At 39.2% G+C, this 72,089-nt stretch overlaps 3 protein-coding genes across 4 annotated transcripts; 1 reads left to right on the plus strand and 2 right to left on the minus strand.

The window, feature by feature from the left end:
- Positions 1 to 13,374: 13,374 nt before the first annotated feature.
- On the minus strand, positions 13,375 to 14,247 carry LOC126752893 (uncharacterized). The gene is made up of 4 exons (XM_050463918.1): positions 14,154 to 14,247; positions 13,927 to 14,091; positions 13,693 to 13,860; positions 13,375 to 13,622 (listed from the first exon to the last, which is right to left on the minus strand). Exons 1-4 carry the CDS (start codon positions 14,196 to 14,198, stop codon positions 13,467 to 13,469), a joined length of 534 nt encoding a protein of 177 aa, XP_050319875.1. The 5' UTR covers positions 14,199 to 14,247; the 3' UTR covers positions 13,375 to 13,466.
- A 5,361-nt stretch (positions 14,248 to 19,608) lies between these two features.
- On the plus strand, positions 19,609 to 20,333 carry LOC126752810 (uncharacterized). The gene is made up of 4 exons (XM_050463798.1): positions 19,609 to 19,659; positions 19,726 to 19,890; positions 19,950 to 20,117; positions 20,181 to 20,333. The coding sequence occupies exons 1-4, from the start codon at positions 19,609 to 19,611 to the stop codon at positions 20,331 to 20,333; spliced, it is 537 nt and encodes a 178-aa protein (XP_050319755.1).
- Positions 20,334 to 21,759: 1,426 nt separating this feature from the next.
- Positions 21,760 to 41,141, minus strand: LOC126752823 (T-box protein H15-like). 2 transcript variants are annotated; one of them, XM_050463813.1, is made up of 6 exons: positions 39,244 to 41,141; positions 32,911 to 33,245; positions 32,701 to 32,831; positions 24,471 to 24,756; positions 24,069 to 24,313; positions 21,760 to 22,703 (listed from the first exon to the last, which is right to left on the minus strand). In XM_050463813.1, the coding sequence occupies exons 1-6, from the start codon at positions 39,725 to 39,727 to the stop codon at positions 22,151 to 22,153; spliced, it is 2,034 nt and encodes a 677-aa protein (XP_050319770.1). In that variant the 5' UTR covers positions 39,728 to 41,141; the 3' UTR covers positions 21,760 to 22,150. The 2 variants fall into 2 exon arrangements, with proteins under 2 accessions (XP_050319770.1, XP_050319769.1); XM_050463812.1 differs by having other exon boundaries at positions 32,899 to 33,245.
- Positions 41,142 to 72,089: the final 30,948 nt, after the last annotated feature.

The following is a 72,089-nucleotide window of genomic DNA, read 5'->3' on the forward strand; positions in this document are numbered from 1 at the left end:
ACATTTCTTAACTGGAGTAAACTCATTTATAAAAATGTTGCCTAAGTACGCGTTAAACCAATCATGTCCTGTTATTTGAAACGAGACGCGAAGTGAGCAAAAACACGTGTTTCCGCGCGGCAACCACGAGCTTCCTGCTACCTAATCTGATTGGTGCGCCTAGCGCCGTCCAACCGTCTACAGTCCGGGAGCGCCAGGTAATGCGGCCACTTGTGAGCCCGCTCGTGGTGTAGCGATGCTATCGTTAGCGAATTACAAGTCATTTGAAAACCGCAAGTAATTATAAATAAATTAAGCAAACAATGAAATGCTGTCAAAATTTGGGCGCCTCTAAATATGTACTTATAGTCACACACACACACACGCACGCACATGAAAATGTGGCAAGCGCACCGTTAGCAATTCGTTTTCATTTCGGTGTTTTTGGACAGAAGGTCCGTTGCTTAGATGAAAATCTCCCCCAATAAATGATGGATTACATGACTTGATGTGGGCACTGCCACGCCGCAGCGGTCACTTCGCCCGTGCGCTCAGCGGGTAAGGGTGCGCTTATGGAGGCGTGCGAGCAGTGGCCATCGCTGATGTTAGTTTTGAGTTACGTTTTGCGTTTGGCTATCGTGATATAATCAGGATATCAGAGCGTAGAGTGCCGTCGTCCATCAGGTGAACAACAAGCAGCCCAGTTTAGATGAGCCATAAAAGTCGAAAAGTCACTGCGAGCCGGGAGCCCTTATTAAGTTGTAACTGCTTAGTTGCCAACACTCAAATTATATTGTTTACTTCGAGATGCCTTATCATGCTGGCACTCTGCGGTTTGGCGGCATTCATTACTGTGTTTACGACTTTTTAGCTAATTGAAAAACAATAGAGAGGCAACAACAACTGGTGGCTCGTTAGTGAAATGCATATGTTGACCGCTCTCGTGACCTTTTATATAATATTCTTGCGCAAAATAAAAGACGTTATTGAAACAAGTGAAACTCCGCATATTATACTTATACTCAATTGGAGCTGGTTATTGATGAGCCGAGAATTTTATTATTTCCGAGAATATAATAAACACAAAAACTGTTAACTGTAACCATGAGTATGAAATTTGGCTGAAAATCATTGGTTTAACACCAGTTGTGAGCATACCTATTAAAATCGTTGACCCTCAATGCGACTGCCATTACGTAACAATCTACGAAATACACTAAAATGGTCAAAAGAGTCGCTGAAAACTATCACACGGCGTCCACAATCAGCCTGACCAATCCTCTAAAGGAGTTAATGGTACTCGTAAGGTGTTCCATTAATTCTTTGTGTTACTGTATTTTAATTTAATTAATTGCAGAATAAAGTAATTTCACTAATTTACTGTTATAATCCACCACCAACCCCGTCAACTTCATTCGCTCCTTAAGCTCACACTTGCAGCATTTGCTTCAAATTGACACACACACACATATGACATATGTGTGTATGGGTCTGTCTGTGTTTGTAAGCATCTCCACCGCCCGAGTGGTGGCATTAGCAGCTTCGCTTTTCAATTAGACGAACCCGCGTGTGTCAGGCGTTCGGCGTTCAAATCCTCTGCCCACGTCTCCAAGGCTGAAATGTGCTGTCGAAGGGGCAGTGAAATGAAAACCTGTAATAAAATGGTTTTCAAATTGTACGCACTTACACATGTCAGGCCAGCAAATAACTGTTGTTTGTTGAAGATAGTTGAATGAGCAGAATGAGAATGAGATACACCCGTGTTTCGTAGCAAAGTCACAGTGTTGAGTAAGAATTCGGACAACACTGACAAGGAGATGATGATGCCACGTGACCTGGCCATTATGCTGAAATGCGAGTGAAATCGCGTGTAAGATGACATTGATATTTGTAGCATAAGTGAAGGCGTTTGGGGTGTGTTGCCGCATTTTTAAACATGAACCTGTTTTGATCGGTAGAGAGTGCCTCAAGCACGTGTTCTGGCAAGGAAAACGGGTGTCATTCATTAGCTAGGATCATCCGCAATTTGTTTAGGAAGCTGTTAGACTTTCGGGATTTCTTAAAATCCTTTCGTATGCCATTTCGTTAACATTAAACAAGGCACTTTATGTTATTTGTGAGTTGGCGTTTGTGCACAGGATGCTACCGGATGGCAGGCCAACATATCAGTTTTGTTTGCAACTACAACGTAGACAAGGCATACATACATACATCTAAAAGTTCCTAGTGTATTTGTGTGCTGTTCTCACCTGTTCGTGATCACCCTTGTCTAGCCGTGCGCGAGTCTAAGGACTGCATGTGGAGTTCGGCGAATACAAGTAGCAGCGCTGGCGGCGCAGCTCCCATTGCAGCTTACTTCCATGTACTAGCATCTTGCTAACCGTTTAGCCCCTGCTGCTTTGCACTTGTGACCTCGCTGAACCTCCCTTCGGACGCTCACATTACAGCGAATTTTAAATTAATTACAAATATTTACGTTTACTGCGCTTCCACTGATAAATGATGGCACTCGCTTTGTGATAGTGATTCTCGAGAAACGCAGGTTAGAAACAAATAAAGAACAGAGCGCGACACGTAAGTAGAAACACCTGTTGGTCACCAGCGCGCGCAACCTCACTTCAACAACAGCTGAAGCAGCTTTGACAGCGGGAGCAACAACAAATGTCAAAAATCAAAAACACATTTTCGGTGATAAATTGCATTTGCCGCAAAGAAAATTCGAAAATTTCGGCGGAATATTTAATGAGGAATTTGAGGAACAAAGCAACATTTTATTTCGACTTATATCCGATTTCAATTTGTGCATTAATTTTATGAGATAAACGCCCGCAGCCTGCCGTATGCCGCATACAGTAGCTGATACCTACATGTGTATATGTGTGTGTATGATTCATGGGTCATGGGTGGCCCGAAAAGTTTGTCGAAAACTATGTTGCATGTTTTGCTTAAAATAAAAACAATTTCGATTGATTAATGAACTGCAACACTGCGCCAGCCCATTGCACTCCCCAAATGGCAGCGTGCAAGCGCCGACTATGCGACATTTAAATGCTAATGAATGCGCCGAAATTTATGACATTTCATGTTCGATCGGGAGTAATTCTCACACTTCGACGAGCGGACAATAAATCGTTTCCACAGGCAATTTCGGAGTTGTTACGCGCTATCGTGCATATGTGTGTGGGGATATGCCTGGTAAATAACTGGTACATAAGCAGATATATAGGTTGCATACTAAAATTAAGAGAAATATATGTAAACTTAACTGTATTACTACAAGCATGTGAGCATACATAAATACTCTCTCTTCATATGTTTGCATGTGTGCATGCAAGGAGCACAAGCACACGCGCACTGTGTCGCGCGCCCAAATCAACAATGCGACCATATGTCAAACGCATTGAAACGTCAAACTTAGTTGACAATTAATAAATTATGGGCGTTCTGTGTTGTTGGTCGGTGGCTGCTGGCTGCTGGCTGCTGTCGTTGGGGCCGCTTAAGTGGCGCCAACCACCGCACACATTTTTTTATTTTCCCTCGCAACTGTGCAGTGCTGCCTCAAATGCGAGGGAGCAATATTTGGTGCAAAAGCGATTTATGAGAAATTTCAGTGCCATGATTACCAACACATACACACATACGTATATTTTCTTATAAGGCGTTGAGTATGTGTGGTCTTGTTGCAAGTCTCTTGCCCATGGTGCTCCGTTCGTGTACAAGTTAATACACATGTTAATTTATGTGTTGTATGTATATGTGTGGGTGTGCGACGGCATTTTTTGGGGGTGTCATAATTAGCTGCTATTAAATTTGGGCTGTTCTATATTGTTGGCGCACACACACATATGCATTTTATGTCCTTATCAGCTGCTACAAGCTAGTTACAGCACTGCCTGTTGGTGGGCTCCGCATCATAAACGCCCCGGATGTGTTAATGAAGTGCGCTACCGATGTGATACATTTAGCTAACTCAAAAATTAAAAAAAAATATAAATATTTTGAGATTGGATAGAATTTGTATACTCTAGATGAATATTGCTACAGAGTATAGTAGTTTTGTTCGCCTAACGGTTGTTTGTATCGCCAACAACTAATCGAGATAAATATAGGGTAATCGCCACTAATGATCAGAATGACGAGATAAGTTTAAGTCCGGTTGTCTATCCGTCCGTGCAAGCTTTAACTTGAGTAAAAATTGAGATATCTCGATGAAACTTGTTATGCAGGTTTCTTAGTACAAAAAAAATCGAGTTCGAGTTTAGATAGGCGTAATCGGACCACTGTCATGCCCACTGATCGCCATTAACCAAACACATATAAAGTGTCATAACTAAACAGCTGATGGCTCCAACTGGTTTAAAGTACATATTGCCTAAAAGCTACAATGACCAAATTCGCTAAGAGCAAATCTCTTTGGACCTCTATTGATACTGTAAAAATGGATGAAATGGGAAGATAATCTCGTCCACTCCCCCTATAACGGTACTGTTAAAACCTCCGACAAAAAGTACGATAAATCAATAACTAGATAAATATGCCAGAGACCTGAACTCTTACACCCGAGGTGGTATGAGAGGTGGAAATTGTCGATGGGCGTGGCACCACCCAATTTTAGGTGAAATCATCGAGACCCGACTGACCAATTTCGACTAAATTATATGTCACAGTGCGGAATTGGACGAAATCAAATTCTAACCACGCCTACATTCCATATAACAAACTTTTAATTAAGAGTTTTTCTCTTTACAGTAAGCAAACCAAACATCAACTCAATTATTTGAGTATAATTTTGCACAAATAGTACCCTCAAGCCCTAAAACTAGTCGAAATCGACATTTCAAGCACCCAGTAAACAAATGTGTGGACCCCAGAGAATATGGTCGATTTTTACCGAACATGTCGGCCAATATATGAATTCTAGTATGGAAATTCTGGGAGAATATTTTTTTTGAAGACAGTATAGGCTTTTGTCCAAAATGGGTAAGATACTTCCTAGCCCCCATATACTTAATATAAAAAATTTAGAACTTCAGCATTAATCGATCAATATCAAGTAAACCTCAATGAAATTAATATAGTTTATCTTCTTGCCTGTGATTGCGAATAATGGTTGCACAATTTCTACGTTTAATTGAAATATGCCCGACAACCCGTTTGTCACTTTACCTTGATTAATGAGTTAAATTTTACTGATTAGTTGGTTTTGTAACTTAAATTTCTATGCTGAAGTATTATTTTGTATTTATAAAAAATAGATCCACATCAGCGTCACAGCTGCGCTACTCTTTGTAAGCAGTCTAACAGGACCACACAACATGCGACAAGGATGTGGACGCGTGCAACTAAAAAGTGTCAACTTAGTTGCTGATCCGATCTATATATAGATCATACTCCGAACTACAGAACAATGTTCACTTTGTTTCTTAGAATGTTGCCAAATTCTCTGGCGTCAACGGAGCCAGCAACGAAGCGCGCCAACAAAGGCGACGATAAATTTAGAGGTGATGCAGTGATTGCAGTTAGTTGCTTGATTTAATTGAACGCACGTGAACGGCAATATTTGCGAAAAGCACTCTTTGAGCTATGGCAAATAGAAATGTAGCACTGCTGTCGCCGAGCCAAGGCGAAGAACCTTTAAAAATCGTGAAAATGCAAATGTTGCGGTGAAACCGTGGCATCAACGACTTGCCACCCAAAAAGCGCTCGCTGATAAAAAATTAAGAGCAATATTGATGCGCACATTGACGTCTTTGCCAAGATTTGTAGTTGGGGTCACAGCAACAAGAGAAACACAGAAGAGCAATGAAAAAGAAAGCAAAAGTGAAGAGGCGAGTGCATGTTAGCCGCTTCGCCAACTACGTGGTTGAATCAGCACCCCACACAAGTGCCGATTGACAAGTCACCAATTGTCAGCGACATGTGGCAGAAGACAAAGCGGTGATGAGCAGAAGCATTGACAGATATATTAGCAGAAATCGTGTTATGTCTTATTTGTGGCAATGTGAAAAATAAAATACATAAAATAAAAAGTATTTTGAAAATAAAAAAACATAAATTTTTTTTTCAGAAAAAATATTTTATTTTTAACCGTGAAAATGTTCCGAAATATTATTCTGATCAATATTTTTACTCAAAGTGGCTATTCGGAAATTTCGCAGGCTTTTTGTTGACGGTGGAATTAGATTTTGGCTCCGAAGTGTGGAACTGATCCACTTTGTAGTTATCGCTGACAACCCTCAAGCTGAGTTCCTTGCATCACTTTAATAGTCGTACTTCACTTCTAGTATTCATGATCTGAGAAATCGCACTCAATTTGTTTTTCTTGTCTTTCACTCATTCGTTGCAACTCCAGCTTCAACCGGCTGTCGCAAATAAAGCCTAAGAAATAAATTCCGATAAAAATAGCTACGCGAAAATTTGTGTGTGCAACTCGTCAATGCCGTCTCGAGCTTTCAACATGGTCTGCCATTTTTACAAGCAACGCCCTTCATCAAACGCTGTCTCGCTGCACTCATACATACATACATACGCACATGTGTGTGATTGTTGCTCTGTGCTGCATTCCGCGCATATGGAAGTGCCAGCATTCAGCTGTTGCCGGTTGCAAGCCTATGCTTACTCCTTTGGCAGCTTGCTCCTGGACTGCAGGTTTCCCCTTTCGCTCTGGAAATGCATGCGCGCTCTCTGTGCGCAGCTCCCGGAGCACAAACTGGTCCCGGTGGCTTGGAATGCTCGCACTCTAAACACGCCTCGTTAGTGGAAGTGCCAAAATGGCTGCTGCTACAAAGTTTCAATGTGTGGCAAGCGCTGCTGAGTGCCTTTTTCCTTTTGCTTGGTTCGTTGTGGGAAGTGTTGTTGCTTGTTGTTGTTGAGTTTTCAAACTTCTGTATGGACGACGTTTGCTCTCATTTCAGCCCAAGTGGGCGGACAAATTGGCAGTCAGGTTTGCCGGCTTTGTTGTTGTGTCTGTTCCGCTGAAGTTTGGAGTTTAACTTCAGTTCTTCCTTTTATTCGATATTCGCACGCGCAGCCAGCAATTCGCCAGGCTGGAGCGGAATGAAGCACTCGTTGGGTCATGTATAAAATAAGAGCGCGCTGAATAAATATTAGCAAAATTATAATTTTTTTTAATAAAAACTTGCTTTTTATAATTTATAATTAATGCTTATTTTAGCCATGAATTAGAAATGGAACTCAAACTATTTATAGGAGCGTAAATGTGTGTGCGTCTCAACAATTTTTCGATGACTAATGTGCGGTGAGAAGATGAAGCAGAGATAAATTAAAATGTCAGAATCACTTTGATCCCAAAAACTAAATATTTCTCACACCTGATTATATTCTGTTTTAAGTTGACGCCAAGTGAATCGAGATCACTTTATTTGACAATTTTCAGCGGACGAAAGAACTGTTTGTATAAAATATAAATAAATGGGTATATACATATATATATGTACATATGTATATACATATATTCATATTTACTAAGAAAAACCATTTATCATATGCCTATAACATCAAATCACACCTTGGTGGATAAAAAATCATCTTTTTTAAGATCTTTTAGTGTCATATTTTTGGTGAGCCAAGGTTATGCTACTGAACTTCAAAGAAATTCAAATGAATTATATCAATTATGTATGTATATACATGTGTGCCACAGCTACTGAGACCGTATTTTGCTAAAATGCTTCTTGCCACATTTTCATTAAATGCAGCTGTTGCAGCAATATGAACTGAAACACACACAAACATACATACATATGTATATCATACATAGACTACACTTGCTTATTACTTTGGCTTAATAGGCTGGCTGCAGTCTACACAACAAGCTTGCATTGCCACACAGACTAAGCTAAGGCACACAGGAGCTGTCCTTAGCACAGCGGCAAGCTGCAATGAGCTACAAATTTCTCAATTGTCAACACCAGAAGCAAAATGACAGAATGAAATTAAACCAACGATGAAAATGAAGAAGTAAAGAAGTGAAGAAGTGAAGAAGGGAAAGAAGATGCAGCAAGCGCAGGCGACAAATAATGGCTGACAGACTAGTTGGCTGACTTTTTGGCGAAACAACCGGACACAAACCCTGCAATAACAGCACAAGCTTTTCAGTTTTCTGTCGATATAGCCTTTGAATATCAAAGGAAGCTGTGGCGGAAATTCACCCAGCTTGCATAAAATATATTAAAACAGTTCTTCTTGTTTGTAAATATGAATTCAAAATCAAAATATATTTCACGAAAGATTTTCATGAAAACGACAGAGCTTAAGCTTTAACAGAGGTTTCTTTAAAGTTGAGAGCTAAGTACATTATAACCAAGAAGTTGGTACTGACCTTGGAAAGAGACGAATACGCCTGCTGACAGGTCCATATGCATTAGTGCTTTCCATTGGATGCGCGTGCGCCCTTGTTTCCGTTGTTCACCCATGGATCTCGAGCTGAAGGAGTTTTTCAGCCTAATCACCATATTCGCTTTATTTGTATATGCTTAACTATATGCATGTCACCGTAGAGCTCAGCCAGTTCATGGTTCAATGTCCTTGGACATTCATTGCTCATATGGATAGCTCCAAAGATCTTGCGAAGAACAGTTCTCTCGAGTACTCCAAGTACTTTCTCATCTCGGTTCGTCATCGTCCATGTTTCTGCGTCGTTTAATAGGACGGCAATAATGAGAGACTTATAAAGTCTAATTTTTGTTCGTCGAAAGAGGGATCTCATTTGTCCAGAAGAGACAATTTCCAGATATTTTGTCTTGTCTTCGTTCACCACGAGACCAATCTCGCCACCGGCTTTAAACAGATCAGCCACTAATCCGTCAACCTCTGAGGCTATGTTGTTCTTAAGCTGGCTTTGAGCTGAGATAGGAAGTGTAGAGACCGAAAGACGGACATGACTAAATTGACTCAGCTATATAGGGTTTCCGACGTTTCCTTTTTGTTGATACGAACCGCAAAGCCCTGTGCTGGGAATAAAAATGTATCCTTTAATGAGATATCCTCAAACTCTCTTGTCTTGAGATATATACTATTTTTAGTGCTGCATTCACCGCCTTATATGTATCATATACGAGTATTAATCGAGTGTGGAAATATTGGATAAGCAATGAGTTTCCATTCTAGACATGTTTTGTGCGCTTTGGTCCGGTGGGTTGCATCAAGCTTCCTTACATACAAACTCGCAGATGCGCTCATAGAATATGCATTCCCTTGCAACTGTTGCAAATGTGTTTCTGCATGAAAGTTCATATAATATGTATGCGGCAGCGCATCTCATTTGCTTTCGACAAACTCATTTGGCTGATTCTTGTGAATTCAAAATGTCTAACGGTTATTACAATTTTGATTATTTGCATCTGAAATAGATTTATTGTTATATGGTAAACTCATAGCCTGACTACACTACTTGCAACGCTAATAGCTGCACCAACTAATATACATACATTATAAGCAAGTGGATATATAGTATTCTTGTTTTAAATATATTATATCCAAATGTGAGTATGTAGTACAACTTTCATAAGTCTCGTATGTCATATGTACACCATATACATATAGTCATATGTAGATATTATAAAATATGTAGTGCCATAGACATCTGCTCGTTTAAGGCGGAGATGATAGAGATTGTAGGGTGTTGAAATTTAATGATGTCTTAATGGCAGACGCGAAGACAATTGTGCAAAAAGATAAAATATACACAATAATGATAATAGCAATAAAAATTAGTACTTCCAGCTTGAGCAACTCGGGATATTTGTCAAGTGACTATTACTGCTTTACACTCAAATGTAGCCTTAGATCAAAGTACAGACATTTTGAACATGCTAGAGGGTGAATGGGACATTTTTCGTATAACTTAAACGAGGAAATATATTTTATATACGACTGCAACGACATCTATTTACCGAATACAAAAAGACTTTTTCGGGTAACCAATATTTTTATTTGGTGATGGCAGATCTTCTGTTATATTTGACTGATCTGATCACTCTTAAAAACCCTTAATGAATGCAATGTTAATCCTTAATATACAAATGCCACATATTCAGCAACTGATTCCTTGCCCTGAAAATCGCATTCCGCAATCGCCTGCAGAGCCCCGTTCTTTCCGCTGCGTCAGCATTTCAAACTAGCGAAGCCTACATCACACTTCAACACAATCAAGACACTTTCATCGACCACTTTGAGTGGTGGTGGCGCATTTCCAACCGACACTTTGTGGCTCCGCCGCTAACCTGCTCACGCCCCAGTTTATTGACCCTCCAAACACACCTCTCAGACTGCCGTACACATGCACTTATATAATATATGCAGTTGTAGCGATTACAACTGGTGCAAATGTGGAGCTTAACTATTTTGGCTCTGAAGGTTTCTACGCTGCCGTAAATATATATAGAAAATGCTCAAATGCGAGCGATGAACTTAATAAGTTAAAGATTTAAATTTTGAAATAGAAAATATTTTTTCCTAATTATCGTGGCATTATTTTCAGCGCCTTATTACTATAACGATAAAGGACTCTATTCGGAAAATGCGCGCGGGATAATCGCAGTTGCTACTACCTTCTCACCAGTGCCTGTCAGGACCCATGATTCTCATATACATATGTATGTATGTACATGCACATGTTTGCCCAAATGCAAGCAAACATTTTCACGCTTGGTATATTGAAAGCAGACATGCCACGCCGTTTGTATGGTGAATATTGAAAATTAGCATGCAGAGGATATGCCGCACACACTCGTGTATACAAGTCGGGCGAGCACTGAAAGCTCATATGCAAACAAAATGCTAACATGAGCTTTAATCTACAGTATATATGTATACAGGCATATATATGCATATAACATTATATATATATATATGTGCATTTATAAGTATACATAATGTGTACATGTGTGTGTTTATGTGTGCGTTTGTGGCGCTGTGTTGCTAGCCATATCCTGCATATCCTTTCAAAACATGCTGCCAAAGTATAAATTAAAATCCGACAGCAGAACATGTCGAATGCTCTTCCAGCGAGTGCACCAGCCAAGCAATGGCGCTACCGAAGCCGTAGCGAGCAGGCGAGCAGGCGAGCCAAGCGTTTTCATGCAGCCAGACTTATCGGTGCAATTTGAATTTTAAATTTCGAAAATGAGAAACCATAAACGCATATACTTATGTACATATGTATATATGTGTATGTATGTGCTTGTGCACTCCTGGTTGCATTCGCAACATATTAAATGTAAATGGTTGCGCTTTAAGTGTTCGCGAACGACGTGAAAATGTTCGATAGCGAAAGTGAAATGGGTGTGGGAACTCTCAAAATACACACACACACACTCACATATACATTCATACACAGAGAAGCAAATTAATTAAGCATTTACTTCTGTGTAATAGATTTCAATGCAATTGGTTACATATGTGGGGCACACTTACATATTTATTTATTTGTGTATGTGAAAATATAAAAATGTGTGTATTTATAACAACTTAAAAAATTTAAACTTGTTTTAGCGAAAAGAACTTAAGCACAATACTTTTTAATTGAAAAGATGGTTAATATATAAATTTGCATTTAAATAATAATTTTCGAATCTGAAATTAATTATTCCTGAAGAAGAGAAGGCTCTTTCAAAATCAGTGCCTTAGATCAACACACAACCATGCAATTTAATTATATGAAATGATTAGTTCGTTGTGCAACACAAAAGTGGTCACTACGTCAATAATCGTCATTAATTGGGCTCTAAAATTTACTCTTTCAGGGGTTTCTCTTCCGAGGCTGTTTTTTACTTTTCATGGGGGGGCGTTTTTTACGTGCCGGGTCCGAAGCCCAGCGCACAACTCTAAGTAGAGATGGTTCGCCTTCTCACTTTAGCTCGCCTTCAAACGGATGTTCTTTGGCTACCCAGAGGATACTTGGCCAAGGGAAAGAAGTCGTGAGCTGCTTGAGCCCTATGTAAAAGAACCGTTTCTGGCCACCCCCAAGTGAATGGCAATCAGAGAACTTTCCTAACCTGCGTGAACTTTTACACATGGCTCCATCCTCCGTGGGTTAGTATTAGTTTTTGGAAGCTTGAACTCACAGCTTCATAGCGGCAAGTTCTGTTTGGGGTCAACGAATTCTCGAACCAGTCATGAAAGTGCGTTACAACCAAATTGCAATGACTCTTCAAATATCTGCCCCATATCTAGCATATAAAACAGAATAGGATAGGAAAGCGATTTGATTTATACATATCTAAATATGGTGGTAAGGTCCACTTGGCGGAAACTTTGTTCTCGTTGAGAAATATTTATCAGTTGAATTAACCGATAAATTTCATTTTTGAACTCTACTCTCGACTTTATTGTTATCTAAAGACATTTTCAAATTCCAAAGAAAGGAAAATTGTCAACAGGTGCTTTGGAATCGGTGGCTACGGCTCTGTGGATTTAGTTAAGCGGAGAAAAACCAATGAATGCGCTGGATAAGCGTTCGCATGGAAGATGATGTTAAAGCGAAATGCTTTTTCGACACGAGACGCTTGGATGGACAACGGACGTAAGGGTACTCACGCATCCAATGGAAGAATCAAGTGCATAGCGACCTGCCTACTCTTGGGGTACACAACTGGCGTAATCTCGCGAAGGATTGAAGCAACTGGCGAAGTTTTGGTTTCTCTGCCCAAACGGACCCGCGGTTGTAGTGCAAAAGAGAAGTGAAATCTTTTTTTTTTTTTCAAAATCATAAATTTAGGTTTTCGGAATCACAAAATATAATTATTCTTTCAGTAGCACTTAGGCTTCGAACATGTCTAAATCGAAATATAAATATGTTATTAAACGTGCAATTAAGTAATGTTTATAATAACATCTATTATTTCTCTATATTTGCAAGATTCCATCAAAATGTCTGGTGTAAAAGCAATGTGATTGAGCATTAAATTATATATTGTATTTATTCCAATAAATATTGTACATATATTTTTATTTTAGTAAAATTTGGCACACCGTGTCCAGTTCGAACCAACTTAGAAGATAGGATAATAAAAACAATTCAAAAAAAATATTATTAAATTCGTTATTTTTTCCAAATAAATTTATTTGTATGAACATATTTAAAATTAAACCTCAAGTATGTATAATCTCTTGAGTTCTTATGGGTGCCGGCCAATTAGGTTAGGTTGATAGATATCAGATGGAGTTCAGTTACTAAGTCCATGAGGAGTAGTTATCCTTTAGGATCTCTTTGCTTGACGCGAACTGGCTGGCAAATTAAATAAAGGACATTTGAAATTACTTTACAAACTAGAAACAAAAAACTTTCCCCAATTCGCTTCAAAAAATAAATAATAATAAGAAACAGAATAAATTTTGTAATATGCTTTTCTTTTTAACGGAAAAGAAGCGCAGGCTTTATTGAAGATCAACCAATAATAAATACATTTATAGCACAAAGGCAAGATTTGTGTCGCATTATTCCAAAATATTTACGTTGGTTCTCTCTAGGAAATTTGAAAAAAGACCTTCACAATAGCCACTTTAATGCCATAGAAATACCAGTCGGTGTGAAAGGTATACTCCCCTGTTGGTAAGGGCAGCACCTGCGTTGCCACATGGTTGACATAACTGATGGGCAGCTTTTCAACAACCTCGTCTTGCTGAAATTATATTGAGAACAGAAAATATTAATGTTCCCAGCTTCTCACTTTGAAATAAGCTTTGACCTACTGGACCATATGGGCAAGTCCTATTTATGGTGGAGTACTTCTCGAACCAGCTGTGAAAGTACCGTACAACCGGATTGGCACGCTTCTTCAAATATTTGCAGGCGTCTATGGTGAAGTTGTACAGAAACGGTTTGTATCCATTTGCTTTACGCAGCAAGGCAAACGACATCTACACATTCAGATATAAAAATAAGTAACTGTAAAGCTCATCTTCGTAATTTTAACTAAGGCGTACCGAAATGTTATGAACTGGTTTCTTTTGGGGAAATTTCGCACGCATCGAGAAGTACTTGTACGAGCGATTGACCGCTTTCAGAATGCAAGTATCGAAATAAAGGCTCGACCGATTGGTGCTAATGCAAACGGCGTTACGAAAATCCAAACTCGTCTTTACCGTTATCTGCTTAATGTAAATATTAGTGTAAACATTTGAGGTTCAGAGATGTATCGGGAAATACTTACGGTAAGTGCGCTAAGGACTATTACGAAAAATATGAGTGTTTTCATGTTCACTTTCCACGCAAATACGCCGTGTACCGGAACCACACGAACCGACTGCCACTAGCTAATTGATGAAATGATTTTCTAATAATAAATTGTAGAATTAAGCATTTTCAAAAGCTTGTAAGTTTATACAAACTAAGCTATTTTGTTGCTGTTTTTTCTCTTCTCAAAGCTCGAAATGACTACACCATTTTCATGTTGAAATTTTGGCAATATTTAATGGCTTTATTGCCAGCCGCGAACACTGAAAAAAAATAATATGGATAGACTTAATAGTCATAGTTTCCATTTTGGTGAAGAGCCAAGAGGGGCCGTTCAGCTCGGTTAAATAATATCGAATAACGCTGATTCGTAACTATAAATATCGGTGTGAAACGAGCACGATTAACTACGCTCGAAAAAAGTTTTGAAAAAGCGCTGCAGTGGCAATTAACATAAAAGTAATGAAACATTTCACCGCTTTATCAGTTTGGCCATCTAAATTCTGATATAAAGTACGAAAGCATTTCGAAATAATCAACTAAATTCGGTTCTTAATGTCACTTTAAAGCCGCAGGAATGCAAATTGGTATGAGAAACGAATTCATCCGTTGGTAATCGCTGAACTTCGGGCCAAATGTGATTAACATAGTTGAAGACAGGACTCTTCGAGATCTACTAGTTATTTATTTAACTTCGTTTATCATTTTGATATACGTGTCGATGTGCAAGGCGAGCTGAAAATGTTTATTTTCGGTAGTTTCAGTGATAATTTCCTAGATTGCATATTTCCAGACCTTCGATTTTATTAAGAATTTTAAAATATATACATAGATACTTGCAAGTGTGTAAAAATGTAATACAAGTACTTACAGTAAAAGTTCGTAAATGATTTAACAAAGCGCCACGTGACCAACACTTTCACTGTCAATAAGATTTCATAACTTATACTTCACTGAAATGGTTGAAGGATTTTGCCAACTTTAGTTGTGAACAATTAAGATTTTTGTTTACAATTAAGGTAAGTACAGTATTTGTTGTGTATAAGAAAGTTGTACATAAGAAAGAATAGGATATAAGAGAGTTTTTCCTTGCACCAAGCAGACGTAATATAATTGCTTTATCAGTGGCGGATTCGGAGGGATGTAGTGGGGAAAATTTCTCCCCCCAATGGCTGAAGGTCTTAATGATAATTTCATTACTCTGAAAAAATGTAAGTAACAGTATAAAATATAAAATTAAAGCAGATTTTTGAATTAATTAATACTAAAAATACCACTATCAAATCGGTTACTGAAAGTGCTAAATTTGAAGCGACGCGGCTTGATAGAGAACTTGAAATAGATGTTGCATTCAGCTCCATCAGTGATGTGTTCGCTTTATACGTTCGCCGTTGTTTATCCTCCAAGTTTTCCAACATAGAAAAGTTATTAACTGGCAAAATAAGGAAACAGCGGGAATGAAACGATACTGATCGCAGCCGTGTTCAAGTTTCAATTTATAATTGGGTTTTTTTCCAATGTGATATTCTATCTCTAACTCTTTCTTCAGAAAGAATCGATCGATCTGGCAAAGGCATCAAATATGATAGATACGCTACTTGTAACGCTTCGAAATTGAAGGCAAAAAGCTGAAGATATATTTATTCAGACACGAGAAGAATAGCGGAAGAACTGAATGTTGACCAAGAAAAACCAAGAATTTGCGACCGACAAACAAAACGTGAAAATTTCTGCGTGAGAACTTGTGAAAAATATTGTAGGGTCTCAGTGTACATTCCTCTGTTGGATACAATCGGCGAAGATTTGAAGACGCGCTTTTCAAGAGAAGAGAAATAAAAAAAATTCTGTTACTAATTAAGAACGCTGCATGTCATGAGCTTAGTTTCACTTCACAAAATATAGAAAGAATTTTTTACAGCCATTTATTACTGGATTTTTGCTGATTTTAAGCATAAAATTTTCGTGATTTCGAGCCACCATTGAATAGTTGCTTATAGTGGATTCATAAAACCCGTTGGGAAACCTGGAACCGTTCCTTGGCTTACGGTTATTGTATATTACTTTTAAATTTTTTTCCTGCTAATGACCCCTGTGCAGCTAAAAATTTTCCGCAATTAATTAAACAACCGTTTTGTGATATTAATTGGCTTTCAATAATCATCAAGTAGAATTTCATTTAAATTTTTTGCAATATATAGTATTAAGCTAGGAAGGTCGATGTTGTCAGAGTTTTCGAAAATGGCGAACATATCAATACTAACGGCGGTATTCTCGTCATTACTTTGGTTGTGAGTATTTCAAATTTTAACATATTTTTGTATTTGAAAAGTGGATTCTAAACTATTTTTCTAGATTGTCGTACGTTCAAAGCTAGATTTTACGAATATTAAATGCATTTCTTTCGATAATTCAACCGTGTACTTCGATATCTGTTTATTAAAGTCCGTTAATCACTACTACAAATATTTATCGATAAGGGCTAGATTCCCCAAAAAGCAACCCACTTACGACATAAAGGTAAGTTAGAGATAGTTACGGCATCTCGGTGTCTTGTCATTACAGTAAAATTAATTTAGGTGAATAGCGCCATGATGCGAAAGGAACCCTTTCTATACAATATAACCCTTGATGGCTGTAAATTCGAAAATACAGTTTTTCAAAAAATACTCCACCGTCAATGGAACCTGCCCCTATGGACAGGTAACTAACTATGCTTTCATATTATGATAGTACACAATTGGTCATGTAAGAGTTAACATTCCAATATTTAGCAAGATGAATAAGCTCCCAGTTTCTCACGTCAACAATTTAGTGAAAAATGTGCTTCCATATCTCCATGGAGATTATGCTTACCAAATGATTTTCTATTTATATAATTCAAAGTTGGCTATAATAACGGTATATGGCTCATTAATGTAAGAAGGCGCCTAAAATGTGAGGAAAATACTTGGACCGACGAAGGACAACAGTTATTTCAAAAGTCTTCTGTTTTACTTATGTGTTATTATCAAATTATATATTTTAATGTGTACATACAATATATACAAATACAAATGCAAATACAAATTCAATTCCAAATACAAATACAAATACAAATATAATCCTGTTTCCGTTAGCTGTTACTCGTTCCCAGAAGTCAGCTACTTGGTTATGCTCTCAGCGGTTAATTATTATTGGCGTTTCAATTAATAGCACGCTATTTAAATTAGTCTGCCATTAATGCATCTTCGAACACGTGGAGCAACTTTGCAGTGTAAAGGCATGACATTTTATAATTATATGTAATTTTCTGTATTGTCCTCTCGTGCATGCCTAAGTATGCTCTACATTACATGCCCTGTACAAGCATACATTGTAGTCAAAATCTCCGGAATAATTAATTACTCACGGCGGCGGGCGATTAATGTTTCAACGCATTCTGTGCGCTCCCATAACAGCTCGCAGAAGTCCGAAAGTTGGGTTCGCTTGGCCATCGAGAATGTTTCAGGCGGCTTTGAAAGTATGTCACTTTCTCAAAGTTTCTCAAAGACGCCATTAAAAATTCAAAAATGACGCAACTGTAAGTTTAAATAAAGTCATTTTCGTGGGCACGCATAAACGCTTTTTAATTGCTACGGGAGTGCTGGCATAAGTGGAGCATTTGAAAAGCGTTAGGTTATCTAAATATCAGCTGCTATTATGACAACGTCAACAACGCAGGTGAAAATTAAGTTATTAAACTGGCACATACTCACATATGTATGTATGTACGTATGTGTGAATATGCCTTATTGTCATTTATAGGCATAATAATTATTAGGTTAAGCGCATACCTATGTATGTATGTATTCGGAACAGGAGACTTGCTCAGCTGTTAGTGAGTCAGTATGGCTTATTGATTTATAATTGCTTTCAATGATTTGTTGGTGTAATGTATTGAAAGCTCCCTTTATAATTAATACTTGTGTCAACGAATTAAAATTAGATATTAAATGTGCCGTTATGTATTTATTAGATCGTTAAGCGCTTTCCAGAAACGAGACAGAGACACGAAAGAGAAATTAAAATGCGCCTGGTCTCAATTAGAAATGCGTGCGAGAATTAAAATAATTGTCCAAAAGGTGCTTGGTGGAGCGTACTTAATTTACGAAATGAGCTCTATCTATATTGCTCTCCAGAAGAAACGGTTGATACCCGACATTTTTTCAATCTTTCTATCACAATTTCTTCAGAAGGTACAAATGCACGGGAAACCGTTCTGACATCCAATAGCCATCAATTAAGTCAATGAAATCTTCAAATAAATTCAATTCACCAAAAAGTTGATCGGATAATCATAAATATTAGTAATCGAAAAAGTCTTTTCGTATTTCTCATCAAATTTTTACTTATTTTTTTATTTTTGTACTAATAAATAAATAAACAAATATGTACCATTTTGGTCGACCAAATTTTACCATTTTTCCGCTAGAGACATGATTCCATCACTGCAAAACTTTCATCAGTGTAAATCGAAGTTTCGAAATTTCCAGAACTGATACAGCATCGTCTCCGTAAACTTCACAAATTTCATTGGTGGCTTGCGTGGCACTCTTCTCTTTTTTATACAAAAATTATAAATACACAAAATATAGCGAATTTTTTCTTTATTTTCACTCATTTTTAAACAGCTGTAACATTTGTTCAACTTCCCCGAGTTCAATTTTTGGTAGTACAGTTGACTTAGATTTGCGGTCTGTTGTGTGCAAGTTTTCCCTGAAATAATTTCCGTTGGTTGCAAGCCGTTGACCGGTTACATTTCCAGGTTTAGGCTTTACTTAGTGACCGACGCAAAACCGTGGATCGAATCAGCTGAAACAACCTATCTTATGAAAGCGCAATGTAAATGAACTTTCACCAACGATGACCTCTATTTAAGTCGCCACAACAGCCGAGAAGGTGCAGTCATGGTATGAGGTGCCATCACGTTTCATGGAACAATTGACTGGATTATTGGAGTCCGTATTTCCAAAATTAAGTGATCTCTTTGACCAATAGGAAAGCAATACAAAGATAAGAAAGGCTTCGAAAAGACCAATGTCTACAGCTACTAATAGTTTTACTGACTTTTCAGTTCAATGCTACACAGAACTGTTGCTCGATTTCAGCCATTGGGGCCCCTGTTTTAAAACAATCTATCCAATCTCTTATCCGCCACACGTGCTTGTAATCGAACCAACACCGAATAGGAGTGTAAATTACATTCTTAAAATCTCTTGGGCAATCTATGGTCACATTTGGAAACTTTGCACATTTGATTTGCATTTCCACAAAATGATCCGCAGTGGAGCCAATAATTTTCCATGATTATTTTAAATACTGATTTCCGATAACAATTAAATAATACTAAAATAGAATATCATAAAAATTCAATTACATTATATGCATGCTCGTGGCTATCAGAGTTTTCGAAAATGGCGAACAAAACGGTTCTAACGGTTATATTACTCGCCATTACTTTTGTTGTGAGTATTTCAATTCTTAACTTGTAGTTTTGCGCTTGTGGAATGAATTCTAAATTGCTTTCCTAGATTGTCGTACATTCAAAGCTGGATTTCACGAATGTTAAATGCATTTCCCTCGATAATTCTACCGTGTACTTCGATATCTGTTTATTAAAGTCCGTTAATCGCACCTACAAATATTTATCGATAAGGGCTAGATTCCCCAGAAAGCAACCAACTTACGACATAAAGGTAAGTTAGAGATAGTTACGGCCTCTCGGTGTCTTGTCATTACAGTAAAATTAATTTAGGTGAATTTCGCCATACTGCGAAGGGAAAACGGCTACAAACCCTTTCTGTACAATATAACCATTGATGCCTGTAAATATCTGAAAACGCACAACAACCCCGTCATTCGCTTCGCACATCAGTTTTTCGAAAAATACTCCACCGTCAATAGAACCTGCCCCTATGGACAGGTAACTATGCTTTCATATTATATTATAATATCGTGTAACAGTTGACATTCCGATATTTAGCAGGATGAAGTGCTGGATAAGCTCCCAGTTTCTTACGTCAACAATTTAATTACAAGCGTGCTTCCATTGCCTCACGGAGATTATGCTTATCAATTGACCTTTTATTTATATAATAAAAAGTTGGCTATTGCAACTGTGTATGCCTCTTTCATGTAAAAAAAGGACTCAATAGTTGAGGAAAATATTTGGATCAAAAAAGACCGTCAGTTATATCAATTGTCTTCCGGTTTCTATGTGTTATTTATTACCATATTATATATTTTGACGTGTATGTATGTATGTATAGTTATAAAAATATTGGGTAGTCGAAAAAGTCTTTTATATTTATAATGAACTTTAATGAACCAAATATGTAGCATGTTGGTCAGTTAATTTTTGCCATTTTTCCGCTAGAGACATTATTCCATCAGTGTAAAACTTTTCTGGTTTCTTGGCGAAAAACTGCGACAAGAAATTTTCACAGGCTTCTCTTAAACCCAACTTTGCTCTATTAAGGGAGTTCTGCAATAAACAAAACAAATGGTATTCCGATGGTGCAAGGTCAGGCCTATATGGTGGATGCATCAAAACTTCCCAGCCAAGCTCTCCCAGTTGTTGCCAAGTCAACAAAGATGTGTGTGGTCTAGCGTTATCCTGATGGAAGACGAAGAACTTTCTGTTGATCAGTTTTGGCTGTTTTTTTTCGATTGCTAGATTCAATCTCATCAGTTGTTCACAATAAAATGTAGACTCAATCGTTCGACCAGGCTGGAGCACTCAGCATAACCTTTCTACGCGTCAATCCTGGCTTTGCGACCGTTTGTTGAGCTTTACTACGCTTGGACTATGATCTTTTTCGCTCATTATTGTCGTATTTGTTTCACTTTTTGTCTCCTGTTACCAAAGAATCGCAGATGCTAATTCGGTCCATTAAATTTTTCATCGACAATTCATGTGGTACCCAAACATCGAGCTTCTTTTTGTAGCCAGCCTTTTTTAAATGTTTCAAAACCGTTTGATGATGAATGTTAAGTTCTTAGCGATGTCATGGCTGCTTATGTGACGGTCCTAGTCAATCTTTTCCATAATTTCATCGACATTTTCAACGATAGGTCGACCAGAGCGAGGTCTTCGAGGTTTTCGACTACCCAATATAAATACTTATAAGGCAAGAGATCTAGCTGGCGCTATAGCTATTAACTTCATAGAAGCAGTAGATTATATGCCGTTAAAGGTTTGTTTTTGTTAGACCGTTAAGCGCGTTAGGGAAACGAGGATGAAAAACGATAGTTTGCAGGGAAGATGTAGAAGATTAAAAAAATCCAAAAGATGCTTAAAGAGCCCTGCGGAAGGCACAGTGGTTCAGTTAACTTTTACTCAATGCTTGATTTGTTGAGGTTATTTCTGCAATAATTTGATTGAGATATTCTACAAAACAACAGAAATACCAAAATTAGTACCGCCACTTTCGAAAATGATGATTTTTAAATACACACACATGTTTATATAATTTGCCCCAACTCTGTGCCTTACTTAATTGCATAGTTTTTCATAATTTTTGAAAGCTCATTAATTTATTATTGTTTTAGTTTTACGATGCTAGACATATTTTTATATATATTTATACATTTATTAGATATTTCTAAATATTTTTCATTATGAACTACATACATACATACAAATTGATTAGGAACATATATAAATAAAGTAGCGTTTTTACAAATACAATAAATTAAACAGTTTTCATTTGAATTAGCATTTTTACATTGCCTTACATAATCATTATCGCAATTGCCTAATTTTAATAATTTTAATACTGCAAACGCACATCCAAATATTCTACAATTCACGCCAAGCGAAACAATAACCGTTTCCTTTCCTTTTTTCATGCGCGCACACAGCTGGCAACGCCAAATAGCATATCAATGTCCGATGAAATTAAAAGCAAAATATCAGATTGCACAATTGAATCCCCGCTCGCTTCAGGCCTCTCCTCATAGTGGAGGCGAGCGCGTTATTGGCGGCTGCTGCTGCGGCACTTGTTGCTGTTGTTGCTGCGGATGCGGCACCTGATACGGGCTGTAGCGCTGAAAGTGCCTTATACGCATATCCGGCGAGGCCGAACCGGACGAAGAGGGTGTAGTGGCCGGGGGCGGCGGTGCTATTCCAACCATGATTGACGATGGCGGGGGTGGTGGTGGCGTGCGGCATGCATTGGCCGCTGCTGCAGCGGCGGCGGCGGCTTGTGCAGCGACGGCCTGTTGATTGGCGCTCGCTATGAAGCCGGCGGTCAGCTGTGGCCACTGCTGCTGCCACATGCCAATGTTGAAGGCGTTCAGCACAGGCGGGCGCTGGTACAGTTGCGGCAAGAGCATCTCCGTGTACGGCGAGCGGCCAAACATTTGCAGATGCTGGCGCGCCTTCTCCAGAAATGCCAGCGACGCGGCGTCGGCCTCTTGCGGCGATAGCTGCGCCATTAACGGGTCGGGAAAGAAACGCAGCGGCGAGCGCAGATGCTGCTCGAGCAAAAAGGAGTCCATGGGGTCGCTGTGGGTAAGAGATTTGCATTTAAACAATGTTGGGAGAAAGCTTAGCATTAATTTCAATAAGTTCTTAAAGATTTTTGAAATGAAAAATTCTTTTAAACAAATGTTGAAACAAATTCAAAACTATTTGGCGTGAGGTAAGTGTAACTCATTGCATTGCCAAAGGCTGATTTCTGTAACACAGCGCTAAATACCGCTTCGAGCCATGTTGCGCTGAGTGTACAAGTGTCTATATGTACTATGTGATCAGTGTTATCGTCACATTTGCGATTGCAATTATCATTCGGATAACGCAAATAACATGTACTACAACGAAGGGAGTTGGTACACGGCTTAGATGATGAATGAAAATAACGCCAATAAAAAGTGGTAACACATTCAGTGCAACAAAAGCATTTAATGCGTTGTTTTTGTAGTTTGTGTTGTTGTAGAAACAACATTGTTCGTTATTAGCAGCGTTTCGTTAGTTGATCATGTTCGTGTTGCACGTACGACTGCGCTTCAAAGTTAAATGCGCCGACCTATAATTTTCTCGGCCAACCTAAAATGCTGACGGCCGCCGCTTAATTGTGTTGTTGTACTCGCCTGCGTGTACCGCATATAAGTATGTAGGAGCATACTACTGTGCGAAGCGTTTACGCTGCTTTATTGCTGCTGTTGCTAATTTGCCAAAGCCGAACACTGTCGGCATTTGTGTGCTGTGCCCTGCTCTTGCGACGAAAGTGTCGAGTAATAAAAAATCTCTCCTGCCACTTGCAACACGGCTTGCCTTTCGAAATTCCTACCGACTTTTTGCTGCTTGCCACACCGCAAGCATTCCGAACTTTATTATCTCTCAATTTTTTCATATCCGAATTTGGCAAATTTTCGGGCCAAACACTTTTCAGCTTTTATGATATGCGAGATATTTCTTAACACTTCATTCGCCGTCACACGCATGCCGCATGAAAGCTGTGGCGAGGCGGTCGGCAGCGAGGGCTCCGCACGCAACATGCGATGCAAGTGATCTGCGTAATTGTTGCTGAAAATTTATTTATTGCTAAATTGGCTTTTGTGGCTTTTTGTGGCTCTTTGTCTCGCTAGCCTTGCCTTTGGCAGAGTGGCTGAGGTGAGACAAGAATGTGAACGTGTTTTGACAAGCGTCGAATGCAATTAATCATTTTCACTACCGAATGTTCGAGCAGACATGCGAAGAAAGCGGAGAGTGATGTGTGTGGACCCTAAATAGCCAATGGCAACGAGAATTTCGGTATGGAGCGATAGCTGATGAATAGTCAATTGCAAACTCGAAAGTTTATAAAAAGCACTGCCTGTGCTGCGTTAAGCTTATAACTTGCAAGTGGGTGTATGTGTGTGTGTTACCTACCGATCAAAGTCTGTCAGACGCGAGGAGTCACGAAATCCTTTTGCGAAGGGGTTTGAATCGATTTTCAACTTTGTGATTAATTGATTTTGGTAAGCCGTAACCGCCGTGAATACCGTCTCTGGAAAAACGAAAGTTTTGTGGTCCAGCTCCTGCAGGTCCTTCGGGTTGGTGGGTATATTCTGTCCATGAGCGAGCCGCACTAGATGTATGCGCGGCTGATAACGGTGCATGGAGTTCAGTACGATCTGTAAAATGGTTTGGAAGAAGCAGAAACACAAATGAAAAAACTTTAGATTTATTTGAGTTTTTAGTGCGTTTGCTGTGGCTGAGTTGGGCACTAGTGCGAGTCTTTTCTCTGAATTTTATAAATCTCTTGCTTTTACACAATTTAAATTGACTAACCTGCCCATTTTTGTCCATTTCATTATTTGTCAGCTTCACTTTCTCGAAGGAGACCACCTGCTTTCTCAGCGCCTCCACGCTTATGGGACAATCGGGATGTGGATAAAGCCGCGCTGGCGGCGGTGGATCCGCTTTGCCCGCGACCAGCCACGATGAGCGGTGATAAGCATATCGATAGCGTCGTGAATCCATCGGCACGACATCCAACACGACAGCATAACGGTCGGGTGGTTGTATCTGTCGCAGTGGTCCTGAAAAGCTAACGCGCACGGTGGGGAACATGCGTCTGTGGTGAAAAGAAATAAAACGAAAGCGATAATTTGAGTTTCAGAACTTTAAAATATGGATATACGAGTACAACGTATAAAATATATGTACATATATGTATGTGCGATACTCTCGGATCATTTTTGTTTGTGCTTAATTCTGTTTTAATTCAAAAAAATGCCCGAAACTTCCATATCGAACTGCTTTAAGATTGAAGATATGATTTCCAATTTAATTTCACTCAACTTGGAAATCCGTAAATGAGTAGGTCCTTTAGATAGATTTTTCACAGATTTTCGAACGTTTGGAGCCACTCTTTCGGTGTTCACAAGCCTCACGCCCGCTGAAAACAGTTCATTATCCTACTAAGTAGCCGATTAGTATGGCATAGAAAGCGTACTTAGCTTTTGTAGTTAGTATAATGGAAATTCGTAGAAAATTAAGAAGTAATGTAAATGAGTGTTTACATATGTACGTATGTATGTGCTACTTAATGTGAAGTTGCCGAAATGCCATAATTTTAATGGAGTCGTTTTGTATATGCGGCTAATAAGCTGTGAACATGCAAAATGTGCCGATAAAGTTGACGTTGTGGCAAGTTGTTAAGTAAATCATAACTGATTGGCCAATAAAACAGTGGGAGGCAGAAATTAGGTAGGCGAATGAGGCCGTCGCGGAGCCCAGTTAGTGTTGGAATATTAGTCAATTATGTGAAAGCCAAGCAAGTATGATTACAGAGAGCTTAAACGTTGCATTCATGAAAATGCTGGTTCCTTTCGGTGGTGTCTCTAAGAGAAGAGTGTGAATTTCTTTCTTTATTTCAATAATTTTCTTTAAAAGCGAACAGTAGATTTTTAAAAGTTATATTAGTTTTAAGTGAATTCAACACTAAAGATTAAGTCACTCACACTGAACCCTATTGACCGCAATTTGCCCAAAACAATGCGAAACAATTAGGCTTGCAACATTTGTCACAAATTAGCATATCAGACGGACATATCAAGGGCTAATAAAAATTTAATGCGCTCAGATCCTCAAAAACCAGAAGTGCCGCCAACACAACGCTCATATAAAGGAATACGCATGCTTACACATACATACATACAAACATTGCTGGGCGAAGACTTGGAGGAAAGTGAAATTGCTACAAAAAATACTAATTTTCATAGCTTAATTAATATTTCATTGTGAAGAATTCATTCGACGGCGTCAAACGGCAGCTGAACTAATTCAAAGGACATTTATCATCGCAACAGCAACAACAAACACCGCCGTCGATGATTCGCTTTTTTAAAAGAGGCAAGAAGGCAGACAAAGAAGGAATGTGGTGTCGAGCAGAATGATCCTACCTGAGCTAAGCAGCAGACAAAGCGCAGTGTAACGGATAGCGGACAGAGAACACGCAATAAAATTGTACTTTTGACCGTATTGAGTTGACCTGGCGGGGGGAGCGGTACAAGAACAACATACAAGTAATAAATAGCGATAAAACGAGAACGAAGCGAATCGTCTGCAACTGACCGCGTTCGTGAATGCAGGGGACCTTTCCTGCATGTTGGTCAAAGAGTATATAGAACTTTCATATATGTATATGTATATACATATGTACATACATATGTATATATGTTGCATATGCAGCACATCTCGATGTTGTTTTTGGGTTTTCGGTAAGAATTATGAAATTAATAAAATAATAATAAAGGCAGCAAATGTTCAAAGGCATGTTTCTGCTATCTGCGCTGCCAGTGTTATTGTTGTTGGCGAGGTAATAAACAGCAATGCGCACACCTCTTATCGAGTCCAGCGATAAGGATCGCGTGTGACCGCTAAGCAATCGGACCGTAAGCGCGGCATTAGAGGCGCATTTATTGTCTGTGCATGTTAAGTGTGGCATGGTGCAGGTTGCAACAGCAGATATGCCTCAAAGTCGCAGACGCGCCAACACACACACACACACGCGAAGACATATTGCAGGAACTTGAAGCCTAGGAGCATTTTCGTAAGCGCACGACAGTAGACTTGGCGGCGAGGGGTCGGGCGACAGCGGCAAAGCTGCAGAAAATTTAAATTTATGTGTTGAGTTGTCATAAAAAGCGGGAAAATTTGCATATTTAGTTTTATTGCATTTGTCGGCGATGGATTAACGAGCGCCGGAGCCGAGGTGTTGATAATGAAAAGGCCGAGCGTAACAACCGCGAGAGCTGACCTCGAGAATTTCGGGATTCCCACCAGTCTGTGCGCTTAGAAGAGGAGATGAGCAATAAAGGATGATTAATATTATGCGAAAATTCCGCTTTTATAACTGTGAATGAGCGGAGGGGAGGGTGAACATATTTCGTTTACTGCTTTCTAGTAAAATAAATAAGGAAGCGCAGCCAACAAGGTGCAAATGCCAGCGAAATCAATAAAAATAATAAAGCAAATAGCAAAGTGTATTTATGGTGGCCGCGTGATAATTGATGTCATTGCGAATCATCAGCGAAAATAACAAATAAAGGCGTGTTGAACAACCTCATTCGCTTTACGGAATAATTAAAAGCCTCGGTTGTTTATTTTCTATGTCACTTGTAGCATGAATTTATGATGTCCACCCACAGCCATCAGAGAGAGAGAGAGAGAGAGAGAGAGAGAGAGAGAGAGAGAGAGAGAGAGAGAAAAAAAAAAAAAAAAAAACCATCTGCCACACGCACCGATAGGCAACAGTCAACAAGCACCGCCAAGCACTGCGGTTCGCGACGGCCGGGCCGAGCGCGTTTGTGTAAGAATTTGTTTCCCTTTCAGCGCGGCAACTGAGGTGGCACGACGCGGTAGACCGCATGCGGCATGCTACAATTAGCACTATTGTAGTGCACATTTATTAAAATATAACAGAATCGTAAGAAAAAAGTGCTCTCAAGCAGCAGCGCAAACCTGCGAACGCTTATCGCAGCGCTCATATCTTTAACGACAACAACAACAACAGCAAATCCGCTGCCTACACACAGCCACACAGCCGCGCACATACATACATTATATTATATGTCCACCGCTAATGAACTCCAACAATGCGAGGCGCTGCGCCGCGTTTCGTGCACAATCGCATAACTCATTTCGGTACATAATTTTTGAAATGTCAAAAACACTTCACGAAAAAATATCGTGTTGAGTTATAAGGCCTTGACAAGCAAGCCAACTAGTCAGCGCTGGGAAAAGCCAACGCGAAACACAGCAGAAGTGGCTAAAAAGTGAGCGGTGCGTGTTGCAAGCGCAGCGAAGTTTTGCGAGTTTTGTTGAAGCTCGACGAATTTCCCAAAAGCGAACATATCTGGCGACAGAACACGATGAAAGCATTAACATTTCAAGAAATTTCTTACCAAAATTCTTTTATTAAGACGCTGTCGGTTGCCTGCGAGTGCATTCGGAAATTATTCATTTGTACCCCAGTTTTTGAATGCGCCTGTTTTATGAACTTGAGAAACAGCTCAATGTGCAAGCAAACTCTTTCGTTATAATCTATTGTTAACCGTTGTTTGTTAAGTAAATGTCATTTTGGATAAACATCTTACTACCAATTTAATTAACGCCATGGTTGCTTATGTGGAATATGGTTTCAATGGTGATCTTGGAAAAAAATTGGAGCAGTGAGATTGTTATAGACTCAAAGCGTTTTGTCAATCTGTAGTCTCAGTCTTATGACTGAGGTATAGGTATTTTTGGGTACCATAACGGAGCGGCGTTCTAAGCTGTCCAAGTGAGATCTTTGTTAGGATCGACCTCTTGTCCTTACCTAACCTAGTGAGGACTTTTGAGTTTACGGAAGGTCGTTCTATGCAGTCCAAGTGAGATCTTTGTTAGGATCGACTGCTATCCTTACCTAACCCAGTGAGGACTTTTGAGGTTACGGAACGGCGTTCTAAGCAGCAGCAAGTGAAATCTTTGCTAGAATCGACCGCTAACCTTACTTAACTTAGTGAGGTTTTTTGAGCTTGTGTGACCCAAATATTACGTCGTTGATTCGGAATATTTATTCATCACAGGTTCTTCGAAGTTAATCAACGATTTTGCATAAGATCGTGCTAGAGAATCGATACATTTACTAACCGCTACCTGAACAAAGGCATTTCGGCTTCTGAATTTTTCCTAGCAATCTTTCATACTCATCTCTTATGCCGATTTACTACTCCAGCCATGGTTTATGACCGAAGTCTTCGCACTGTAGACCAAGTGCAAAGGAAAATGACAAAGCGCATGGCAAGGTATTACGGCTATCAGGGAAATTTGAAGGGTTGAAGGGTTATGAAAGGTGGAAATTTGAATACGTAAATTCACATGACGATTGCTTTCTCGTCGCCCTGCCGCACGAACGTCGTAAAACGTAAGTGAAAAATAAACTGATGAAAGGGGAACGCTTGGGATAAATGGCGACAGAGCCGGGGAGGCGACACACTGCTGCCGGCATGCGTGTGCGTAGGGAAATCGTAACGGAAAACCGTAAATCATACATAGTCTTCACCATTTACATTTTATGGACGGTTGGCAGCGTGTTCAGCTGCTCCAACCTCACATACAAACGTACTTACACTTATTTCAGTGCAGGACTTGCTACTTACTTACTATTTTTTCTTACATAAAAGCCAGCATTTGCACACGTACGTTCGTGGTTCTATTTTCGCCGTGCGAGTGTGAAAGTCTAAATCCGGCACCGCGCCACATATCACACATTCAGTGGGCGGGAAGTGGCAAGTGTCGATTTTATGGTACGTTTTATGGCGCGAAAAACTAGTGAATATCAACAAATTCGTAAAATAGTAAAGCATAAAGCGGTAAAAAGCCGAAGTGCTTGAGGGGCGAATGGCGGGCAACACACCCACATGTGTATGTATGCGAGTGTAAGTATTTTCTGTGAATGCCTTTCGCATTATTCGCACGCCATTACAACGCCAACGCAAGCTGCTGATAAGCGTGTTCATTTTCGAGTTTTGCCGACTTTTCCTCAATCAAAAGTGCTGTAAAAGTGGATTTTTATTGAATGCGGCGAGGTGTGGCGTGCAAATCACAATTTTCAACGCAACAACTGCCATGGCAATTAGACGAAATGCCAATTTGGTGAAATTCAATTTTTCAATTTGTTTTCAATTTCTCAGAAGTGGCATGTGGAGCCGAGTGGCTGCCGCTACTGTCTTGCTCGCTCGCTCGGAGCGTGTAAAATCGAGTGTTGGCAAACATTTTGGCACCTTCTATACCAACACACACACACACATATTTACACAGCTTGACATGCTGCATGTGTATTTGAATATAGTAGTGTAAGTAGTGCTGTGTATGTGTGGCATAGCTGCAAAGAGGCACTTAAAGTATAACTAACGCGCCTAACAATAGCTCGAAACACACGGCTGTGCAACCGCTGCGACCACTTTTGCTACTGTTGCATTCACCAACGTGAGCGAGCTGGCTGTCGGTAGCACCGCTGCGACCACTGACTGCGTAACAAAAACACAGCTGACCACGTGTTATGCCGCTGCTTACCACAACCAAGTTACTCTGCGTTTTGCGGCATAAAGCAGTGACAAAGAGCCCGAGCACGACTTCTTCAAGCATTCGTGTGATTGAGCGCATAAATCACTATATTTTTTGCTAGAGATTTTTATATATAACAGTTCTAATTTCCAAAAATCCTTTTCGGGTATCGAATTTAATATTTCTCGTATAGGACCTGAAAGATCGAGAAATTTGGAGGTATGTCTACACGAAGTTTTGGGGTTTAGGTATAATATTCAGGTCGTACAGGTCTGCAAGAGTTAAAGGATCGCCGGAATTTTCATGGCAGATATTCGCTCGGCGATTTTCCAATATCTCCCGAAGAGTGATCGATATTCACACACCTCCAGTTAGTATACTATGTATGAACAGAATAATTGCATTTGCGTACTTTATGCATCAAATGCATATTTCTCCACCGTCGGTTTTGAGCAATTTTCATTACGCATGCGCATTTGCATGTCAAGGAGTCATAGAAAGCATTACATTGCCATTATGTGACGGCAACAAGCCGTAAAATAGCTAACTGCTGACGATAAGTTGCATGTAGTGGCGCCTTTGTAGTGTTTCCTTTTCAATCTTTGGACGGAAAAAATAATTGGTACAATCGATGGGCGTAAATAAAGGAATTATGAGTTACAGTAGGGTTATAGCAGATTATACCCTGAACAGGCTGTTTAAAGTTTGTAACTTTTAGACGGAAACGTCGGATATCCGATAAAATATATACATAAAACATCAGTATGACCATCTGAGTCGATTCAGCCATGTCCATCTGTCTCTCCGTACGCCCACTTGTTCGTCCATCTGCCTGTATATACGCGTACTAGTCCCTAAGTTTTGGAGACATCGATCTGAAATTTTGCACACTTCGTTTTCTTCCCAAGAAACGGCTCATTTGTCCGAAATGAAGTCGGACCATTATAGTATATAACTTGTATGCTTGAATGGAAAACATCTTCATTATAAGAGATATCTTTAAAATTTCGATTGGATTATTATCTAAGGTGGTACTACAATCTCCATAAAATGGTTCAGTTCGGACTACTATAGCATATAGGCAGCATAAAACTGAAGAATTGGAACCAAGTGCTTGTAATTTTTGGAATCTTCTGTAATTATGAGGGGTATTAAAGCTTCGGTGCAACCGAAATTAGCGTTTTTTGTGTCTTTTGTTCGAATTAAACATTTATCAATGAATATTATTCAAACCGAATGCAGAAATTCCTTGTCTTTGGAAGCCAGTTTTATTACTCAACTAATTTTTAGAAGCAAAAATTTGCATTTCAGAAAATATCCATAATATATACTTTGTGGAATAACTAATAAAGTGTATTTGCCTTGCATATGTTTGCCACGTTGCCACGCCCACGCATGCAAGTCGCGTTGCAATTCCACATTAGAATGAGTGCAAAAACAAATACGCTCTGAAATAATGACAAACGAAGTGCTGACATCGATTCATATCTTCAAAGTGTGGTAGGCGAAACGCCGACGGACGGCTCGTGTAACAAGCTGAGTGCCGCCGTTACGAGGCCGGGCGGGCGGACGGCCAGGCGTTTACGCTTGGCATGTGTGACGAAAGTGCACCCACATTTTGGCCAAGAACAAAGGGCTACAATTTGCCGAGTGGGAACGAAGCAAGCAGCTAATGAGTGACCCGCTGAGCGATGTGACAGCAAGTCAACTTTGCTTCAGACCATAAACGGCTAGGCGTCTGTATGTGTGCGAGGTTCTGGTAGGCAAAATGTGTGCGCATTGTCGGCGTCCTGTTCGTAATTAAAGAGCAAAGGATATTTGCGAAAACGGAACTAACAACGACAACAACAAAAACACATACACAACAACCACATGACACAAATACGAAAGTACTCGTGTACTATAATACATGACTGTGTTTGCAACATGCAACATGAACGTGCGTCAAAATCAGGCGCGGATCCACGGAGGGGGCACAACGGAGAGTAGTTAAAAGTTATGCAATATTTTCATCATAGACACACCGCAAAGAAAAGGACTTTGAGTTCCAAGTACAAAATTATATAGTTCCCCACCCACCCCGAAATTCTGCTCTAGATCCGCCCCTGGTCAAAATTTTGTTATTGTTGTTATTTTTTGGAAAAATTTTGCTGTTTAGGTGAGAGTCTGATTTTTGGAAAATCAAGGATTAAATTGGACTTCTAAATTGTGCTTTTTTCTAAAATTTTTGAGGAGAAAATTCAAAATTCCAAAAGAGTACTGTTATACCTAAAGCTAAGAAGCTGAAAGCATCCTTTTGGCTAACCATGCATGCGCAACTAAGTTCTCGATATTTTCAAGATTAACACTTCTATGTTGCATAATTGTACCAAAGCACTTAAAATGCAGTTTTTACATTTCCAAGCCGCTACTAGAACTTAGAGGAAAACACACAATGCTTTACTTTGATAATTCAATTCGGACTCACCTCCCCGTTTTGGTGATTATCATCTCTGTGCCCAATTCGTGGAACTTGTCCCACAGTTCCTTCGTCTCCAGGTGACACTGCACCGGCAGCAGCTCATCACAGTTGCAGGAGCCAACAATTTTCGGTGCAGACTGTCAACAAAATAAAAGCAAATTAGTCGCGTATGGTTCCGGGGGCTTAGGAGTGGGTTGTGCTGACTTTGCGTTTTACCTGCGCGGGCTCCGGCGACAGGCGATCCTCGTCGTTCGCGGTGGAGCTGTTGGGGCTCTGCGGTGAAGCACGCCCCCGACTGCTGCTACGCCTCGTTTGTTGTTGTTGTACACCGGTGCTATCACCGTTACTAACACTGGCGCTATGCTGACTGTGGTGCGTATGCCGTTGTAGTTTGTGGTGCGCCTGTGGCAGGTGCTGTTGCTGCAACTGATGGCGGTGATGGGCACGCATTGCGCGCCCCGACGGCGACTCGGAGTCGCTACAATCGACCACATCAACATCCACATCGACGTCATCGTCTGGCTCGAGATAGGGTTCCACCGAAAGCGGACCTATGTTTGGAGAAGGATTAAAGAAAAACTTATTTTGGTTTTTGTAAAATGCTGCTAATTATTATAAAATTATAAAGGCAAATATTGGCGAAATGCTGCAAGCGAAAAAGTGTGTAAGTGTATCCCTGGCTGACACCTCGATTAGGTTTATGGGGGCGAGGTCTGTCAACAACGTGACACTCCAGTGGCGCTCCGCACTCGGACTCCAGCGCGTACAATTCGCTGGCTGTCAAAAGCTACACGCAGACGTGACAGCCAGAACGGCCCCTCTGTTATCGCAATTGCCTCTTTGGGCGGCTACGCACACACCGATGTACATAAATACAGATGTAGGAATGTGTATATGTGTATGTAAATTTGAAAATGGTTATTGTGGATATTGGTGCGTTGCAACCAGAATGCACTCCCTGCCACTAATGAGACACAATTAAGTTGGCGTCTGTTATGACAGCAACAACAATATGCAACTGCAACCGAATTTTGCATGTACTCGGAGTGAGTGAATGCGGCATGCCCCCAGTGCGTAATTGGCGCCGCGCAGATGCATATTTCAGATAGGAAATTCAATTATTTGTTTTATGAAATTATTTCATGCAAATGACTTGACCAATTGGCTCCGAAACAATTTGCGGCCACATTCACACATATTCACGCGTATATATTCATACACTGTGCACATTTTGCATTTATTATTATTACTCCTTTTTTTGCTTATAAATAATATAAACAATTTAGGAAATTCGTCGAATGCGCTGCATTTTTTGCTTTTCTGGTTGACATTGATTTTACTGAAAATGTGATGCGCCAATTATCGGGTAATCAAGTTCACACATTTCCGTCATTTGTATACTCATTAGCATTAAAATATTTGCATTTGCTTGCATTTTTGCATTCTGAACTAATTATCAGGATTTCAATGAATCCTGAAAACGAATTATCGACTTTGTCGAGTTTTCCAATTAATTTTCGATTTCTGCCTAATTTGACAAAGAAATTATTGCTCCTCTCATTAAATAAAAATGTATTTTAGCAAGTAGCTCCCGATGCTTATATCTCTTGCAACATATCGAAGTTTACTTTACAACTGATTTTCCGAAAATTTGATGAGCATTGGTAAAAAATTATTTTATTTAGTGCTCTATAAGCCGAATATGGGTTTTTTAAGAAAATTTTAACTTTCAACAATTTTTATAAAAAAAGAGCTTTTTCAAAGAGCTAAAGAGTTTTAAAAATATTTCAAATCAAGTTTAGTAGTTCCGTAAGTATGTCATTGTAAAACCAAACTTTCTGAGCTTAAAACCTAAGTTTTGAAGATAATAGGCAAGTGGGTCTTATAAAATGTTTCAACTAGCACTTTAAACGGTAGATGTTAACACAAGTTTCAGTAGTGATTTTTCTCACTTATCATGTATTTCCCCCTTTTTTGAAAACTTTTCTCTTCGGTCCAAAACTGTTTATTATTATAGAAGGGAAACGCGTTTTTTAGAAAGATAGATACTAATAAGAAATACAAGTACATATCATCTAAAATGCAAAATAACGTAATTCTACTCTTCGCTTCACTTTTCATAATTTTACAGGCGAAATAAAAACGATATGGAAACTACTCATATTGAAACAAAATTGAGTTTAAAAAAATACAGTGTGTTAGCTTCATAACAAGGTAAGTTTACCCCAAATTTCATTACAGAAAACAAGTTTTTGTACAATATAAAAATCAAAAACTGAATTTTTTTTATTTTTTACATAAATTTTGAGGTTATGTGAAAAAATCTGCATACAAAAATTTTGACATTTTTTTCATAGAAATTTGTATTGAAAAGAACTTTTTCACATATCATGAGGTATATCGTGGAGTGTATGAACACATTTTTTTGGAATTTCGTGATGGCATCTGTGGGAGAAATGGCTGGGTGAATGACATGCGTTTTTTCACTGGCGGACACGATTTCTCATGTTTGGATCATCTGAAACACAAAAACCCAATTTGTTCTTAAAAAGTACGTGAATGGTTATCGTCTATACTAGAATCATGAAAAATTTTGATAAATAAAAAAGTAATTAGCGTTTTTTTTAATATTTTCCTATGTTTTTTTTTACATAAATTTTATCATAACATTGTCAATAAATTATAAAAAATTATAGGGACGATAGCCAGGCGTTTTGTGAACATTTAAAAAAAATTAAGCAAATCGGTAGAGTGGTTCGACCGGAATCATGTCCGCCAGTTTAAAAAAGTGTGTTTTGAGAAAGGGAAAAGAAAATGCGAAAAAAAAGAAAAATTGATGTTTATTTTATCTTTCGTTTCCGATGGGTTTCAACATACTATGAATTTCTTTCTTTTTTTTATAATTTTTCTTCTGCACTAGTCTAAGAAACAGTGAGTTTTGCAATTTAAATTGATTTTTTTTCATTGTGATATAAACTTCATAAAAACGAAATTGCCTCAAAATAATCAAACTTCAACGGTTAATATCATTTAAGCGGTTAGGTTTAAGGAGAAATCGTAAGAGACCATTTCGTAAAATACGCGATTTCCTATCAAATCTATGAAACGCGATATTTAATATGAAAAACAAAAAAAAATGTAAGGAGGACCTTCCTGTTACAAGAAAAGCTCATACTCGAAGAGATTTTCGTAGAGGTATCTAAGAACCCATTTTTTATAGTCAAAAATATTCGTTAATTCTGATCCACCCCAATATATAATCTTTATATTATGTCAATCTGAATCCCTCAACAATACTTGCTAAAAATTTTCACTAATAATAACATATATAAATATATAAGGAAGTGTGTGTAGTGCGTCTTAATTAATTAAAAACAGCGGAGTAAAAATTTGAATTTCATATAACCAAAAGAAAAAAATGTAAATTTCGGAATAGTTTCATTTTATTGGGTGTTGCAACTAAGTGCCATATAAATTATGACATTTAACCTTTTGTTCATATTATTATTCTCCCCTAATATTTTAACCCAAGCGCGTTAGATTATAAAATTATACATTAAGCTCAAATATATTCAGATATTTTTAGCGATTTTTGAGTTTTATGCAGATTTATTGGTCGAGTCTGTCAGATCTCAACACCCCACAGCAGCAGAGAAAAATATTGTTTGAAATTTGCATATCACAATGAAGTGAAGAACTGACAAACGCGCACAAACACACGCTCGCACATGTCTTTGCTTTTACACACACTATTTAGTTATTGCGGTGACTTCTTCGAAAAGCCTAAAATGATGCGCTTCCTCTTCCTTTCAACGATGTTGAAGTGTGAAAAACATTTATTTGCATGCGCTGTCGGCTGTCTCAGCTGTCTCGTACGTCTCCATGCTTGGCGGCTGGCGGCTGAGTGCCTCTTGGCTAGCAGCGCCTTACTGTGGCGATTTCGAGGCGTTTTCCTGTTAATATGCATAAAGAAATGTGCGCAACAACACTTGGGATATAATAATAATTATGAGTGTTTCTGCATATATTATAGTTATTTATGGGCGTGAAACTTTTCTTGATTTGCCTGACTGATTTCGAAATGTGTGAATATTTGCATACACATCAAAATACCGACGAAAACAGAAGGTCGAACAAAATAACTTCGTTTCAACATAACAGTCTCACAAGAAAATTATGTCCGGACATGATATGCAGATTAACATGCCGTTAACACTTTTGATAAACACATAATTTTGCGTGTTTGTGGTTGTGCTTTGGTCTCAAGCTCTTTGTTTGCAGGGCAAATAGGCAGATTTGAGTTAATGAAACACGCCTGTATAGTGCAGGTCAATTCAATCTGATAATAAAATAATTCGCCGTTAAGGCTAAGCAAAAGGCGATTAAAATCAAAATGAAAGAAAGAGATTGAAAATAGAATTTAAAGAACGGTAAATGTCAACAGTCAATCACACTAAAAAGGTCAAATAGTTATATGCCTTTGAATAAGGTGAATATCGATAACATTTCTATTCGCTGGCACTGTGAAAAATGAAGCATATTTTAAGTATCTCCCCTCTGCGCTCTACAGCCCATGAAACTCTTTCTGGACTTTCTATTATTCCTTAGATGACTTTCCTGCCGCACATACTCCTTCTTTTGCTAACATTTCCATAGGAGAAGTAGTCCTAATATGCAAAATAAATATAATATTCAAAGCTATTAGCATTAGGCTCTAAATAAACAAGCAAAGATCGGTTGTAAGGAAGCTATAATATCCTCCAGAAACACAAAAGATTCCTTACAAAAACTTGATTTCGAACGTTCAGTTTGTAAAAGTGATTCGATATCGGCGATTTCGGCAAATAAGAAGCTTCTTTGGGAGAAAAGGAATTCAGATCGACCTCGGATCGCAAAGGGAAAGGCATTTATAAGATATTTTATATGTAGGATCTCCGACGTTTTCTTCTGGGTGTAACAAATTTCATGGTGAACTTAATATACCCTTACGTTAAGGGTAAAAAAGTGTTTTTTATTAAAAATTTTAAATACGTAGCTTAGCTCCAGCGTATATGGAAAATCCCTGAGGAGTTACTGAAAAAGTTTATGTTATTGTAAGAAGATTTTTAGGAAGTCTCATTAGTGAAAATGTATTGGAGAAATGATGCAATATTTCATTTAAATAACATCAACGAAAAAATCTGCCTTGAATGCCAAGTAATACCTCCAATTTAATTCATGAGCCGATGTGCATAAAAAGATAACAAGAAACGACGTAAAACTAATGAAAGCCTTTACCAGAAGTCAGATTTTAAGTAATATTTTGGAATACTAAATGCAAAAAATAACTTTTTTTATTACTTTTAATAGAACTGCAACATAAAACACAACCTTTCTAAACAAATATAACGAAATTAGGAGTTCTCTACATAACGAAGACTGTTTTTGGCCCCTTGAGGTTCGCTATGTGGAAATTCGACTGTTTTTTTATTAATTTAGTATGAATTAATATCAAGATCTTTGATATTTCGCTATGTTTGTTGATGCGTATTTGTAGGATCGGTGTAGGAGCATTAATTTCTCATCCTTGTGAACACAAAACTAACGATTTCTGGATGTAGCCATCAAAAACTGTCAGATTATTAGCATTAAAGAAATGTTTAGAAGGTCGGTCCCTGCTACATGCAATGCAAGAAATTTGAAAACCTGTGATCCCTTTAAGGGATCGGCTCAGTGTGAATCTCTGAAAAGTCACTGATTTTCGCGATTTTTGACAAAATGGAGGCGGTTTGAACAAAAGTATCGGATGCCAAATTTTTTCGACAGTTTTTCATAGAAAGATTTAAAAAAAAAAAGCTTCCATAGCGCGATAGAGAATGACGTTAAAAATGTTCTCTCCAAATTAAAACTAGATACCTTTAAAACTCTTCCTTTGAGAGTGGAAATCATTTTGAAAAACACCACTCTGAGAAAAACGCTCCGTTCTCCACTCTGTTGCCTTTCTACAAGAAACGCTGTAGCGACCGTAATAATTTGAACTTCGATTTCAAAATTTGAGTGAACAAAAAAAATCGATTTTTCGAAAATTTCACGCTCAGACGATCCTTTAAACGATAACTTCTAATACAAAGGCCGAACTTAGTTAAAAATATCAAAAATTCCTAGGTTGTCTAAATGTAAGCTAGGAATTATTATTAGACCATATGTACATATGTCCAAGGACTGTTATATCTAGAGTGCCATGTTTTGAAAAATATTCAATGAACTTTTTAGTTAATCTTTACTACTGTAAATAAAACTTTTCATAAAGAGGCTTCATTATATGACTACCCAAACTCCTGTGAAAATATTACAAAGCTTAATAAATATACATATATATACATACATATCAAAGTTCCTATGTGGAACATAGGCACCCTGGCCTCCATTTCATAGTAAGAAAATATTTTGTGACATTACTGTTACTTTTAACAAATGAAATACACTATCGCTAACAAAGGAGGCACACATGTGCAGCTCAACAAATGCATGATAAGAATACAAGAACGATAAGTACATCTCATTACTCACTCAAACTCCTTTCGGATGGTTCGCGGCTCGAGGCGTTCGCGCCTCGCGCCATTATCGCAGCGATTGAGAAATCCGTGGCGCCGACACAGGAATTACCGTTGATGATATTTGTGGTGGCTGTCGCTGTTCTAGTTGCCGCGTCGGCAGTTGTTGCGAAAACGCCAGATTGGTTTAACAACAATGTGGCAGCTGCAGCGGCTGCTGCCACGGCGGCGGCAGCGGTGGTGGGTGTGGATTTCGTTGATGCTGACGCTGGTGTCGGGACCTGTTGTGTCACGTTAGCGGGCAAATAATTCAGATTATGCTTTTCGTTATGGTAGTAGAAGTTGTTGTTATTATTGTTGGTGAAATTTCGTCTTTCCTGTTGACTCTGGTGGTGTTGATTATCGTGCAGCTTTTGCTGTCTAAATTGGGTTTGCGGCGATGGCGCTGATGCGGTTTGTTGTTGTTGCTGGGCTTCAGAGGAGCTGTTGCTCAGAAGCATTTTATCTTAATGTTAACACTTGGAAAATTATTTTCTTTTCACACAAACGGACACTGGGGATATTATAAGCGTGAAAATCTTTCTTACAATCGTTAATAGTTTCTGAGAATTTTTTTTATTATTTCAAAACTTTATTTGTCATCACAATTCCGAAAAACTTCGTTCTGGTCTTACACTGATTTCAAATTTGCGACTCAAGTAATTTCCGGTTTGCATCTTGTTCAACAAACAATAGCAAGTACTTTAAGTTCCATATTTGATTTCTTTGGTCGAACTATTTCGCTTTTCGATTTTAGCGTACGCGTGCAACACGCTCCGCGTACGAGTTTACAATGCGTAAAGTGGCGACGGCGACAACTCGAAAATCCGTTAACACGACAACCGCTCCATTGTCACGCTGACCAATGAATGAAGATGCCAAACGGCGGCTGTTGGCGAAATGTCAGGTGGCGCCTGCTCGCCCCAGTCGTACGCGCTGCTCAGTTAACGGCAAGCGACATAGCTTAGGCGCAACATAGCAAACGCGCCGCAAACAGTTGTTTGGCGGATTTGGTAAAAACAGCTAAGACGCGCTGATAGCCACGGAGGCGGTAGCGTTTCACTGGCAACGAAGCGACGAGCTGGACGAAAGCGTCGGCAGTATAAATTGAAACAGAGCGAACGGCGGCGCTGTGTTGTTGGGGTCGACTGTGCGAAACGCACTCGAGTGGCAAGCTGAAAGGCAGCAAGTGGTGGCGGCCGTAGCGGCAGCAACAGCAGCTGATCGATGGAGGCGACAATTGCCTGAGCGACGAGTAAACGGCCATTCACAACGAGCCAGCCAAAAAACAATAGCAAAAAGCGCCAACAACAAATCATATTAGCGAAATGTTGTAGCGGCTAAAGGCAAAAAGATCACAAGGCGAGCGGCACAAACGAGTCGAAAAGTAGAGAATCTAACCCGACGAGCGGAGAAATTTATCTTTTCAACACTTGAAACTCAACTTGGCAGCAGACAGTAAGCAACGGTCAGTTGAAAAGCCGGCTGATGGGTGGCAGCCACAAGGCGGAGAGAAGGGAGAGATACAATGGAGCTGAGCACCTTGCAAAGCGGAATTATAACAGAATTACAACAACACGCCTACTTGAGCAATTTGATTCTTTTGCTGCGTCGAAGACAGCGGGCACCTTCCTCAAAGCAATCAAGTCAAGTCCTCACTCATCCACTTAGGAGTGTAAAAAACAGTCTCACATCAACAATCCGCTTGTTTGGGGGGCTCTTTCGTTTTGGAAATGGTTCTCTGCAAAAATAAGTCAAAATGGAAATGCGATTGCCAACTGAGAGAGGCAAAATTTTCGCATAGACTTCATAATGGAGCAAGCTCCTGCAATTGCACAGCAACTTACGTCCGCATATTCGTTTAAATAGGCTAGAACATGGTCTCTCAGTGAGTACTGTAGGAGAGGTTACACGTTTTGAACTCATGTGCTAGCTAATTGAATAAACACACCGAAGTTATTCAATATTATAGGAATTCACAGAGATCCGCTAAGCAAATGTGCGAGAAAGAGCTAACTTGGTTTAGTTGGTATCGAGAGAGTACATAGTTGGAGATATTTCCTTCTGATATGAACGAGATAGTTGTCTTCCAATTGGATTTTCTCTATCATACACTGCTGGGACTGCAGGTTTTTATTCAAACTCTCACCACTTAAGTCAGAAAGAGATAGCATTACTTGTATGACTCGAATAGTGGCTCTCCACTTTGTTGTTGCACCGTCTATAAACGCCCAAAGTTGATTCCAAAATGTCGCCTGCCGCTTGTGAACACTACATGGGCTCAAATAGGGGGCAGAGATGAACTGTAGCCATCTCTTTTGCGCGCGCGTAAAGCAACCATGATAAATTCGTCATTTTGTTGTTTTTTCTATTTGCTAAGGTCTTTTCTGTGAACATTGTCTGTTGACAGCTGCTCGCATTTGTTAATATTTTATTTATTGGCCGAGTGGTATTGAGTGGAATAACAAGCAGAACTTGTTTTGTTCGTTTCACTTCCTTTGTTACGCTTCGTGTGTGGAGTGAGCAATGGTGAGAATTCTTCAGCTTGCTTTTGTTGTGTTTCACATTTTCCACCACGTTTCTGAACTAATGGTGAGCGAAAAATGGTTTGAGTGAAATGTTGCGATTGAGTGCATAAATACATAAATAAATACATATGAATATGTACTTAAGTGGTATTTGAAATATAAGTTTGTAGAATTGAAATGTTATTATTTTTTTGCAATAGATGAAATATGTACATCAAGTAGGTAATACTAAATTGTGGGCTTCTATTGTATTTGTTTTGCAGTGCTAGTACCAGTATTGCAGGAATATGTCCTGATTTAAAGCATTTTTTTTGTACTTTTTTTATTTTTCACTTATTATTTTTTTAATTTCTTTTAATAGAATTTCTGCGAAATTTTATTGGACCTTGGAATATTTTGCTGAGGTGCTTACTTCTTTAAATGAAGTTGTTCAGGCTAGTATGTCTCATCTCAAACTATTACCGAACTATGTCCGTCGGTCAGAAAAGTTTTCTTTCTCTCTGCGTTTTGTTTTAAGGAGGGCCGCCCTTCCATATAGAAAAGCTAGGCAATTGCATAGGGCGCAAGAGTTTTTGAGCCGCATTTTGGTAATTTTTTTTACATATTTATACCTTGAACAGGTTGTTAAGACAAAATAGGCATTTAAGGGACGTATATTTTGACATTTTCCTAGGGCGGTGAATTGTTTCGGGCCGGCTCTGGTTTTAAGGAGATTCTTTCTTAGTCACTCTACAATAATCTATAAACTCTAACTCTCAAGACTTTTCTTTTCAAAGCATTTTCATGACAACAACCGTAAAGATTCCGTCCCATATTTTTTTTTCTCTAAACAGAGTATATTAAGTTTGCCACGATGTTAGTAATATCAAAAAGAAACGGCAGAGGCCCTGTAAAATGTGTGTTTAAATAATCCGCTTGACGAGCTGAGTCGATTTAACCATGTTCGCTTGTCTTCCCGCCTCTCCGCCATAATAAACGCAAATTAGTCTCTCAGTTTTTGAGATATCGACCAGAAATTTGGTATTCGTCCATTTCTCTCGATTGTCGGAACCGTCGATATTGGTCGACTATAGCATATAAATAGCTGCTATAAAACTGAACGATAGGAATCAAGTTCTTATATGGAAAGCTTTTCTATCTGAGGTGATTTCTTCAAGCAATTTTCATGGGATGTTATCTCAGGCGATGGTGCCATCTTCGAAGAAATTTTTCAAATTGGAGCAGTATATAATATATACAGCTGCCATACAAACTGACCGATCAAAGTTCTTGTAAGAAATCTTCAGTATTTGTGAGGGTTATTATAGCTTCGGTGCTACCGAAGTTACCGTTTTTTCTTTTCTTTTTTTAAAGAAAATTAATATACATTGAGACAAAAAAGCACTCGACATCTCTCGCGAGGTCTCTTTGGACATGCTTGATCGTTCGAATTCCCATCCCATATTCTTGGAGAGCATTATAACTGTCGATGAGACATGGACTTATGAGTTTGACATGCAAACAAGTCAATAATCATCGGAATGGAACCCGTTTTCAGTCGATCTAAGAGATAAAAAAAATTGTTGAAGCAGCTGAAGGCCATCCCATAAATGAAAAGGACTGGAAAAATCGTTGGCATAAGTGTATTACATCTGGTGGGGATTAGTTTGAAAGCGAAAATATAAAAATTGATGAATGATTAAATATTTTGCGTTTTATTTACAATTTTCGGGTACTTTTTTCTCATAATGTTGTTCCTGTAGAGTTATGGTTCAGGATTTACTTAACTTTTTTCTAACAAAAGTAGTGGTGAGCGCTAATGAGATTTTGATCACATCCGGCATTCGAAAAAAAGCTATACATGTGTAAGCAATTATTAATAAAAAACTTTTTTTTTATGTAAATTCATTTATAATATAATCATCATGAATTGAGCTCTCAATTGACGCCAGCATTTCCATGAATTTATGAATGTCCCAATGAAAGGGCAATAAAACAATTGTAAAAAAGTTCAAACTAACGCCCACTTAATTTTCCTAAAATTTGAATTTGAAAACTTAATTAAGCCCACAAACGGAAGCATAAAGGGACGCATTTGAGCTATAAAGCGACCCAACAAGCCGAAATGGGAAAAACGTTAGGCCGTTTTCGAAACTGTCACACGAGCAGACTTAAGCAAATTCATGTGCACACACACACACACACACAGAAATGCGTGTTTGAGTCTTAGGGGGCACTACCGATATCAGCGCCACCAGCAACTGTCAATGTGACATTACAAATTTATTGCCATTTACAACAACAATAAACAGCTCAAAGTAATCATAGCCGAAGTGCGGCAACAGAAGCGACGCATATGTAAATTTATTAATTTATAAGTAGCATTCTAGCCTACATCTGCACCCACCCTTGTCTCCCCCACCGCCCGCAGAGGCAGTTTCACCAACTCATAAACAATTTACGAATTTATGATGTTTTCTTGTGTTTCTGTGAATGCAGAGGCTGTTTCAAAATAAGTTTATTTGCATTCGCGGATATTAAGCCACAATTCATTCGTTTTACGGACACACACACACACATGTGCTTATTGGCTATGTATGTCGCAACGCTACTGGAGAGCCGTGTTGCGCAAGATGGCGCGAGATGTTTGTTTGCACATTTTTTTTTGTAAGATCTTTCATCTGCTTTTGCTGGCAGTCAGTTCGCGGCGTCTTCCTTCGCGCGGCCAGCTCAATGGCGTGTGAAAGGAAACACAAATTACGGAGCGAAAGGAAGTGGCTGCCGTTGTCAACTTGCCGCCATTGCCACACGGCAGAACTTTGTTATGTTTGTTGTATTTGTCTTCTGCACAGCATACACCCTACATACCTATATATGTACGTATGCCTCATATGCATATCCGCGTTAGTTTGCTTTCATATTGATGGTTCTTTTCGAAGTTGTCAGCTGCGCTCGCACATATCACCGAGGCCGTGGACTAGTGTGTCTGCGCGCCTCCGGTTCCTTGCCGTCAGAGCCGTGTGTGTGCGTCCGTCTTCGGTTGCGGTTTCATTTGCATGCGTCGCATTGTGGTGGCACTGTTGATTTGGTTGGTGACAGTGTCGATGTTGGTGGCGGTGACACTGGTAATGATGGCTTTGTTGGTTGCGCGGTCGCGTCTGTTGGTGGTTGTTTCTGTTGTAATTGCGTTGCATACACTCACTATTACAAACCGATAATGGCGGCTATGGTGGCGGTAATAACGGTAATAACCTCCATTGCTGGCGTATAGCCTAAGGTATCCTGCACGTTGGGTCTCGCGCTTCTGCACACAAAAACACACGCTGAAGTTGCTTTATTTTTTACTGTTTCAATGCATACTTTGTTATTACATTTCTTTTTGCACACACGGTGACAATTTTTCAATGATTTGTTTCCTCATTTACATATTCCACCATATTTTTTCCCTTCCCGTGCGTTGAGTGTCTCACTGCTGTTGTTTGTTTGCATTGGCTAAGCTTGGTGTAATGGCAGCGGACGGTGGCAACTGCTTTTTCCCTGTTTTTTATTAATTTTTTTTCCTGGTGGCATGTTGTTTATTCAGGGCTGACAGGCCTATTAAATGAGGTTGTCTTTGCGTGCGTGTTTTCGAAATTCATTTCCATACTTTTATTGCGTTATGGTAGTTTCGATAAATGATTCAATTTGGTGAGGTCTCATTTCGAATTTCATAAGCTCATTATTTCATAAAAAATATTTTGGATGCAATTTTTATACCCTGAACAAGGTTTATTCAGTTCGATACGAAGTGAGAGACTCTTTTAAACATTTATGTAAAATATCTGCGTTTCCACTTGTCTGGACGAAAACTAGTCCTCAGTTTTCGAGACATAATTTCTCAAATTTTGAACACGCTCTTTTCTCCACAAGAAATTGCTAATTTTGCAAAGCTATGCTTATTATAGTGGTTTTGTCGGAACTGCCGACTATAGCATATAGACTATAGCTGTCATACAAAGTGGCCCATCAAAATCAGGTTCTTATATGAAAAAAAAGTTATTTTTGAAAGGTATTGTAGTTTCGGTTCAACCAAAGTTAACGTTTTCCTTATTATTTCTCAAAAACATACAACTGTGTTTGAAATAATAGCGGCGATATAACCAGGATGTTAACCGCAGAATTTTTTTATATAAAATTGGAATGAAACTTGTGCAATAAATTCTTCGTCGAGTGATCACAGTTAGATAGTAAGGCTGCTCAACTTCTAGGCACAGAATCCGCCTATTTTTTCGAGAGAAATGACCTTCCTGTTTCGAATTTGACAGGTTCTCTCTCCTTACAGCTTTGACCTCTATCCTAATATTCTCAATTGCATTAAGGTCAGTAGACTAAGACGACCTGCTCATAAACTCCACTTCATTTGAAGTAAACCAGATTTTTTCCAACTTGCTGGTATACTTGGGGTTGTTGTCTTGTTGATGGACCATTTCAGCGGCAATTTGCATTCTAGCTATGGTATTATAGGCAACTCCATTATTTCAACGTACAATGGGCATAAAAGTTTTTTTTTTATTCAATATAACGAACCTTTGCCATAGCAAGAGCAGACGGTGATTTTGTCACCTCCGTTCGGGAAAAATATCTGGGAATAAATATGGCGTTTCTGGCCTTGGTGCATTCTCTGAACGACCCTGAGAACCAAATAAAACAAATTTCGATTTGTCGGACCACATTTCAACTGGCCCTTCAACAAATTGAGCTCTGTCCTTCACATGCCGGGGTTGAAGTATTGGCTGTTGTTGTTGCTCTAAAGGGTACCTAGTCCCCATTATGATGGAGAGAGAGGTGTATTAGATGAGTAGGGTTGGTGGGGCATGCAAGAGTTGGCCAGTGTAATGCGGAGACTCATTGCACGCAGGACATATATTGAATATTTCGGGGGTCTATTCTGGATAAGTAGGAGTTTAACCTACAGTATCCAGAACGAAACAGCGCAAGAGTCACTCTCGTTTCTCATGGCAACTCGAGCTCTTCGCTCGCAATTGAAGTTGAAATATTGATTCCTTTCGTTTGGCTTCTACTGAAAGGTTTGGCCTTTGTGGACACAGAAAAACTATGATTTAACTCCTATTTAATGTTTTTATGAGTAAAATGGCTTTTCTAAGGCCAAAACCACAGTTGTATATTTCCCCTCCTGAAATCGTCTAGCATTAAACTTCTCTAAAAACGCTGAATATCAAAGAAAAACGTATATTCCTAAGAATAATTAGACAAAATATTTAACAAGAAAAAATTGTATCGAAAAAAAAAAATAATTTTGTTGCACACATCTACTCACATATGAGGCGATTCAACGCCCTCCACACTATTTGCATAAGTTTCTAGTTTCATTTCTTCACACAAGCGAAGTGTAATTTAGCAAGAATTCGGCAATTTGTAGTTTTGAAATCGGTTTATGCTTTGAAAGGATTATTTCAGTCGAAATGACAGTGTTATTGTATTTTTTTTTTTTTTTGAAAAGTGCTTACATAAGCTCAGCCGTGTATGCATACGCCATGAGACATGCGGCATGTGGCATGTGGCATGTTACTATAAAATTTTATTTCTTTGTTTGTTGCCTACGCACTAAATGCGACATGGAAGAGGCCAGAAGAGGCGAGAACACACACAACACACCGGAGAACGTTTTTCAAATTGCCAATATTCTATGCGTGCGCGCCATTACGTCCTTTTCCTTACCGCAAAACAAGCATATTTCAGTTTTATTGCCATCAATTGACGGTGTAGTGCATAAGCTGGAGGTCGAGAGCGTCCGACATTAGTAACAGATGTCGCTCTTGTTTTCGTGCAGCAAAATTACTTTGTTTTTTCCACAGCAATGCCACAAAAGTTTGCTTCGTGTGCGAGTATAAGTAATTCTCAAAATATCTAGCAATGGATAGTTGAAAAAAATAGTTCTGAGCAGTTACTACCGTTAAAGTTCTAACGATATTTGATTTTGTTAAGCAGCCTTGCAACACTTTGAAAAATCGTGTTAATATTTAAGCGTACATTTTCCAGTTTAAAATATGATTTCATATTTAGAATATCATAAGCATGTCGTCAATCAAGCATTTTTATAGTTTAAAGCCACTCTACAAGTTCACAATGTCACCACGATTGGATCGCTATCGATCTTGGCCAAATCAATTATGCAAACTCAACTACAAGCCTTAAACGAAACCAGAGTTACCACACTTATTTACATAAATTTCTGCATAATCCACACTGGTATCCTTGGATTCGTGCTAATACATGAGCTGCGTCTTATCTATATTGTCTGCGATCAGTTGCTGATCGTGCTACAGCTATTCAAGCACTTCGTTACAGTCGTTGGTAGGTTGCAACACTCACTTGCTTAATTTGATTCCATTACCGCGCCCACAATTCTACACGACTCAGCTACACATATACCATATATAGATATATACATACATATACAGTACATATATAATATATAAATATGTCGGTTAGTGGCAATATTCGCTACAGAACACAGCGCTTCCGCGCACAACGAATTGCAAGCGAGATTAGCGATTGCCGATCGTTGATCGCTGCTCATTTGTTGCCTTCGCTGCGTTTGCGGCGTTGGCGGGCGGAGTTGTTTTGATCATTTGCGAAAAGCAGCCACAAATCTGCTTGCAACAACAAGAGCAAACACATGACGGCTCGTGGTAGAAATCTTAATGCGAAAATTAATCGAATCGAGATCGCAGTGCGATCAGCAGCTGAACATTGTTCCACCGGCCACGCCGCCACATTCTCAGCGCAGCTTGGCGTTAATACACATACCTATGCACCTACTAGCTTGTGTATGTACATTCATTCTTGCAACATTTGCGGCGCATTTGTTTTTTTTGAAATTTGTAAACGCCTTCGCTGCAGATCGACACGCCAGCGGATCGCGTCTTATGTGTGCGAATTATGGCAACCGCCTGCTCGGCATTCCGCCTTGGCAAAGCAAACTAGAAAGCGTTGAAATTACTTTGTCGGCATTCGCTTTGACTTGTTTTGCATTGTTTTGCATTGTTTTTGTTGTGCTTTGATTTGCGGCCGTGCGCTGCTGATCGTCAATGCTCGATCTACAGATCAGTTACGCTGATAATGCCGATGATGGCGCGATGTCGATGGTGACGTTAAAGTTGCTGATGCGAGTTGTTCTCTTGACACGCCTCCACAGTTTGCTCGCTTCGTTTTGCTTATCCCCCGCATATTTACATACAAACCGTTGTATCTAGAGCGGCAAGTTTTCATGTGTTTACATGTGAAAATCGTTTTTTAAGGCGCAGGTGTGTTTCAAGTGATATGTTGTGTCAAATCGATAACAGGATCGGGTTTTCGTTTAAATAAGACACTAATGTGTGAGTACTCACCTGGTTCTTCTTACGCCAACTTCAGGGTCCAGGCGTCATTCGGTCTAAAGACTTCAAGATCACTTGCCTTTGCCGAGAGATTCCGCAACAACATGCCGCTATTTTGAAATCCTGGCTATACTTTGTCTGGCGAAGCATAATACCTGATACCTGGAATTATTTTATAAAAAATATAAAAATTGTCCCGTAATTGCTTAAAATTTTCGAGAATAACGATCTGGGCGCAGATATTAACGATAAGATCAGCTGAGAGTCATTGCTTTCACCTGCAAATCCTGCCTGTTCTGAATTAAGTAGATGATATTTCAATTATTTACACACATCCTCTAAGGTCCTCTCTATGTTGAGTGAAGCGATGTTTGGAATGGAATATGTGGCAAACGCACGCTGCTGCGGCTGCGGAGGCAAGAGCGTATCGACAGCCATGTGAAATCGATTTCAATACTTCCCAGCATTCTACAGTCTGGGGTGAAGGCAGTGCCCACATTTATAACGAAAAATTAAACATTTCATTTAAAGTGTGCGCGTTGGCCGTGATTAGCCGTGGCGAATGAGCGGGCAAAATCCAGGGTACAACAATCCTGCTGTGCAATCAAAATTTTATGGCTTTTATTAATAAAAACGAAATCGAACGATTGCCCACAAAGAGATTTTCCATACTCGCACCAATTCATTGTGTCTTCGTTTTTCCAATGAACACACCAAAACGATTGCGTATGTATGTATATAGGTGTACACTGTATAGGTGATCTTGGTGATCGTGTCGGTGATAAGATCATCCGTATTACCGTCTCATTTCGTTTGCACCCTCTTCGTTCGCAGTGGTTCCACGCTGTCTATTGTTTACACATAGCAGTTGTGACATGATTCGAGCGAAAACAAAGAGGCTCAATCATTCCTTTCTTTCCGTGTGGTGATCTTCATTGATTCTCAATAAGCTGGCAAATCGCAGCCACACTGTCTCACAGCAACAATATTCCGGCCATCTATGTTTCAATCGCTTCGTCGTTGTCGTGTTGCTGTTAAATTACAAGGATTGCTGCCCGGAACGCATTAATCACATGACACATTACGCAGGACTGCGGATGAGTCTGCGTTCAGCACCTTGCGCGTTGATCGCTGCACAAAGGCACAGTTATTGTCCCAGCACTTTCCAACGTCAAGAGAAAGGTGTGATCCTCAGCCTTAGAACTGTTGTGGTGCCGAAGTCAGGGTGTGTGTGTGTGTGCGTGGAGGTCCAACGTGACAATTGTCAACCTGTTTCGTCTAGGTGGTTTTATCCAGAAAAATGACTTTGTATTTACGCCTTTATTTCGATTTGTGCGATTGTATTCACCTGAATTTCGGTTGAGTCCGCACAATGGTGGCTCACCCGCGCGTTTTGTTGATAGGCGCGCGAACAATGGACTGCTTTGTTGACTTTTATCGAAAATTATGGGTATTTGCTGTGTTGTTGCATTGTAATTGCTAATGCATAAGAGTATATATGCATGAGAGCAGTTAACCGCCTTGAGTGTGTATGTTCGATTGGACGATTGTGATAATTTCGGTAAAGCCAGCCAAACGCTGCCGTTCTTTTCGAGTTTTATTGCTTTTTATTCAGTTATTGTTCGATTTTTATTTGCTTGTAATTTATTAATATTTAATAAACATTGCGTTGTCACTGTGTTTAATGAAGATCTCTATCCGAATTTGTTTTGTTTGATTGCTTAGTGGGTGTTGGCATAGCGGTGCGTACAATGGTGGGGCTGTGGTGTGTGTGGTCCAAGCGTAAAACCAAAAAAAGGCAAAAAAATAATATAAATATAAAGAATATGTAAATTGTTAATTGGAAAAAGTAGTCAATTACATCTCAGGTTTGTGAAATCCACCATTTCTTCTGGAGACTCTAAGTCATGTCCAAGTAAAGTAAAATAAGTTGTCAGCGTCAAATTACTGTCATTACAAGTATTCAGCTGACAAATGTCTTTATATAACATAATCCATAATTAAGCACAATTAAAAGCAATATTTAGTATTTATTTAAGTTTTCCTTGCCGCTTTGATATTAGCCATAGCGACCACATCAAAAAGCCATGCATATTAAAGAGGAAATAAAAAAGTATCGGCGCACGGTGCTGGCTGCACCGCGCCTACACACAGTCACTCACATTCACGAACATAAAGTAGACATAAAAGATAGACTGAAGAAATCTAAACACACTCGCTGCCAAACCACATGAAAGCGGGCGGGATCATCACACGCTGTTGCATGCAACCAAATCGTCAAACGACAGCAGCGGCCACATAAACTGCCACCAACCGACGTGGCAGCATCAAATGCGGCGACCGGCCGGCCGACATCAAATGCAAATGTTTCGAGGTGGTAAACGTCAGATTTAAGCGCTATTTTTTATGATGCCGTTGATGATGACGCTGATGATCATGTCAAAACGATGGCGCAAAGGCGTTGGTGAAATATAGTATGCTGAGAAAATATCATATACAGTTATGAAAGAATTATGTTATTTGACTTAATTGCATGTGAAAAAGCCAGGTAATGGGAAGCGGTTTTTTGTTGATCGTCAAGTGTTTAAGACTAAATGGTAAACGTAATTATATGATGCCTGTCATGAGATTTGAGAAAGATTGCCAAACACGGTTAAAGAAAATATCTGCAAACCATATGAAAAAGTTTCGAAAAATTTTTACTACTAAATTATGATAAGCCAAGACCGTCTTTATAGTACTAGTAAGTGATCAATGTTAACAAATTAGACGAGAATATTTCTCAAATCTTCTGTTTCTTTACTGGGGTCGCCTCATCAGATGTTGTCATCGTTCACTACCAGACCCATTTGCTTCACATCCTTCTCCAGTCTACTAATGTAATGGCGCGGGTGTTGAGGCCAATGACATTGATGCCATCGCCGTACGCCAGCAGCTGTACTCTCTTATGAAAGATTGTAGTTTCTCTATTCAGCTCTGCAGCTCAAATTATTCTCTCTAGCAGAAGATTGAAGAAGTCACACGATGGGGAGTCGTCTTGTCTGAAACCTCGTTAGGTATCGAACGGCTCGGCGAGGTCTTTCTTGGTCCTGGCGGAGCTTTTGATATTGCTCAACGTCAGTTCACACAGCCGTATTAGTTTTGCGGGGAAAAACTCAAATAGAACAGCAATATTTATGGGAATGTATAGGTTTGGGGTTGTAGATAATTTCTCTAGGCAATGAGGAACACGAATATTAATTTGATAGAAATTTAAATATTTTCATGGAGGCTCCCTTCGATAAGTCGTATATAACTCTCTCTAAAAGACCGCACAGAGTCCCTTAGGGTTTTTTGGACAGCAAACAGCTGTGGAATCAAAACATGGAAGATATAGTGAGAAAGGCCAGTAATGAGTTATATGCATGAAGGTACTACCTGGAATCTTTCTACCTCTCTCATGCACTGGTGCTACATGGATAGTATTGCTCTACAATGCAGGTGGACAGGAGTTCGGATATCTACTCACCGCCAATAGAAAGAGTTCAGGTTCAATGGATACGGATGGCTCGAAAATGGAGGACGGAATTGGTGCGGAGATATTACGTCCATAGTTAGGCATAAATCAGCATTTCAAGCTCCTGGAACACAGTAGTATATTTCAAGCTGTGGTCTTTTCTATAATGACCCTGTTAATTTCTACGCAGACATCCAAGCAGCAATAAAGACAGCAAAACCGTTTCACATATCGGCCCGTATCGATTGTGAGGCCGCAGAACCTATCGAAATTCGCTGAATTTTGAAATTAATAGTTAAGTAATTAGTATGCTTGGACAATACAGTCGAAACATGGACATATGTAAATCGCCTAAAAGCACGCCACCTACATGTATATATTCTTCTTCTATCGAAATGTAATTTACGCTTTGTCAGTGATAAATTTTTTGCGCATTGCAAGGCAGTTCTTATGGCCTGAGAGTCTCTGAAGCAGAACTTGGCTGGCAGTTTCCAAACTTGAACACAAAAAACAGAAAGCGGCGCTCTAAATTGCGTTTTTTCTACGTTGCAGCCCACAGGCACATCAATAGTGGCAGCAGAGCAATTAATCGGTTGTGCAAAGTGTCTTTTAGAAAAAGTACGAATTACTTTCCTATAGAGACTGTAAAATTACAACGCACGAGAAGTCTTGATGTGACTGAAAGATTGCGCAATATTCCTACTTTTATTGAGAGCACGATGTTTACTGTCAGAGCCAGAGTTCACTTTTTTTTTATAAAAGCAATGTTTCTTTTCTCATATGCACATATTTACATAAGTACATATTTCCATGCAGTCCTTTGGGGACCACATAATACGAGTACGATTGGCTACAAATGTTGGTGTGAATGTTGGCGCGGTTTAGACGCTTGCCTACAGCTGCTAACGGTAAATGAGTGTCATAAAGGAAGTTGCCACCGCAAATAACTGAAGAATATTAAGTTCATTTTGGCAATAGCAGATATTTGCAAACCAAAAAAAAAAATAAATAGAAAGGTACTTGCAACACATGCCACATCTGCAACAAATGCGTTAGCTAGAATCGCCTGTATGAATGCGAATTTACATTTTTAATCAAAACAGGCGAACTACGCTTAAAATAATCACGATAAAAACACGCTTTCGGATAACGCATACCAAAACATACACACACACAAACCATTCGGAACGAGTTACTTCAGTAGTTTAGTGGTAATGTATTTGCATACAAACGATCTGTTACGTCACATCAATCACGGCAGCCTGCCACTAAACGTCCAATGCGTTTGAAGCGCGTCTCCTGAGCGCCAGGCATCACTGCCCCTGCCACTGCCATTGCGGCGGCCACTTGCCGTGCAGCCAAGCACATCCAAAGGCAATTTACAGTTGCACTCGATAAGGATGCACTCAGTGATTTTTACAATCGACTTGTCGACTTTGAAGTCTTTCGCTGGCATTTACCGCTAATCTACTGCAACAGCGCCCCGTGACAGCTAATGACCGCGAATGTGTAGGAGGGCATCCAGCTGGCGCATTGCACGTAAATAAAGGTGCTCCGACGCCTTGTCTGATTTTGGCTGACGCCGCCGTGGAGATTAGCGCGATTGCCACGGAATTGTCAAACTGACAGCTCACCGTTTGACAGTTCGCCATATCGCCCGCCAATTGACTGTGGGCGTTGCTGTCAGGTATAGTCCGCGGTGAGCTTTTATGGTTATAAATCGTTTGCAGTATGCATTACTCGAAGTAAGAATGTGACTGGTGCCTTCGGATGCTCATAAGGTATTCGTTATGTGGAAAATTATATCTCAGTGCAGAAGATATGAACGCGCATACAAATACCTAGGGTCACCACAGCGCCTTTGCTATAATTTTACAAGAATTTCTCTCTCTTTTTGCTTGTAGATATTTGAATAAGTTTTCATTTTTAATTTGTGATCTACATGAATACTTCTCTATATGAATACCTCTCCAGCCGATGGAGCCGACGTTCCATTGCCCGACCATGAGGAAGTTCGAAAAGCCATTACCCGTCTTGAAGAACAACAAAGCGGCGGAGGTCGATGGATTACCAGCGAGCTATTCAAATACGGCGGCGAAGAACTTATAGGAAGCATACATCAGCTTCTTTGTAGAATATGGTATTTAAGTGTGCTCTGCCCAATCTATAAAAAAGGGAGACCCTACAATCAGCCTCAAAAACCGTGGGATAAGTCTCCTCACCATCGCATATTAAGTTCTATCGTATTTTGTGAAAGATTAAACCCCACAGTCAAAAAACTGATTGGAATTTATCAGTGTGGCTTTTCGCCTGGAAAATCAGCAACTGGCCAGATATTCACCATGCGTTTAATCCTGGAAAAGACCAGTGAAAAGAGGATTGACTTTTCTCACCTCTTCGTCGATTTCAAAGCTGCCAAACAAGGCTTCAGACAAGGCGACTCCCTTTCGTGCGACTTTTTCAATCTACTTCTGGAGAAAATAATTCGAGCTGCAGAGCTGAATAAAGAAGGTGCAATCTTCTACAAGAGTCTACAACAGCTGGCGTAAGCCGATAACATCGATATTATTGGCCATAACAACCGCGCCGATAGTTCCGCTTTCTCCAGCTTGGACAAAGAAGGGAAGAAAATGGGTCTGGGAGTGAATGTATCAAGACGAAATAGCTCCTGTCATCAAACAAACAGTAATCGCTCTCGCGACTAGGCTCCCACGTCAGTGTTGAAAGTCATAACTTCGTCTATCTTCGGACTGAGTAGACAATTTTAGTTAGTAAAGTCCTCTCTCGACGAACAAAGGCCAAACTCTATTTGTCCCTCATTATTCCCGGCCTCCTATATGAGGCATGGACGATGATAACATCTGATGAGTCGGCACTACAAGCTTTCGAGAGAAGGATTTTGCGAGAGATTTATGGTCCTTTGCGCATTGGCAACGGCGAATACCGCAGTCGATGGAACGTCTGTACGAGAAATACGACGACATTGGCAAGTTCAGCGAATTAAAAGGAAGCGGCTAAACTGACTATGTCATGGCGTCCGAATAGATGAAAACAATCCGGCTCTGAGAGTGTTCAATGCAGTACCCGCCAGGGGGATGCAGAGGAAGAGACCTCCATTTCGTTGGAAAGCCAGGAGAAGAAGGATCGGCTGCACTTGGAATCTCCATTTGGCCCAACAGCAAAAAGGAGGAACGACTGGCGCAAGTTCAAAGCCGACTTTGAAAGGCTAAAGCAATTTGTGTGCAATTACTTCTTTGCAGAAATATGTTTGGATTATTGGTTCCCGAAAGGAGATGGGTATTAATTTTGAACGGAATGGCAGTCGATTCAAAAATAACTTGAACACATATTTTGTATAAAACCATGAACTTAAATGCTTGCGACTTCGAATGCAAGTTCGCCTTTTTAAATGCACTAAACAATCGTCCAACAGGGCAGAGGCAAGCCTCTCGCCATTGGCCGCCATTTTCGTAAATATCGCAGTGAGCGGAAAATGCACTGCGATTGCTGGTGAAATTAATTTATTTCTCATGAATAATGGCGTCTAAGTTTACGTCAAAGATATGTACATGGAGGTATGCATTTTAAACCGTATACATAACACCCATTATGTTATGTACTCGTGCACATAGGCGGGCAGTGGCGTGTTGACACATGACACGCGATGTCTGATGCACTACGCCTCGACCGATCTCACAGCGCTGATATCCGCTGCTTCCACATATGTACAAATAACGCGGCCGCTTGCGTGTCTGACAAGCACTTTGCCGTCGAAGCCCGTAGTAGCTGGCCGCCGCACTTGAGGCCAAATTGTATGGCCACATCAAAACATGAAAATGCGACAAAAGATGCAATCAGCAGCGTTAAAACACAATTCAATGAATTCTTAACAGCGGCCGGCGTTGCACAACACACACTCTAATACCTACATATATATGTATGTACACATTATGTATGTTTAAGTATATGGTTATTTACTTTGAGTGCAAGAGGGCGGAGATGTTGCGGCCATGGATCGTTTGGTGGTAATTTTCGCTGTTTGACAGTTACCTTGGAGCATGCAAGCTGAAGTTCGAACACAGTCATACCGCTGGAATAAAGAAGAAATTATTTTATGTTGACATATGAACATCTGCATATGCCAGATATGTGTATGTGATCAGCAGACGGAAGGTCATTAGTAGAGATCTCGGTTGAAAGCTATTCCAAGAAGCGGTCACCAATAGATAAATCTACAAAATTGGCTCATTCAGTCCACAAGCCTTTGAGAGACTTATGGGTCCCAACAAAGACGTGGAAATTAGACTCCCAAATTATATAAAAGAAATTAAGCTCCTTTTTAAATCCTTAAGAGAATGTACTCGTTTGTAAAATCTCGAACTTTGTACCGAACTATTTATGCAATTATTTCCATGGCAATCTTCATGCCATAATAGCAATGTGCATATAATACATACATATGTATATGAGGTGGATAACGTACTTAACTCTCAACGAAGCAGAGGCAGCTGTAGATGTACGCGCACACATTCGCTTTCGAAATTTAATCAAATCAGGTAGATTTGTCATAAAGTTATTACTTTTTCCTTGAAACGGTCATTGTGGCATTACAATGTGTTATTTACCAAAAGAAAAATTTATAACTTTGAAATGTGGAATGTTGTGGCACATGGCTTTTGCAATGGACGTTGGTGAACAAGGAAAAAACTAATTCCGTTATTGCTTCCTAATGCAAACCTAAAATGGCCATTCCACCGCCCTTCAAGCATTAGTGGCATTTGCAAACAAATCTGAAGAAGAAAAGAACTAATAAAAGTGGAAGATGAAAAACTTCTCGTATGCGCATATGAAATTTTAAGGATGCTCTGGCAAATTATGCGAAGCAATTTCGGAAATTGGGCGAAGCGACAACAGTTGCTGTAAGCCAAGCAAAAAAGTTCTAAACACAAATTTTCAAGGAATAGTTTTTAACAGGGTGTTTCGAAGAGAAAAAGAATTGTTAAAAAATTCGATAACAAAAAATTAAATTTGATTAATATGTCAGTCTATATTATGTTTCAAAGCTTCAATTAAAAATTAGAATTGTTTTTGATACTAATAAACATCTCTCTGTCAACTTAAGGGGTTCTTTAGTCTAGACGCCTAAATTTAAGATAAAAAATGAAAAACATTTTTTGCTATTCATTTTTTATATGACTTTAATTAATATCTAGGGAATATAAGAAACTAAAAATAAAAACTAAAAATTTTCGAATTACAGGCCGGTGGATTGGGAGCTGCAATAAATAGTGATCCCTGGTTGACATGACCTTGTCATCATCATTAGTAAAGTTGCGGCTATCGGATTGACCTTTGCCGGAAAAAAGCAAAAAATAGCGTAAAAAGCTTGATTACTCCTTTTTTTTGACTTTTAGAATTTTTTAAAAGTAATTAAAATTAAAATTTTTCAAAATCCAAAATTTTGAAAAATCAGCTTTAGCCTATTTTTTTTTTGAATATCTGAACTATCAAATCAGGCAAAAAAATTAGTTTTTTCGACCAGAAGCCCCGTTAAAAGATGTATAATGCCCTGAAGATTTTCAGAAATAAAAATTTACTTTATTATAGATAAAATATATTCTTATTTTTCCAATTAATAAAGGAAAATTGAAAAACATTCAGAATTTTTATTGAAATTATTTTATTACTTTACAAGCGCGTTTTCTGCTTAAAACAAGCTTAGTTACCTTTCCAAGCACCCTTTGTGGTCACTGCGGTTAATTTTGACCACGTTCGCACAAAACTTGCAACTCATATTTGCAAAGAAGTGTCCGTTACAAATAGAAAAAAACACAAATAAATCGAAACTTTGTTTCAACTTTTTTTATTTACGCATTGTTGTTGTTGCTGCTTAGCTACCTAATATTGCAAATCACAGTTGTGGACATAAAAAGGATTTTTACAAAAGGTTTATAGCCTCAGCGCACATGCCAACTGGTGTGCCGCAGTAGCAGCGGCAGGGGAAGTGGCAGCATTGGTTGCATAACAACCAATAAGATTTGCCGGCACCCCCTTGTCCGGCAGCGCCTCAGTGGAACGTGATTTGTGAAACTTAGAAAATTACCTTTTACTTTTGCGACCGCAAACTTTCTTCTGCTTCAGCTTCAGCTTCTGGTTTATATCTTATTTATTTCGGGTTTATGCAACGCATTTGGTCAATTCCTCCGTTACTTTTTTAGTTTCGCTGCTGTCACTGTGTTCCTCTGTGGCTTATCTTAAAGGATTTACATATGCACTTCAACCTTAATTTGCCTCATGCAAACGCCACTGCACTCCTTCCGCCCAATTTAGCCAATGTGCTGACTGTTTTTGTACCAATTTTTCCGAGTCATATGCGGTCCATTCACTTGCGTGCACCACCAGCCCGAGTCTGATGGCGGCATTACCTTCGCCGCTGTGTGTGTGCATGTGTACTTGCTGCGCGTGTGTTTGTGGGTATTGTGTATAGTAAATAGAATTTGCTAAAATAGCGAAATGGTCAAATGACCAAAGAAAGGCCACATTTGCAATAAATACGAAATCGCATTAAGTTGTGTCCGCATAGTAAAAGATAAGAACGCAAGTTTACGGTTATAATGTTTGTGAAAGTTTTATGGATTTGAAAATCGTGCATCATTTGCAATAGAATGGCAAGCTCATTCCAGTAATGGCTGCGGGCTTTTCTTATTTGCTGCTCGCTTTAAGTTAGAGAGGGTTTTAGGGTATGTGACTCTGATTTAATGAAAAATATACGATTGATAACCGGTTTGAATATTTTATTAAGTAATGCAAATAAGTCACCCTTGAGATAAGACTCAAAAGTTTATGATTTCAATAGAAATGCTTAAGTATCGATGAGCTCAAAAGCGTGTTTTTATGGTGTTTTTTCGATTTTGTATTGATTATGCTATTTTAGCTTACCCCAAGTCTTTCACTTCCTATTTAATATTAAACTCTGAACGAACCACAAGACGTTTGTAACATCCAAAAGCAGGCATTAGGGACCTCAAAACCTCTTTTATAGCCTTCTCTCATTTTATACCTCAATTTTTTGAAATTGTTATTGCATAGAGAAATGGAACGAATGACCTTCAGGTGAGCAGGACTTAATCAGCTCCCATCTTAAATGTAATATTTTTGAGACATATAACTCTACATATTTCCACCTTTGAATGGCCACTGGATTACTAAAGAACATATTTTCATATCACACCCTCGTAGTGTCTTTGTCTGCCGATAGTCGAAATCAGATACTGCGAGGCGACAGCATCTATACTTCAGAATAAACTAAGACTTTCCGATTTAAACGGGGTTAGATCTCCGAAATAACAGCCCTTGGTCGGAAAAAATCCAGGCAAATTCCGGTGCGAAGAACTGGCTGTTGTGGGCACTCCAGTTGCAGATGAGGAGCTCAAGTTCTCGCGAGAAACGAGAATGACCCTTGCGCAGCTTCGTTCTGGATACTGTGACAGGTTAAACTTCTACTTATACAGAATTCGGGGTCTATTCCGGAGTAGGAGTATAACCTTCGTATCTAATATACATATGTCCTGCATGCAATGAATCTTCACATGACACTGGCCAACTCTATGGATGCCCCACTAACCCAACTCATCTGACACCTCTCACTCCTTGAGCCGACCCTGTGGAAACAGCACGTTTCTTGGACCTACCATTGGCTGATGTCGAAGACAGCTCATCTAAACCTTACCATCCTAACGGGGATTTGGTACCGGTTACAATAACAACAACAACCCATACTCCAGTTTGTACTTCTAGCAAGAATGCTACGGAAATTACATGGAAATGGAGAAAGCAACCGGCAAACGAAAGAGTGTTCAAACCCTTTTTCATGTTCCTAACTGTATTACAAATCACGTCATTCGCCCACAATTAAAAAGATCATAAAGGCAATAAACGGAAAAATATATCTCGGTGCTTGGCGTTCATTGACTCCGCAGGCGTTGTCACTTCTGTCAATCGCTAGGATTAGCTTTCCGTAGAATTATGCGACATAATAATAACAATAACAAAATTGATCACTCGAAGCTAACGATGATCATTCTTGTGCACACGAAGCTGTCATTTATCTCGCTGTCACGCCGAAGTTTTCTTTTTTCTCTTCGCGCCAGTCTTTCACTTCAGCGCTTTATGAATATGTATTTCGATATATACGTATATATATGTATATACATTGTTATTAGCACTGCCTTTTTATTTACCCATTTGTGGCTGCTGCAAATGTCAAAAAGAGCTTAAGTAAAAGTTAACAAATTCACGCCAAGTCAAACTGATAGCAGCAAGGCAGCAAAGCAGCGCGCCGGAGCTGTCGGCCAACCGCGGATCCGCAACCGCGCGGGCCACCCAAAGCGTTGCAGTGCAACGAGCAACAAAGTAAGGCCGCGCGGGCAGCGCAGTTGATTGAGTGAGCGAGTGAGTGACGAACTAAATGGCTTGACTCCGCAGCAACTTGGCATTTACAGCAGCTGCCGTGGCCGCGAGCGATCATTCTTCGCCATTGTCATTGGCATGTGGATAAAGGAGACCGCGCGCCGGCTGGGAGGGAACTGTGGAGTTTTATAGCGTTCTGGTGGCATCGGCGGCAGCGCTGCAACCAGATCGCCCTTGGCGCATTCGTTACGCCGCCTAATGAGTTACCTCTCAAATGGTTTACTTTTTGCATTTTTATGTTGATTTGTTTGCTTTTATTTTATTTCTGAAATTAATCTGTGCCTTACTAATTGTTGTCTGTGTGTGTGTGTGTGTGTGTGTGTGTGTGTGTGTATGCTGCTCCTGTGGCTATGGCACAGATATGACTCGAGCACATTTGAAAAGCTGTTGAAGGCAGGCGGATCTCATGATGTTTGGATGTTGTTGTTTTTGATTTCGTGTTCAGTTTTGTTGGGGTTTTACGCGGATTTACTGTCGCTCGGTGACAGTTGACATATGGTTAACAAGCTTGAGAAATTCCAAGCCAACGGGAGTTGAATTCAGTGAAAAGAGAAATATTGCTAATAGAAGTTTGACTGCGATTGAGGGGAGGGGGGCGGAAGAGGACAAAGACGTTGTACAATATGTATGTGGAGTATCAGTTAACACCATTAGAATACACAACTATATTTAAAAAGTGCTGGAATTAAAACTACGGTATAAATATTGGGTAGTCGAAAAAGTATTTTCGTGTTTTGAAAAAAGTTACAGCTGTTCAAAAATGAGGAAATTTCGAAATTTTAACACTAATGGATTAATGTCTTTGGCGGAAAATGACAAAATTAGTCGACTACCCAATATTTACTGAAATAATTCTGGTTACCCACTGCTGATTCAGCATGAATTACAAGACTCTAAAAGCTACTCACTTTTTCGAAACCACTTGACTTACAATAAAAGGAAGAAAAATTATAGGAAATCCATTAATTCTGCGCTCGTTCTGAAAACTGTTGTTTTCAATTTTGAGCCTTCAAGTTGATATTCAACTTTTGCAGACGCTAAGAAGCACACGAGTAGGAGTTAGCAAAGGGTTTAAATGGCAATAGCGCGCACTGCGTGGCAGCCAGCTGACAGACAGCACAACTTCTGGCACACATCACCGCAGATGATTGTTGAATTAAAAATATTAATCTTGCTCATTTACCAAACATGTCCATACCGGGCAAAGCCGAACATCAGCCAGAACGCATTCATCAACTCAGCATGGAGCACGCCTCCTTTCATGCCATTTCAATGCATTTAATGCCAAGCGAAACAACTAATGCGCGCATGATATCCACCACACGCACACACACACACATGTGAGGGAAATAAATAAACGAATCGAAAAAATTATGAAAAAGCAGCGAATGCAATGCAAAACAGTTGGCGTTTGGTTGCTGGCTTTGGTGCTGCGGCTTCTTGCGTGCGTCGGCTGTTGGACGAAATCTTTCACTTTAATCGCATATTAGTCAACAGCATCAGCATCAGCATCATCCGCGTCAAGCAAGTAAGCAGTTAACACGCTTCAGCGCAGCGGCTGCTGCACCGCTCGTCAGCCGCATTCACCACACTGCATAACTCACAGAGCGCACTCAGCGCACGCATACGAACGCGCATGCGCAACAAACCCATGCCATTTAATTTCCGCTTAATCACTGTCCAAAGCGCGCGCACGGCTCGCAGCCGCGATATCCTTTTAATATGACAGTCGAAAAGGCTTTAGAATTAATGCTCACACACACATACGCACACGCACGCTCACGCATGTGTGTGCAGGCACGCCTGTCAAATGGAAATTTCATTAAAAATTCCAACGCTTTTCACATTCTTTCGAACACCTCGCCGACAGCGGTCATCCATCCTGCGAACAGTGGCCCAAAGAAAGGCATTAAAGGCACATACGGTCTAAATAAAATGCGCAGCGTTAAATAAGGTGAGCGAACAGGGCGAATTATGTTTACAAAACGCTGGCTGCTGCAACTAAGCGCTTACGAAACACCTTTGCTTCTACCAAAATACTTATTAAACGGTGTGTTTGCTTTTGTTATTGCTTGAGTTGCTGCATCCGTTTCAATTTTCGGTCAGGTCGCATTCCCGCATTCCCGCACTGCCGCATTCAGCGCAAGCGTCAATTGACAAATTGGCCTCATTTGTCTGTAAGTCAAAACAACATCAAAGCGATAAGTATCGCGAGGTGTGTGTGCAGTGTAAACGCATTGTTCCCGCGTACCGGCCAACAGCAGAAGCAGGATGAACGCGGCCACTTGACGAGGGTGTGTTAGAATGACGCACATGCGCGGGTGCACGCTCAGGCTAGAGGGCTGCAGCAGTGCCACTGTTTTCTGCCTATCTTATAATTATTAAACGCTCAATGGAGATTTCAATTGAATTACGCGCAAAGGCATTTCTGCCTGAACTGATAAAAAGATAAAAAGAACGTCGCTGTGTGCCCTGCTCGAGTTTGTTGCTTTAGTCTTTTGTTTCCTTTTTAAACTCGATAATAATAAAAGTTAATAATTTTAGTTTAGTGCTTGGATTTAAAATTTAAAAACAGCAAAAATATTGGTGTCCAAAAAGTGGGTAGTCGAAAAAGTCTTTTTGTATTTCTAACCAAACTTCAACTTATATATTTTTTTATATTTATAATGAAGTTTAATGAACCAAATATGTATCATTTTGGTCGACCACTTTTTGCCATTTTTCCGCTAGAGACATTACTCCATCAGTGTAAAACTTTTCTGGTTCCTCAGCGCCAAACTGCGACAAGTAATTTTCGCAGGCTTCTCTTGAAGCCAACTATACTCCATTAAGGGAGTTCTGCATTGACCAAAACAAATAATAGTTCGATGGTGCACGATCAGGGCTATATGGTGGATGCATCTTTTGATCTTTTCCCAGCCAAACTATTTTTATTATTTTTGGTCAAACGAAGCTTAAAATCTCACCTTTCCAACACTATATGATATGATACAATGCGATTGGTAGCACTGGAGATATACGACTGCAACGACATCTATAGACAAAATACGAAAAGACTTTTTCGACTACTCAATATATAGAGTTAATTTCAAATTTACATACAGTTTCCCCACTTAAACTGCGATGCTCAGGCGTTGGCAAGGAGAATGCCAAAGGCCGCTTTCTTGTTCCACAAACGCCACCAGAACTAAGCGCATCGGAGCACATGCAAGCCGCGGACCAATTAACAGCAATTCAACCGAAATTAAAAGCACAACCTTCAATTAAAACAGGAAGCGTCAAACAGCGCTCAATTGCACACCAAATTAAGTTGTAAAATTTTATGCCTCATCGCTCTTGGCGGTCAAGAGAAATGCATAAGCAAGCTTACGGCTGATAGCAGCACCTTTTCGCATAAATTAACGCTAAGGTGGTCAAGCAAAGTGGCTCACCCAGACAACACACACACGCATATAAGAAAGGCAAATGTTGACGCGCGCTTGTGAGTGTACTTGTGGAATGAAAAAGCTAACAAAAAAGCACTTACAACAATGAAGCTACGAAGTACGGCTGCCTTATCGCTGAAATGTGTGCTCCACACAACGGCGGCGAGTGCGGGCGAGCTCTCCCGGTTGGCGACAAATTGTTGAAACGCGACCCACATAAAGGCATTTAGTGATAGCCGCGGTACGTACACACACACGCCGCTTGAAGGCTAACAAATGAGGCTGTTGCGGCTGTTAGATGTTTCAAATAAATACTCGTTCAAATGCCATTACGCACACACATGCAGTTAGCGTTTGCTGCTACTTTGACTGATTGGCTTTTAACATGCGTAGCCCAACGCACTGGCACCGTCGCAGCGCGGACGGACAGCGCTAACACATTCCTTGGTCAATTAATTAAAGTTTCAGGGCAGCGGCGACGGCGACGGCGCAATGAGACGCTTTTATATCAAATGGTGTTATTGATACGGCTGTTAGTGTTAATCTGGTGGTCTCTTGCAATGCCATTGTGATTGCTGCGATGCCCATTGGGTGTTGGTCAGCACAAGCGCAGTTTGGGTGATATATGTGGGACCTTCTCGGTGCTGTGTATGTGCGTGTTTACATTTTGGGTTGGTTTTCGAAAAACAAATGTCGGTCTATTAATTTGCCGCTTAAACGTTTCTAATTCGCGTCAAAATTAACATGAGCATCAAAGGCTAACAAGCTTTGCATAGTTTTTAAAATTTGTTGCTTAATTAATTAAATATTTGAGAAAAAGCGAATGGACTGACCTCTAATTTGGTCGTTTTGTAATCGAAAGACGCACAAAACTCGCATTTAAATGAAGAAAATGTAAAAATAAAATTTATTTATTTGAAATGTAATCTATATAATTTAAAGCTTTGCATCAATACAGGCGAAATTGATATAAAAGTTTTTTGAATTTAAAAGGTTTTAATTTTTTAAGGTCCTTGAAACTTTTGCCCATAGTAGATTAGAACTAGTTGTTTAAGAGTTCCAATCTTTCAATAAATAAAAGAGCATTCGAATTTAGAGGCATGAATTTCAAGAAAATTTTGAAGCGAAGTAAAAAAGGCTAATTATATTTTTAACATCCAATTTTTTATTAGTTATTTCTGGTTTTTTCGAAAAACTGAAAAAAAAAAAAATTTACGAAATGGCGTTTGTTTGAAAAAGTACAAATTTTGTACCGTTTTTTTTTTGAGTGTTTCGAATTTTTAAAAAATAGTAAAAATTTAAATTTGGCGATTTAGATAAATCCAGGCATAGACGCTCTAAAACTTTCAGGTAAATCTGACCGATTCTGAATCTGAGAAATCGTGGGATACCGGGTAAGCAAAATACCTTTATCTCCGAAAGTAATTCGAATTTTGAAAATTCTCATTTAAACATTTTTTTTAATTAGCTAAATTTAAAAACAAAAAAGTTTTATTCTAAATTTTTTTTTTTTATTTTTAAGACTAGAACATCCCCTAACTACAATATTTCTGTATAAAAAAAAAATTTGTTTTGAGTATCATTAAAAATCCGACTGAGAACGAACTCCAAATCTAAATATACGATTGCTATTTTCAAGACTACTGCTATAGTCAAAACTTAGACTTCGCTGAAGATCTTGAGGAATCTCTTTTGCTCTTTATAAGTTAGTAGTTAGGTTAGGTCAGTTCAGTTGCTAGGTCCGACAAGTGCACGAACTGTGCTCCACTGTTTCCCTGGTGCCTCGTTGTAGACATTTCCCGCAGTCTTCTCGATCTGTCAGCCCATTCTGCGGGGGTGTATCGCCAACAGACATGACCACTTAGTATTTCGACCATTTTCATACAGTCTCATGCATGGGTTTCCCAATGTGGACGTTTTCGGGTATTAGCCGTACACCTTTCTTGGCAATCTCGTCCACTATTTCATTGCCTTTGTGACCTGGCACCCAGTAGAAGTAAATTTGCTTGCTTTTGACAACACTTTTCACTACTACACTGCTTCTCAAGATACTTCTGGCCGATGGGCGATACGAGGGTACTGCCTTGATTGCTGCTTGGATGTCTACGTAGATTTTGATTTACTCATTATAAATATTACCAAATAGATTATTTAGCCTTATACTATATACTACATTTAAGGGGGACATTAAAATTTTAGTCATTTTGCAAACTAAGATAAAAAAATGAAAGAGCTTTCTACCATACACCTTTTTATATGAATTTTATTGACATTTGATGAATAAAAAAATATATATATATATAATATGAATATAGGGTGGTTTACTTAGAAACGCTACTGACAACAAGTAAATACATATATACCCTACTGTCGATAATTTCATACAATCAATTTTTGTCACTTGTGAATAGCAAATAGTCAACTTTGACCTTAGCATAAACACACCTTGCCACAATTCTTGTACTTCTCGTAGCAGCTGCTTGCTCTCATTGTGTAGCGTAATGCAAGATCCAACAGGCAAGGACTGCCCACTGAGAAAGAACAAGCTGACTGCTCGAAAATAAATTTAAGCCCTTTCCTTTGTCCAAACTAAGACAAGAAGACTGGAGTGGCAAACACGATCTGCAAGACATCCTGCGAGGTTGATTTATTTTTTTCTACAATCGAGTTTGATTTCAAATATTTTCCTATAACCGCAACAAATGCACTAATTAACTGGAGTAGATTGTCATTTATGGTATTTGGGGAAGAGCGAAAAGTGTAACGAGGCATAACGGTATAATTGTGGCATCTCATTTCAAAGCAAAAAAAGTCAAATAAGAGCGAAGGAAAAAGAGCCAGAGTGGCTTGGTAAGGCGCGAAAATAACACAAAACATGAGAGACATTAAATCAAAGTAGAATTTTGTGGCGTTTTCAAGGGTGCAGCCTATGCCTAAACACGAGAAGTCATAATTTATGAGCAACTAGAATATTGGGCGAGCTGATGCTGCCAGGCGCCTTTGTCACTCCCCTTTCGGCTAGCGTGCGATCATGCAACGATCATACGAGCACTCGCCTACTCGAGCGCATGCGCATCCCTCCTAAATAATTTCCATCTGAGCTCATAAACTATGCTGTATGCGGTATATGTGTGTGTGTCTGTGTTTGTTTGTCTTTTATGTTAAATGATGTGTACTTTGTGGCATGTTGCATGTCATTTTTTATTGTTCCGAATGCTTCATTGTCAGGCGCACAGCCTTTCATTACGCAGATTGTCACATTCACAGCTTGCGATCACACGGGCGATCACAAACTGCAACACACAAACGGCAAACATAGCAGTAAGTTGCTAGGCATTTGGTTCCGTCACTTTTATGCAACTAGTTTCAGCTTGCTGCCCCGAATTGGCTGTGCTCTTTTTGTTTTTATTGCCATTTCGGCCCTCCTGATCGCCTTTGCTTGGACAAATGTCAATTGCGGTATTTCCTCTATTTATTGCCGTTATTCATTCATTTCGTTCATTAGTGTTAATGACACGCCCTTCGTTCGCAGCCTCCGCTTCGGAATTTGGTAACTTTTGTTACTGTTTTTGTCTGTTTTGGTTTGTGGCCTGCTTTATTGCCATTATTCCGTGGAAACGCTCCGATTTGTTGAAATTGTTTTTGTTATTTTTGTTATAGGCATTTCACAGCTGGTCTGCGTGGCGCACAAAAGGTGTTAAATGGGCGAAAATGCTTGCTGAAATGTCAAATGGTCCGGGGCTCGAGAGAAAGTGGTGCGTGTTTTGGCTCGAGTTAAAATTTTGCGGTCATTAAGTTAAACAAACGGTAACTTTTACAGCTGTCACAGCATTGCAATGCTCATTCGTTAGACATTTGATTTGTTTTTGTGGCAAGTAGTCGATATCGAATATTCGGTTCGAACTGAGATTTAACTATGGCTGTTACATGCATGAAAAAACGAAGTTCGTTTGTGGTCTTATTCGAACTAAATTATTCGCGCATAGTTCTCGAAGTTATGAAGAGAACTTTATTGCTACAAAGTTTTCTCAGCTATAAAATAAATTTAATTAATAATTCTAGTTCTCTAATAATTTTTCTGTGTAGTCTTCAGTTTAGTATTCCAATATCAAGGAGGACACCAAGAGTAACCAATTTTTTAGTGCTCATGAAGATACAATTTATTTTCAGAAAAAGCCGAGAACTTTGTGTTAATTTTTAAACTGATTTTGAAAATATTCCTTAATCCTATATAGAAAGCTACATATAAGAGAGGCTTGAATTGCAGCGAGCCAAAAAACGAACAAATCGCGTATGCGGAAAATGCACTAAGGATCATTCTGAATAACTTTGCCTATGTGTCTAACAGAAGTTTCAAACCAGCGATCTTTACGACGAAGCTGATTTAGGAATATAAAAATTTATTCAGCAGTTTTTGAGTTATCCGAACAAAAAAAAATACTTAGATATATTCTAATGATCATTTGTCGGAATCGATCAGATTGTGTATAACACATCTCCCATACAGCCGATTAATCAGATTTTTAGAAAAAAAATCAATTCGCTCTAATTTTGGGTAGTCGAAAAAGTCTTTTCGTATTTTGTCAATGGATGTCGTTGCAGTCATATATCTCCAGTGCTACCAATCACATTGTGTCATACCATATAGTGTTGGAAAGGTGAGATTTTAAGCTTCATTTAACAAAAAAAAATTAAATTTGGGGAAGTTGAAAAAAAGTTACAGCTGTTCAAAAATGGGGGAAAATAATGAATAAATCCGCTATGTTTTGAAATTTTTGAATAAAAAATATAAAAAAGAAAAGAATGCCACGCAAACCACCAATGAAACTTGTGAAGTTTACGGAGACGATGGTGTATCAGTTCGAGTAGCACAACAATGGTTCACTCGCTTCCGTTCTGGAAATTTCGAAATTTCGATTTATACTGATTAAAGTTTTACACTGATGGAATAATGTCTCTAGCGGAAAAATGGTCGAGCAAAATGATACATATTTGTTTATTTATTTTAATATTAGTATAAATATGAAAAAAATAAGTTAAAATTTTATTAGAAATACGAAAAGGCTTTTTCGACTATCAATATATACATATATACAAGTACATAGGTTCTAAAACCAGAATACTTGTTTTTTCGCTTTCTACTCTGAAAAATATATATTGGAGGTGCCTAAATCAAGTATGAGCTCTTGATTATAAACTGGAAAGTCCTCCGTCTTAAAGTTTTGTATTTTTTTCTTATTAAAGGATAGAATTTTGCAAATTTCGATTCCAATTACTTGAACAGATATAACGTTTCATAGTTTTTGAAAGAAATGGATGGCGCTACAAAAAGGTCTCTCACGATTTTTACAAAGACTTAATCGTTTAAGAAATATTCACGGTTAAAGTTTGACTATTTTATGGTAAATTTTTTCTATCGAAATCTTATTGAAAACAATTTTTTTCCATATATATGCATGTAATGTATAATACATATCTATGTATATATATATATTTATATGTTAATAATTTTACAACAATGGCATCTGCTGACGGTTAACAATTCTTGTAAGAGTTACTTTGCCTCCACTTTCATAGAGTTTGAGCGAATGAGTTCTCCAATACTCGGTTAAATTCAAAATTATATACCTACTCGTTGCAAATGTCACGTCATCGGGGCATTTAGAGCCGCAACTAATAATTTCGTGCTAAGTAATTCACATCGTATGCTATGATAGCCGCTGCTAGCCACTCCCCTCCAACCAGCAACAGCCTAAGTCCATTACTATTATCGCCAATCAATTTGATGAAAATAAAAATCAAGAAATATCATAAACAACCACTTACTTATGTACTAAATACATACATATATGTGTGAATGTGGCCAGTAACATGCCACATGCCGCATGGTGCTTGCAATGGCAACTATGAAATAACGGCAACTACCGACTTGCAGACGTACCATAATTTATGAGCCAAATGAATTGCCAATTGCGCTAATAACTGTCCGAATGACTGGGCGGTCGTGGTTGCAGCAGGGAAACAAACACAAAAAATGCACCCACCTATGGCCTGCTGCATGTGCAACCGCATACATACATACATATGTATATGCATTCATGAATAAACCACAAGACAAATGAATTCAATAAGAAGCGAAATTACATATTTCCACTTGAGTTGTTTGCATTTAAATGCGTCCCTGCCACTATATTGTCGGGCGGTTGCAAGTGCGTTGCAAGTGTATGTGAGTGGTGGCACATGATTATAGGTTATGATTGCGAAATCCAAACGAAAAACCATACACAGAGACATTGGTAGCGGCAAAAGCAAACGTGCCACTTCTTGCGATAATTTCGCAATGGACTCGAAAAGGGTTTGGTTTGTAGGCTAGCTGTAGTTGCAGGGTTATGCCGCGCACCTGACAATGCTTCCAGAGGTTGGAGGTTGCTTTGCGCTCGACACCAATTACAGACATTTCGTGGCAATGCGCTGCAACTGTCCACACGCTGAGAAGGACAATCGGCAAAGCGTTCATCCCCAGTAGGCGCCGAAGTAAATAAATAAACACTTCTGTATCTAGATGTATGTGTATGTGACATAGAATATGCCATCACCTGGGTGAGCGTTTTTGTTGCATGTAAAGAAGAGAAGGTGGTGAAGCAGCAATGGCCGTCAGTGTACAAAACAATCATCTATTTAATTGCTAATGAGACACTACATAAATTTATAAATACCTGTGTGTGTATGTATTACAACTATATATGCATGTATAAATGTTGTATTCTCCTGTGCCCTTAGCAGCTTTACATAACTGAATTATGAGAAGTGAGACTGTACAACTTTAGTACTGGTAGATTCTTCAGAGTATATTTTTAACAGTCTTTATTGGTTTCCTTTGAGTGTCTTATTTTGGCATTTAGTAAAAGAGATTATGAATGTTAAGTCCATCCAAGTAACATTTTCAAAAGTTATCCGTAAATGATACCACAAACCTTTACATTGAGAGTAGAAATCTGTTAAGGGGTTACATGAGTTTATTGTCTGGTTAAATCCACCTCTATAATATTTTCCTAAATTTTCATGTTGATCCGAGTAATAGTTTTGGAGATACAGCTTTGAGAACTTGTGCGCTTGAGGAACCCTAGGCTAAGTGCGTCGTCTTTAATCGCTTTTTTCTCGAAACTGTGTTTTTGAAGTCGGTTGACAAGATTTCTCGAGAACTACTCAAACCGATCTTCATGAAATTTTACAGAGAGATTTAATTCTTAAAGACTTGGCTGATTTTTCGATTACAACTACATAAAAAAAAAGTGTCGCGAAACTTTGACTGAAGTTTTCATTTTTTTTCGTAAAAATGTCTGCCAAAAATCCAATTTTCAGTTTTTTTTCCTTTCGTCTCAGTTCTAAGTTAAGGTTTTAATTAAAACACATTTTTCACATTAGATGATTCTGTATAGCGGGCGCATCTTTTTCGGAGGGGTCACGGGAAAAGGCGTCGCAATGGCCGAGTTTAAAATACTTTTTTCGAAAAAATTTCAGAATTTCTTTGTTAATAGTGCATGTTT

The sequence above is a fragment of the Bactrocera neohumeralis genome, chromosome 3 (assembly GCF_024586455.1).
Source record: "Bactrocera neohumeralis isolate Rockhampton chromosome 3, APGP_CSIRO_Bneo_wtdbg2-racon-allhic-juicebox.fasta_v2, whole genome shotgun sequence".
Classification (NCBI taxonomy): Eukaryota; Metazoa; Arthropoda; class Insecta; order Diptera; family Tephritidae; genus Bactrocera; species Bactrocera neohumeralis.

Bases quoted from the DNA above. Each gene is read 5' to 3' on its own strand.
- LOC126752823 (XM_050463812.1), bottom strand. From the start codon at position 39,727: ATGCTTCTGAGCAACAGCTCCTCTGAAGCCCAGCAACAACAACAAACC. The intron at 33,246-39,243 runs GTGAGTAATGAG...CTCCAAACATAG, and splicing joins ACCATCCGAAAGGAGTTTGA to GTCCGCTTTCGGTGGAACCC. The intron at 22,704-24,068 runs GTAGGTAACACA...TCTTACCCACAG, and splicing joins CGTCTGACAGACTTTGATCG to CGACCCCATGGACTCCTTTT.
- LOC126752810 (XM_050463798.1), top strand. From the start codon at position 19,609: ATGGCGAACAAAACGGTTCTAACGGTTATATTACTCGCCATTACTTTT. The intron at 19,660-19,725 runs GTGAGTATTTCA...TTGCTTTCCTAG, and splicing joins TACTCGCCATTACTTTTGTT to ATTGTCGTACATTCAAAGCT. The intron at 19,891-19,949 runs GTAAGTTAGAGA...AAATTAATTTAG, and splicing joins AACCAACTTACGACATAAAG to GTGAATTTCGCCATACTGCG.
- LOC126752893 (XM_050463918.1), bottom strand. From the start codon at position 14,198: ATGAAAACACTCATATTTTTCGTAATAGTCCTTAGCGCACTTACC. The intron at 14,092-14,153 runs GTAAGTATTTCC...TACATTAAGCAG, and splicing joins TAGTCCTTAGCGCACTTACC to ATAACGGTAAAGACGAGTTT. The intron at 13,861-13,926 runs GTACGCCTTAGT...CTGAATGTGTAG, and splicing joins AACCAGTTCATAACATTTCG to ATGTCGTTTGCCTTGCTGCG.